The sequence below is a fragment of the Polypterus senegalus genome, chromosome 1 (assembly GCF_016835505.1).
Source record: "Polypterus senegalus isolate Bchr_013 chromosome 1, ASM1683550v1, whole genome shotgun sequence".
In the NCBI taxonomy this organism is placed as follows: Eukaryota; Metazoa; Chordata; class Cladistia; order Polypteriformes; family Polypteridae; genus Polypterus; species Polypterus senegalus.
In genome coordinates this window covers 115,120,880-115,192,968 of record NC_053154.1, presented here as the reverse complement: position 1 = coordinate 115,192,968, position 72,089 = coordinate 115,120,880, and the positions used below count along the sequence as shown (strand labels likewise).

At 38.9% G+C, this 72,089-nt stretch overlaps 2 protein-coding genes and 1 non-coding gene across 3 annotated transcripts; all 3 read left to right on the top strand.

Moving 5' to 3' along the window:
* Nucleotides 1–17,918: 17,918 nt before the first annotated feature.
* On the top strand, nt 17,919–46,923 carry kpna4 (karyopherin alpha 4 (importin alpha 3)). The gene is made up of 17 exons (XM_039756617.1): nt 17,919–18,113; nt 24,037–24,081; nt 30,327–30,416; nt 30,557–30,586; nt 30,675–30,727; nt 30,984–31,079; nt 33,271–33,356; nt 33,578–33,664; nt 33,884–34,053; nt 37,706–37,750; nt 37,971–38,102; nt 39,540–39,668; nt 40,208–40,312; nt 42,539–42,610; nt 42,807–42,969; nt 43,552–43,646; nt 46,212–46,923. The coding sequence occupies exons 1-17, from the start codon at nt 18,045–18,047 to the stop codon at nt 46,305–46,307; spliced, it is 1,563 nt and encodes a 520-aa protein (XP_039612551.1). The 5' UTR covers nt 17,919–18,044; the 3' UTR covers nt 46,308–46,923.
* LOC120520237 lies at nt 39,919–40,113 on the top strand. Its single transcript, XR_005631797.1, has one exon.
* A 1,852-nt stretch (nt 46,924–48,775) lies between the features above and the next one.
* Nucleotides 48,776–71,526, top strand: LOC120531328 (tripartite motif-containing protein 59-like). Its single transcript, XM_039756630.1, has 2 exons — nt 48,776–48,961; nt 69,806–71,526. The coding sequence occupies exons 1-2, from the start codon at nt 48,875–48,877 to the stop codon at nt 71,048–71,050; spliced, it is 1,332 nt and encodes a 443-aa protein (XP_039612564.1). The 5' UTR covers nt 48,776–48,874; the 3' UTR covers nt 71,051–71,526.
* Nucleotides 71,527–72,089: the final 563 nt, after the last annotated feature.

Sequence of the window (72,089 nt, the reverse complement as noted above, 5' to 3'; positions counted from 1 at the left end):
TTGTTTCACAATCCTCTCCAGGGTGCGGTTATCCCTAATGCTTGTACACTTTATTCTACCACATCTTGTCCTTCCCTTCGCCTCTCTATTAATGTGCTTGGACACAGAGCTCTGTGAACAGCCAGCCTCTTTAGCAATGACCTTTTGTGTCTTGCCCTCCTTGTGCAAGGTGTCAATGGTCGTCTTTTGGACAACTGTCAAGTCAGCAGTCTTCCCCATGATTGTGTAGCCTACAGAACTAGACTGAGAGACCATTTGAAGGCTTTTGCAGGAGTTTTGAGTTAATTAACTGATTAAAGTGTGGCACCAGGTGTCACAATATTTTCACAATATTCTAATTTTCCCGAGATACTGAATTTGGGACTTTCATTAGTTGTCAGTTATAATCCTCAAAATTAAAAGAAATAAACATTTGAAATACATCAGTCTATGTGTAATGAATGAATCGAATATACAAGTTTCACTTTTTTGAATGGAATTACTGAAATAAATCAACTTTGTCATGATATTCTAATTTTATGACCAGCACCTGTAAAACTTCTGTGGAATTCTGCATCTGCTTGTTACTCATTTGCACAAAAGTTCAAGTAGGACAATTACTATGAACTTTAACTGACCCTTGCCAGTTCTTCTTTCAGTATCCAGCTGTGGCAATTGGTGCCACTGCAACAATGTCAAGCTACAACTCCTAACCTTATGATTTAATACCAGAAATACTGGGAGCCTTGAGGTGAACCACAAAACAATAACATTTTTATTTTACATTACTCAGCATTTACTTTTAATATCAGAAAATGACCAAGACAGGGTGAGCAGCCAGCTAGCTTAGGCCAAATAGAATTGGGACACTGTCTGTGACTTAAGTTTGTCATAACTAACTATGGACCCTGAAGAGCTTCATTTTCTCCATACTATTACCTGAAGGTTTTTGTTTGACTTCTCCTCTATTGTCAACTGGCCACATCTTAATTACAATGGACTTTATAAAGGGCATGATTTGTTTATTGAAATCACACCATTTACTTTGTTGAAGCTGAAGTGTTTATTCATATTAATATAGTAAGGTTTAGAAATTTTGTTATTGCACTAGAGTTGCAAATTTCTGCAAGTACAGGTTGAGGGGACCCTGGTGAGGTGGAGATATGTTCTAGAGAGGAGAGGAATGAAGGTCAGTAGGAACAAGACAGAATACATGTGTGTAAATGAGAGGGAGGTCAGTGGAATGGTGAGGATGCTGGGAGTAGAGTTGGCGAAGGTGGATGAGTTTAAATACTCGGGATCAACAGTACAGAGTAATGGGAATTGTGAAAGACAGGTGAAAAAGAGAGTGCAGGCAGGGTGGAATGGGTAGAGAAGAGTGTCAGGAGTGTGACAGACGGATATAATCAAGAGTGAAAGGGAAGGTCTATAGGACGGTAGTGAGACCAGCTATGTTATGTGGGTTGGAGACGGTGGCATTGAGCAAAAAATAGGAGACAGAGTTGGGGGTGGCAGTGTTAAAGATATTAAGATTTGCATTGGGTTTGACAAGGATGGACAGGATTAGAAATGAGTACATTAGAGGGTCAGCTCAGGTTGGATGGTTTGGAGACAAAGTCAGAGAGGCGAGATTACTTTGGTTTGGACATGTGTAGAGGAGAGATGCTGGGTATATTGGGAAAAGGATGCTAATGACAGAGATGCCAGGCAAAAGGAAAAGATGAAGGTCTAAGAGAAGGTTTATGGATGTAGTGAGAGAGGACTTGCAGGTAAAGGGTGTGACAGAACAAGATGTAGAGGACAGGAAGATATGGAAGAAGATGATCCACTGTGGCAACCCTAAAGGGGGCAGCCGAAAGAAGAAGACTGAGTTGTACTCAAGTGAAGAGTGTTATACAAAAATAAACTGAACAGAACTTAACTGGAACCCTAACTGAGAGGATGCATTGGGCATAATATAATTTTTAACACATGACATTCCAATATTTGGTGGAAGAAAGACATTTGAATTATGAATCTATGCTTGCTTCATATTTATTTTCTTAAGCAATTACCACCCTGTTAACTTTGAAAAGAAGACTACCTCTGAAATTTGAAAGAGCTGCATTAATGAAAACAGAATAGGCATTTATGAAATTACAAATACTGTATATTCAATGGCACCATAATGGTCAATCTGAACAATTAATTTACATATTCTCATCACTTGTTGATATTAACAACCTTCTGCCTGATTTATGTAACGTGATGTAAAGTGATATTTTTGGGGCAACATGATGATTAGCATTGCTGCCTCACTGCTCCAGAGTTGTGTGTAGGTGCAGATCTCAGTTGAGGCACTGCCTGCATGGAGTTTGTGCATTTTCCCTGTGTCTGCAAGGGGTTTTCTTCAATATCTCAAAGATGTGTGTATTACAGTAGGTTTTTAGAGACTGTGGTAAACTACAGGCATAATCACCCCCGACGTTGGCACATGTTTTGAAATTCATTTCAGCAAGGACCGGCTCCAGTTTTCTCTGAGTTTAGTATAAATTGGCTGGGAAAACACAAACAAAGCAACAGACTTTATTTTATACAGTCTTTTAGTATAATGAATTCCACCCCAAGGCACTTTATTATTAGAGAAATGTGTTATAATTGATAACCACTGTTCGGTGCCATGATACAAAATAATCTTATCTAATAATCTTATTATAATTTGTAGAAAATATATGGTAGCACATACCCTGTACACTCATTACTCCTGTTGTTTGTGCTACCATTTACATCAAAACTTATTACCTCATAGTTCAGCAATCTTTCAATTAACTGTTTAGGACAACTCATAGGTCACATAATAGATTTGCTTTCGTAATGAATGACATTCATGACAAATTTGTTTGAAGGGAAACAGTGCATGCTAGACAGGATTTCTACTATTAGAATTAGTAATGGCATTGTCATGTGTACAGAGCACAGTGAAACCCTTACTTAACCTATATATACTGTATATATATATATATATATATATATATATATATATATATATATATATATATATATATATATATACCAGCAGTTGTGTTGTGCAGAAGTCAGGTTAGTTGGACGATCATTTATTTTTCAACAGGACAATGACCCCAAACACACCTCCAGGCTGTGTAAGGGCTATTTGACCAAGAAGGAGAGTGGTGGAGTGCTGTAAATGGTCATGAAAATAAAGAAAACACATTGAATTAGGAGGTGTGCCCAAACTTTTGGCCTGTACTGTATATATATATATATATATATATATATATATATATATATATATATATATATATATATATATATATATATATAGTGGTCCCCGGCCGGGGCTGTTGGGGGCCACGGGTGGAGGGCTTGGAAGCCCAGCCCTGTAGGGGCCCGTGGTCACCGCCAGGCGGCGCCCCGATGCCGGTTTATCCCGTACGGTCCTCGGCTGGGGCTGGAGCCCGGCCGGGACGCTTTTGGAGGACCAGAGGAGGGCGAGTGCCACCTCCAGACCGCGAGGGGGCGTCCGTCCTGGTTCTGTTGGGGGCCACTGGTGGAGGGCTTGGAAGCCCAGCTCTGTAGGGGCCTGTGGTCACCGCCAGGCGCCCGATGCCGGTTTATCCCGTACGGTCATCGGCTGGGGCTGGAGCCCGGCCGGGACGTTTTGGAGGACCAGAGGAGGGCGAGTGCCTCCTCCAGACCGAGTGGGGGCGTCCGTCCTGGTTATGCAGGGGGCCTCGGGTACAGGGTTTGGAAGCCCAGCCCTGTAGGGACCCCTGGCCACCGCCAGGCGGTGCCCCAGTGCCTAATTATTCCGGGAGCCCGGCACTTCCACCACACCAGGAAGTGCCGGGGGGAAGACTTTATGTGGCGCCCGGAGAGCTGCCGGGAACACCTGGGGCTCATCCAGGAGCGTTATTTAAGGGGCCGCGAGAGAGAGAAGACGGGAGGCGGCCAGGAAGGCAAAAGGACTGTGTGGCCTGGACTTGGGGAGATCAGTGCAAGAAGGCACTGGGGGTGCACGTGAGAAAACTTTGTACATAGTGTATATAAATAAATGGTGTGTGGTGAAAAAATGTCGTCCGTCTGTCTGTGCCAGGGCCAGCGTTCACAATATATATATATATATATATATATACAGTATATATATATATATATATATATATATATATATATATATATATATATATATATATATATATATATACTGCTCAAAAGAATTAAAGGAACACTTTTTAATCAGAGTATAGCATAAAGTCAGTGAAACTTATGGGATATTAATCTGGTCAGTTAAGTAGCAGAGGGGGTTGTTAATCAGTTTCAGCTGCTGTGGTGTTAATGAAATTAACAACAGATGCACTAGAGGGGCAACAATGAGATGACCCCCAAAATAGGAATGGTTTAACAGGTGGAGGCCACTGACATTTTTCCCTCCTCATCTTTTCTGACTGTTTCTTCACTAGTTTTGCATTTGGCTACAGTCAATGTCACTACTGGTAGCATGAGACGATACCTGGACCCTACAGAGGTTGCACAGGTAGTCCAACTTCTCCAGGATGGCACATCAATACGTGTCATTGCCAGAAGGTTTGCTGTGTCTCCCTGCACAGTCTCAAGGGCATGGAGGAGATTCTAGGAGACAAGCAGTTACTCTAGGAGAGCTGGAGAGGGCCATAGAAGGTCCATAACCCATCAGCAGGACCAGTATCTGCTCCTTTGGGCAAGGAGGAACAGGATGAGCACTGCCAGAGCCCTACAAAATGACCTCCAGCAGGCCACTGGTGTGAATGTCTCTGACCAAACAACCAGAAAGACTTCATGAGGGTGACCCAAGGGCCCCATGTCCTCTAATGGGCCCTGAGCTCACTGCCCAGCAGCATGCAGCTCGATTGGCATTCGCCATAGAATACCAGAATTGGCAGATGCACCACTGGTGCCCTGTGCTTTTTACAGATGAGAGCAGGTTCACCCTGAGCACGTGACAGAAGTGAAACGGTCTGGAGAAGCCATGGAGAACATTATGCTGCCTGTAACATCATTCAGCATGAGCAGTTTGGTGGTGGGTTAATTATTGTCTGGGGAGGCATATCCATGGAGGGTCACACAGACCGCTACAGGCTTGACAAAGGCACCTTGGCTGCCATTAGGTATCAGGATGAAATCCTTGGACCCATTGTCAGACCCTATGCTCGTACAGTGGCTCCTGGTGCACGACAATTCCTGGCCTCATGTGGTGAGAGTATGCAGGCAGTTCCTGGAGGATGAAGGAATTGATACCATTGACTGGCCACCACACTTTCCTGACCTAAATCCAATAGAACACCTCTGGGACATTATGTTTTGGTCAATCCAATGCCACCAGGTTGCACCTCAGAGTGTTCAGGAGCTCAGTGATGCCCTGGTCCAGATCTGGGAGGAGATCCCCCACAACACCATCTGTCATCTCATTAGAAGCATGCACCGATGTTGTCAGGCATGTATACAAGAACACAGGGGCCATACAAAGTGCTGCATACAATTTTGAGTTGCTGCAATTAAATTTTGGCAAAATGGACTAGCCTGCCACATAATTTTTTCACTCTGATTTTTGGGGCGTCTTTGAATTCAGGGCTCTGTAGGTTGATCATTTTCATTTCCATCAAACGATGTGGCATCCTTTCGTTCCTAACACATTACCCAGTCTATATCAGTATAGATATCCAGGAGGATTTCTTTTTCCCATTAGATCTGATGTGTTTTCAAAGTGTTCCTTTAATTTTTTTACAGTTTTATATATATATATATATATATATATATATATATATATATATATATATATATATATATATATATATATATATACTCTGTATATATGTATATACAAGTGCTGGCCAGCGATTTTTGTGAATTTCCCCTTGGGATTAATAAAGTATTTATCTATCTATTTATTAAAATTTTTAATTGCGATTAATCGCAGACAAACACATTGTTATGCGCAAAATTCAATAATGAACTCAAAGGTATTGTATTGCATTTATTTGGTTTGCAAACACTTTAAACAAATAAGGTGCTTTTTAACAGCAGTATTCCCTTTACATAGCAGCAGTTAAAATATTTCCTGTAAATCTCAACTTAAAAATGAATGCAATGAAATCAAATATAAAACCAAAGCTATTTGCCACTGCCAGAGTATTAAAGTTTTATCTAGTTTGTTATAGAAAAACAAGTTACCCTCAGAGTCCAGAGCCACGATCATAACATTATAACAGGTACCTTCTGAGCAACAGCAAGTTAACATTTCTAAATCTATTTTTTTTTATCTGAACATACACCAGCAAAAACATTTTCTTTTATCAGGGAGCAGAATAAACAGTCTATGGTCAGTAGCAACTCTTTGAGGGCTAATATTTTTTCCAAAAAACTTTTCTGAAAACCGCACAAAGCAATGGTTTCACACATAAATCAATATAAAATGTCTGTTTGCATGGTGGGCTGGCTGCCTGACTGTCTTTGTGAGACAGGTGCGCTGGGGTGGCAGTTGCAGTAAGACGCAATATGGTTTGTACCTCCTGTCATCGTGTCTGTCCTCCCAGGTGAACGTTGCTATAGGTGCATCAGCTACATGAACGTGTTCAGCAACATGAACAGCTGGGGACCGATCAGCTGATGCCGATACCTCACTTTCGTTTTTCAGTCTACATCTCCAGATCACTTGCATGAAAATCGGAGTCCGATTCAGTGATAAAATGAAAAAAGTCATCCACAGATTATTTTGCTTTGAGCAATAACTTTGGTATCTCTCCATATGCCATTTTTGAAGCTGTTTGCTCTTCGCTACTCATGCACGTGCAGGAAATCGAGGTCCTGCACTATATAAAGCTAACTTTACTTCTAGCAAAAGCGTATCGAAAAGCACTGTAACAAGAAGATCACTGATCTCTATCGATCGACAGCAAGACTGAGGCTTTCAAAATAATAATAATAATAACAAAATCTATGTTAACTTGCGATAAAATAATTGTTGGAGTTAATTAATGAATGTGTTAACGCGATAATAACGTGTTAACTTGCCCAGCCCTAATATATACATATACTGTACACATATACATTATGTAACAAAGATAGAGGATGTAGCAGCCACTCAACCCAACACAGACAGGCACAGGAGGCACACTTATAAAAGCACAACTGTTTTTATTTTTTCTTCATCTGTGGGTAATGTCTTCCCCATTCCCATAAGCCACAACACAGTCTCAAAACACAAACTCAACACAATACTCTTTTCTTCACTCTCTCTCTCTTCTTTCTCCTCCACTCCTCCTTGGCAAGCTTTGTCTTCCTCCTCCTGACTCTGGCTCACTGAGTATTTTCTGCTGGACCCTTATATAAGCCACCCAGAAGTGCTCCAGGTGCTCATTGCCCCACTTCCAGCTGCACTTCTGGGTGTGGCAGAATAACTGCCCACATGGGCTCAGGAACAGCTGCAGCACCTCCTGGTAGTGCCTCCTGATTCCAACAGGGCTGTATCCAACTCCATCTCCCATGAAGCCCTGCGGGAGTCTGAAGCACCATTGCCACCCAGGGGGGCTGCCATTTAGCATTCTGGGGGAGGTAATGCTTAGTCCATGCCTGTTCTCCCGGACCATACAAGGAAGGGGTGTCCCGTCCGGGCAAGGGCAAGGGCAAGGGCAAGGGCCTCGGCCGTCTACCACAATATATTCATATAATTAAAATTACTCTTCCAAATTCCCCTAACTGGGACTTCTTAAAGTTCCACTAAAACTGTAAGGACCAGTTTCCTACTATAACTCAATTCCCAATCTGTATAAAACATGTGTGTATACTAAATATGTCCCCCCTTTGGGACTAAAAATAAGTAAAAGATTCCTGGCTAGCTCAATTTAGGGAAATAACAGAAATCAGTTTACACCCAAATGACTTATATAAAATAAAAGTCTATTATATTATATTCTGGTTCTTATTATACCTTTCATTTGAGCCACCACCCTTGAAATTTCTGTGCAAGTAACAACTGTCCATTGTGGTTCTTTACAGGGCATCTGCTGATTTCTTAGTCATCTTTCAGTACATTTTATTGTTTATTTGACATTTATCTGGTTTCCTGTTACTCTGTTGGGCCCTTGAGCAAGGCCCTTAACCTGCAATTGCTCCGTTCTGAGTGCAACGCTAATCTGCATCCATCCCTGCATGTAGGCCCTCCAATCTACAGGGAAAAACTTGGGGGTTGGTGGTAGAATTGGTACTCCAGCCACCATAAAAAACCTCACACTGTTCCATTCCATCTGTAGTAGTGTGGTGCTGAGGTATCACCCGTTGCATGGTTGCACTCGAGTCCTAATCTGGATCCTGAGTTTGTGGTGGGTGCAGTAATGCACTGTATCAGTGTGTCCTCCTAACCTCTCTCTCTCTCTCTCTCTGATATGCCTGCAAAAGTTTCTGACATGTATTAAACCTTAATGCTATTTCTTTAAGATGAAAGCGTCATTACCCTAAAATTATTCTCCACAACACACATACTGTATATACAGTATATGGTGATACACATGCAAAGCATGGGGGCACTTCACTGGCTCTGGTTAGGTAGGAAAGGTGGGGAAGAATGAGGTTGGAGCACAGTTGATAACTACATGTGACTTCGGTTTCCTTAGAATGGTGGACAACAATGTGGGAAAAGTCTGACAACACTTTTGCTATGCCTCCCTAACTCCATCCCTGCCTAGTTAATCTCTATGTAATGAATGTCAACCAGAAATTTGCATTTATTTTTTGACCCTGCTCCAAACAAGGACAGATGTTGTATGGTAATGCACATGTTGTAATGATGGTGTAAACCCTCTGTGGACTGTGATGCACTTCTCCATGAAGGACATGAAATCTTCTTTTCCATTTTCCAATCACTGTTTAAATCAGTCATGCCATTTCTTCCAGGGGTATCCTTTATCTTCAAGAAAATGGCATTCAGTAGGTATGTAATTACTTTCAAATTAAATTTAAAAGTTAAATTTGCTTCACTCTGAGATTTTTGATAAATATGGGCACAGACCTTTGTCTTTGCGACCAATGGTCTTCTCATGCTTCATTAAGTCTTTTAGTCTATTCTTTCAAAGAACTGCATTCGATTAAATGTGGTTATTTCCCTGGCACCCCAACACTTTGATCATGTCCTTCCACTCTTCTTACAGTGCAACTGGAGTATAGGAAGGTTAAATTACTTTCTCAGTGTCACATCAGTGAAGCTGAACTGTTATCTTCTTAGGTACTACACCTGACAATATTACCACTACTATTACTATTTTTGTTGCAAATGAACAGAGAGAAAATAAAGAGAAATTTACAGTAATAAATAAATAAGAATTGTATAATACTTTCTTCTTAAAACCCTGACTTTTTGAATAAAAAAATTGTTTATGTATTATCTAAAAACCTGTAAATATATTCAGTTACAATTAACTAAAATAATGTATAATGCCATTGTTTAAAAATACTATAAAAAATACAGCAATAACAACAATTTATTATTCCATACCCCAGAATCACACAAGCAATGCCACAATGGTCTTTAACAGACCCTGTTTAATTGATAGCCTCCCAGCCTTGACTCTCTAAGAAGACAAGAAAAAACTCCCAAAAAACTTTGCAGGAAAAAGAAAAGAGAGACCCATCTCCAGGTAGGTTGGGCGTACAGTGGGTATTAAAAAATGATGACTTCAATGCTCCTTTACCATAGTTAGGAGAACATCTTAGCAGTAAAGCAGTGACTCCAAGTGCCACAAAATAGTTATTAAAATTCTCAAAATAAAATTTGCAGTATTAATAAAAAATGATATATATTTTAACATCACTTTCCTTCTAAATGTTTCTTCCTTTCTAAAGCATATTTTTTTTGCTAAGTTGTTTGTTCACACTCTAGCTGTATGTTAAGTCCTGGATACCTTGCATTTTGGGGGGGTATATGTAACAATTCTCCCACAAGACCAGTTTCCCACAACTCCAGGGATTGCTTGAATGTTTATACCTTTTGGGGATCCTAAGAGGAACAACAGTTTACACTGCCAAGAATTTTTGATTTGATGCTCAGTAAAAATGAGAGATCAGAGACTGCTCATGTAACTCTTATGGCAGAAAATGTCCTCTGTTTTTCTTTTCTGAAAAACTCCTTAAGGGACAGATATCAGCAGAGATTATAAGCAGTCAAAACAAAAGCACTATGTAGGAAGACAGTGATGGACTTTCACCTATGCTAGATCTTAATATTCTCCTATATATGTTTATATTATTATATACTTGTCTTCTAAGTTATGAGTAATTGTCTTTTTAAGTACTAATATCATACTGTAGACTCTCCATAAGACTGGAGGCATTTTTAAGCCAAAAACATTTTATTAACTTATCCCGACAAAGTAGAACATAAAATTATTTCCCAAAGACAATGAGTGTGTATACATATAGTAAGTTACATGATGCCTTAATGACTTTGAATTGAAATAAGTGGGTTTAACAAAGCTATGTCATTCATCCACTGTAAGATTCTACTTTAAAAGCCTGCATTATATATTTATATGCTGATGCACATTATTTGATTCCATTTTAAATAGGCTGTATTTGTTTGCTTGTATTACTTTTAGGGTTGGTCTTAGGGTTGGTCTATGTTGTGTCCATGCTGCAGGGATAGGCTTTGAACCCCGATCTACAACTGTGAATTAAACAGATTGGGTTTGGGAATGTTTGTGGCTGTGTGTGTGTGTAAGTAAGTGTGCTATGTTTAAGGTTCATTACTGCTGTGGTAGGTTCTAGACTTTCAGAAATGTTCATGTGAATTAACTGGGTTTTGCAGTTTAAAAGATTGATGTATTTATAGGTGTACAGTTCTTTAGACTTCTAATTTGATATATGCTATCTAAGACTAAATTAATCAAATTACATATAACTCAGAGCACCACAATTTTGTAATGCACAAAGACTTAAAAGATGAGCTGTCCTTTCAGGTGAATATGCACTTACTGCAATTGCCACATCTATCTGCTTGACTACATGAAACAACTCATCCCCAAGTGAACTGAATTTGTTGAAATTTGGCAAATCTGGTGGCACAGTGGTAGCGCTGCTGCCTCACATTAAGGAGACCTGGATTTGCTTCCCGGTTCCTACCTGCGTGAAGTTTACATGTTCTCCCCGTGTCTGCGTGGGTTTCCTCCAGGTGCTCTGGTTTCCTCCCACAGTCCAAAGACATGCAGGATATGTGCATTAGCGATCTTAAATTGTCCCTAGTGTGTGCTTGGTGTGTGGATGTGTGTGTGTGTATCCTGCAGTGGGCTGGCTCCCTGCCCGGGATTTGTTCCTGCCTTGCACCCTGTGATGGCTGGGATTGGCTCCAGCAGATCCCCGTGACCCTGTGTTAGGATATAGTGGGTTGGACAATGGCTTACTGTTCTTCAAGTAACTTTGTCAAAAACACATTCTGACACCACCTATGGGAGGGGCCAAGGAGGTCAGGTGCAGTGTGAGTTGGGTGGTGGCCGGAGGCAGGGACCTTGGCGGTCTGATCCTCTGCTACAGAAACTGGCTCTTGGGACGTGGAATGTCACCTCTCTGAAGGGGAGGGAGCCTGAGCTAGTGCGCGAGGTGAGAGGTTCCGGCTAGATATAGTCGGACTCACCTCGACGCACAGCTTGGACTCTGGAACCAATCTCCTTGAGAGGGGCTGGACTCTCTACCACTCTGGAGTTGCCCCCGGTGAGAGGCGCCGAGCAGGTGTGGGCAAACTTATTGCCCCCCGACTTGGAGCCTGTGCGTTGGGGTTTACCCCGGTGGACGAGAGGGTGGCTTCCCTCCGCCTTCGGGTGGGGGGAAGGGTCCTGACTGTTGTTTGTGCGTATCGCCAACAGCAGTTTGGAGTATCCACCCTTTTGGAGTCTCTGAGGGGTGCTAGAGGGCATACCTTCTGGGATTCCCTCGCTTTGCTGGGAGTCTTCAATGCTCATGGGCAATGACAGTGAGACCTGGAAGGGCGTGATTGGGAGGAATGGCCCCCCCGATCTGAACCCGAGCGGTGTTTTGTTATTGGACTTCTGTGCTCGCCACGGATTGTCCATAACGAACACCATGTTCAAGCATAAGGGTGTTCATATGTGCACTTGGCACCAGGACACCCCTAGGCCTCAGTTCGATGATCGACTTTGTGGTGTGTCGCCGGACTTGCGCCATATGTCTTGGACACTGGGTGAAGAGAGGGGCGGAGCTGTCAACTGATCACCACCTGGTGGTGAGTTGGCTTCATGGTGGGGAAGATGCCGGTCAGACCTGGTAGGCCCAAACGTGTTGTGAGGGTCTGCTGGGAACGGCTGGCAGAGTCCCCTGTCAGAAGTAGCTTCAACTCCCACCTCCGCAGAACTTCAACCACGTCCCGAGGGAGGTGGGGACATTGAGTCCAATGGGCCATGTTCCGTGCCTCTATTGTTGAGGCGGCTGACCGGAGCTGTGGCCGCAAGGTGGTCGGTGCCTGTCGCGGCGGCAATCCCCAAACCCGTTGGTGGACACCGCGTGAGGGATGCCGTCAAGCTGAAGAAGGAGTCCTATAGGACTTTTTGTCCTGTGGGTCTCTGGAGGCAGCTGATAGGTACCGCAGGCCAAGCGGAATGCGGCTTCGTTGTTGCTGAGGCAAAACTTCGGGCATGGGAGGAGTTTGGAGAGGCCATGGAGAACGACTTTCGACGGCTTCGAGGAGATTCTGGTCCACCGTCCGCGCCTCAGGAGGGGAAGCAGTGCAGTGTCAACACTGTATATGGTGGGGATGGTGCGCTGCTGACCTCGACTCGGGCGTTGTGGGTGGTGGGGGAGTACTTCAAGACCTCCTCAATCCCACTAACATGCCTTCCAATGAGGAAGCAGAGCCTGGGGACTCTGAGGTGGGCTCTCCCATCTCTGGGACTGAAGTCACCGAGGTGGTCAAAAACTCCTTGGTGGCAGGGCCCCGGGTGGATGAGATACGCGAGTTCCTTAAGGCTCTGGATGTTGTAGGACTGTCTTGGTTGACACGCCTCTGCAACATCGCATGGACATCGGGACAGTGCCTCTGGATTGGCAGACGGGTGGTGGTCCCCTCTTTAAAAAGGGGACCGGAGGGTGTGTTCCAACTATAGAGGGATCACACTCCTCAGCCTCCCTGGAAAAGTCTATTCGGGGGTTCTGGAGAGGAGGGTCCGTCGGATAGTCGAACCTCGGATTCAGGAGGAACAGTGTGGTTTTAGTCCTGGTCGCGGAACAGTGGACCAGCTCTTCACCCTTAGCAGGTCCTGGAGGGTGCATGGGAGTTTGCCCAACCAGTCTACATGTGTTTTGTGGACTTGGAAAAGGCATTCGACCGTGTCCCTCGGGAATCCTGTGGGGTGCTCGGGAGTATGGGGTACGGACCCCTGATAAGAGCTGTTCGGTCCCTGTACAACCGTGTCAGAGCTTGGTCCGCATTGCCGCAGTAAGTCGAGCCCGTTTCCAGTGAGAGTTGGACTCCGCCAGGGCTGCCCTTTGTCACCGATTCTGTTCATAACTTTTATGGACAGAATTTCTAAGCGCAGCCAGGGTGTTGAAGGGGTCCGTTTGGTGGACTCAGGATTGGGTCACTGCTTTTGCAGATGATGTTGTCCTGTTTGCTTCATCAGGCCGTGATCTTCAGCTCTCTCTGGATCGGTTCGCAGCTGAGTGTGAAGCGGCTGGGGTGCGAATCAGCATCTCCCAAATCCAGAGCATGGTCCTCAGCCGGAAAGGGTGGAGTGCCCTCTCAGGGTTGGGGGGGAGATCCTGCCCCAAGTGGAGGAGTTTAAGTATCTCGGGGTCTTGTTCACGAGTGAGGGAAGAATGGATCGTGAGATTGACAGGCGGATCGGTGCGGCATCCGCAGTGATGCGGGCTCTGCATCGGTCTGTCGTGGTGAAAAAAGAGCTGAGCCGTAAGGCAAAGCTCTCAATTTACCAGTCGATCTACGTTCCTACCCTCACCTATGGTCATGAGCTATGGGTAGTGACCGAAAGAATGAGATTGCGAATACAAGCGGCTGAAATGAGTTTCCTCGCAGGGTGTCTGGGCTTTCCCTTAAAGATAGGGTGAGAAGCTCAGTCATCCGGGAGGGGCTCAGAGTAGAGCCGCTGCTCCTCCATCGAGAGGAGTCAGATGAGGTGGCTTGGGCATCTGATCAGGATGCCTCCTGGACGCTTCCCTGGTGAGGTGTTCCTGGCACGTCCAACCGGGAGGAGGCCCCGGGGATGACCCAGGACACGCTGGAGGGACTATGTCTCCGGCTGGCCTGGGAACTCCTTTGGGATTCTCCCGGAAGAGCTGGAAGAAGTGGCCGGGGAGAGAGAAGTCTGGGCTTCTATGCTTAAGCTGCTACCCCCGCGACCCGACCTCGGATAAGCGGAAGAGGATGGATGGATGGATGGACATTTTGTTAAGATATCTGAAATACAGCATGCTCTACAAAGAGTTGAAGTTTCAAAATCTCCCACTACAAAGCAACAGTCTGTGCAACTTTATTTACAAATTAGTTTACTCTTTTAAAGATGCCTTGAGAACAGGCCACTGTAACTTGAATTATTTTGTATATTTTCCATGTTTAATCATCTGACAGATGCTACTGACAGCATAACAGATCTCCAACTTATATAAGTTAGTGAAACACATTGAGAGGTGTGCATGCACACCACTCTTGCTGCTTGAGCAAAGACTTTCTTATCTAGAAATGAATGTAAGAGGGAAGGAATTGTGTAAGGGTTGCCCTATAAGCATAAAATAAACAAATATGTACTTAGGATTTGGTTACACTAAAAATCAACCCAGGCCTGCATTATCCACAAAGCTCCAACAGTTTTACTTTGAGACATATTTAACTCTTCAGGTGCACCTTTCATAAATGCTATGACTAAAAAATTTGAACTACAGTTAAAAATAGAATTAATTTCTGTGTTGTAAAGAGGTCTGACTTTTGCAGTGCTCCTTAAATGGAACAATGCAGTCATACAAAATTTGACAAATGACAGAAGACAATTCAGTTCATCAAGCTTGCTTGTTAAGCTAACAGCTAAGCTGTCCCAATAACTCATCCAGATACTTCTTAAAGATTTTCAAGTTTTCTACTTCAACTACATGTCTCAGTAGTTTGTTTCAGTTTCCCACAACTCATTGTGTAAAGAAATGCTTCATGTCTTCAGTCCTAATTGCACTTCCTCTCAATTTTCACTGGTGTATGTAATTCACCCTTAAGCTGACAGTAGTCCGCTATACCTACTTTGTCAATGTCTTTTGGTATTTTGAAAACCTGGATGAGGACCTCACACAGTCTCCTCTGCTCAAGGCTAAACAAGTTTAATTCCCAGAGTCTGTCACAATAGGACATGTCCTTATGTCCTGTGATGAACCTGGTTTCTCTCCCCGGCACAGTTTCAAATGCTGATATTTCTTTTTTGTACCATGGTAACCAGAACTGCAGACAGTACTCTAGACACAGTCTCACTAGTACATTACATCTCCAAAGCATAGTGTTCCTTGATTTACTGTATATTCCTAGTAATATGGCTAACATGTTGCCAGTTCAAGTCCAATTGCTGCCAGAAGAGATCCCACTGAATTGGGTCCTTGAGCAAGGCACTTAACCTGAAAATTGCTCCAGGAGTGCTGTATAATGGCTGATACTGCACTCTGACATCCAAAGGTTATGCAAAAAGACAATGTCCCCTCAGGGATTAATATAGTATATAAAAAAAAAAAAGTTTATGTCAAAGTCCATGATTACACCTAAATTCTTTACTACTGCCTTGACCTGACTTTTAATGCTAAGGGATTAAATTTATTTCCAAGACCATTACTATTTCCATTTATGCCAAAAACTTTCTGTTCAGATTTCTGTTTAATGTAGTCTACTAACGCAATGACTCACTGTTGCAAAAATATTTAATAAACAAAAGTGTAGTAACGGCCTGTCTGAAGAAACCTTTCTGCTTCTTTTGGCCTCTCACGTTAGGCGTCACCACAGCTGATCATCTTTTTCTATATCTTCCTGTCCTCTGCATCTAACTTTGTCACACCCACCACCTTCATGTACTCTCTCACCACATCCATAAACCTCCTCTTAGGCCTTCCTCTTTTCCTTTTACCTGGCAACTCCATGCTTAACATCCTTGTCCTAATATACCCAGCATCTCTCTTCTGCATATGTCCAAACCAATGCAATCTCACTTATTCTGACTTTGTCTCCCAACTAGCCAACTTGAGCTGACCCTATAACATGCCTTAACTTTCAAATTAAATAATTAAATCCCCGAATGCACCTCTTTGTTATGCTATATATACATTTTCTAACTTGTTTAAATTTGTGCTGTCTGATTTCAGCAACTCTTGCATTGTTTAAAAAAATGTAATACTGCACCCCCTCTCTTGTTTTCTTCTTCTTCCTCCTGTTTTCCCACTACTATGTGATATGTCTGATCTACCTACCCCATATAGCTTTGTCCTGCACCTCCTTCCCACTTTTTCTTCAAATCTTCTTTTACATTATCCATCATCCTCTGCTTCAGCCTCCCTTGCTTTCTCTTACCCTGTATTTTCATTTCCATCACTCTTCTGCCCTCATATTCATTGTCCTTGCTCGTCACTTGTCCACACCATTTCAACCTACTTTACTGTGCTTTCTAAGATACTTCTCCCACTTGTGCTATACCTCTGCTTATCTATTTTTTTTTAATTTGTCCCTTTTTGCAGCTCCACACATCCATCTCAACATTCTAAAATTCTGCCAAATCCAACTTCTTCTCCACTCCCTTTACTGGTCATGTCTCAGCTCCATACATCATCCTATATCTTCTTCCTTGTTCCATCCACACTACACTCTGTGGGTTATCTTTGCTACTAATTCTCCACTGTGTGCTACCACTGATCCCAGATATTTAAACTTTTCCACTCTTTTCAATAGCTCTTCCTGCAGGCTAACTCCTGAATCTTAATCATAATTAAACCTCAAATATTCTGCATTCTTCCTATTTATCTTCAATCATCCATTTCCAAAGCCCTTCTCCATTCTTCCGACTTTCTCTCCATAACCTTTTGTTGCATCACTTACAATTAGTTGATATGTTAATACTGACATTCATATACATTTTAAACATTTCTACACAACTTAGTTTAAATTGAGGTACTTAAAAGAAGTGCAATTACCTGCCTGGCGTGCATATATACTGTATATACGGGATACGGGATGGGAAAAAGTAGGTTTACAGTTGCGAGCATGCGAAAAACAGAGTTTATTTTTTTATTGTTGTTAATTTTTTTATTATTTGTCTTATTTGTATTGCATTGTAGCCTTACTTACCAAGCAGACAACAAGAATGTGTAAATAATGAAGGTCGGCAATTTGATCACTTAGGAGACTGTAGCTAAAAGCACTGTGCCATTCTTTTGAGTTAAAAAGTTAATAAAACTATTGAGTTAATAAATCTATTGTAATAATCATAACCAGCTAGCCTGCATGTCCTTTCCCATACAAACAACTGTAAACCTACTTTTACCAGCTCTTGTATATACAGTACTGCATACTATAACCCATTTGGCAGAAAGGTGCCGGGCAATTAATATTCATCTAACGTATTCAAAATAATGCAGTATCACTATTGCGATGATCTCTAAAACGTTATATTTGAGAGTGTCTTGCTCGCCTAATTAAACTCGATACAATTTTATAAAACATTTTTCTTTTACTCTTTCACGTACCATTCCTATTTATATCTGCAGGATGAAGTTAGAAAACAACCATGTTAAAGGAAAGCCGGAAGTCCTTTTAATTTATTTGGTCATGCCACGATTGTGTTCGAATTTCGCTCCAATTTTGGCCAATCAGAACTTTGCACTGTTTTACCTCCACCCCTTTGCTTTCAGAACGAGGCTGGACCTTTACCGGCATTCCCAGAATGCTTAGCGATTAAGTCCGCTTACAAAAAAAAGTCTGATAACTGAAGCAGCCACGGCCAAACGACACGAAATATAATTCTGTACAGTAAAAAAAGAATCGACGTATATATATTTTTCTAGATATGGCTGACAACGAGAAATTAGATAATCAGCGACTGAAGAATTTCAAAAACAAAGGCCGTGATTTAGAGGTAATGCATTTTCTGTGCGCTGTGGTGTTTTTTTGTTGTGCTGTTTCGGGTTCCGCCGTGACGTCTTTAGTAATTTCCAGGATCTAGAAGTTTGCACCCAGCCCTAGCCAGGCCCTGGGTCCTGCGAGACAGAAAGATATCTAGGCCTAGCTCGTGAAACACACTAGGCTACTTCGTTCACATTAGAACATAGTCAAATTTTTGGTCGTTCCCGGAAAGAATGTATCTCGGTTTGCTGTTGAGGCGCGACGTCTCTTTATCCCCGCGGCTTGAGTACTGCGAATAGTATTTCGGTTAGAATGGCCTAGGCGTTGCTCTTCAGAGCACACACCCCAGTGATTAGTTAATGTCTGCACTTCGAAACCAGGTTGTGTTCGCTTGCATTTTTTTGGCATACAATACACGTGGAAGTAATTTTTTAACTATTTTGTTTTTGATGAAAGAGGCAGCGTCTTGCTACCCTTAATGCGGGTTAATGTGAATGTGTGTGCGTACCTGCCTGCGTTAGTACAACAATTCATTCTTGTGCTCCCGTGTGTTGTGTAACATCACAAGACATTTAGTTTCCCCTATATTTCGTACTACTTATGTAATTCGCCGCTTTGCAGTTTAATTAGACTCGGCCATATTTAGTATGTTTTCATCCTTGTTCTTTTCGCGAACATCAAATTCTTTCTTATTTAATGTTTTAAATCTGCACTTTCTTTGTCATGTTTTTAGAAGCGTTTGCGGAAAAACATCGCAAGGACGGCTTTTGGGATATATTTTACATATTGTGGGAGGTGGTGTGTTTGGTTTTTTGCGTCGACCGCAACGGGAACCTATTTTGAAATAGATAAAGAAAGCAACATACGTGCTCTCTGTGGGGCACTTCCTGCTAGTCCTTATAGCACATGCATCATGTGTGCTATGAAATATATCGTGAAATTCTAAAGTAATGAACACCAGGAATTAATTGTTTGAATATATTCTGAGAATTGTTGCTTGTTTACAAACGATAGATTTTTTTTCTACACATTATCCTTTGAGACGCTTATCATGCATTAGTGATCTTTAAAATTCGAAGATTGTTGCACTGTGTCGCTGATTGGGCTCCAATGACACCCCAAGCACTCTCTTGAGAAGTAGCAACAAGGCCAGTTAAAACGCACTTGTTCTGAATTTCAAACATAAATGACAAACTCTATTAACAACACATGAAATTAAGATAATACGAGAGTATGCAGTGGCAATGGCATGAAAGATCTACATTATATATGTTTACCCTTAGGTACTGGGAAGAGATCTACTATGGCCTTTTCCCCCACTCAGTAAATTCAGTTTTGATTGTTGCTTGAATATGATTGAAACATGCTAAACTATCATTCGAATTATTTGAGAAAATAATCCTTTCTATAGTGATCTTGCAGCCTTTCTATCTTTTATTATTTCTAGGTTAGAACAAGCGGCAGCAAATGTTTAATAAAGAAAAAAAATAGCTGTTAATCCTTTTTTTTTTGGAAAATATTTTAAGTTCGTGGTGGTTAAATATTAGCAAAAAAAGTTGGCATATTCTGACTTGTGTGCATCCCTTATTGTATAATAGGAACACTTTTTTTTTTTTTTTGGAAAACCATGGGGACAGACTAAGGATAAACTATAAATACTGGAGCAAAATTCACACCTTGTATTAGGTAGTCTGGGTTTGACTTGCTGGGATAGGCTAGAGTCTCCGGCAACCCTGCTCAGGATTAAGTGGACTTAGAAAATAGAATGATAAAGCACCTGAAAAATGAATTTGGTAAAAATGGTGTGAATTGTTATGTTGTTACCATGTGGGGGAAAATAAAAATATTACAAATACAGCACTTCCACCATTAAGTCATCATCTAGTAGTGTTGTAAAATATAAAAGTTTTTTATTTTGGGAATTGGCTTCCCAAGCCTAAACATACTTTGGAAAACAAATACTTTATTTGCTTTTGTAAATTTTTAGATAGTAATTTGGGATTTTATAGGCTACATACTACTTTAAAACTCAACGTTGTTTAGGAATTGAATTAGCATCTAAATAATTACTGAGAATTGAATTTGTGTTAATCATTTTTGTATATGCAGACACAAATGTGTTTTATCCTGCCTTTATTGGACGGAAATCTTTTACCACATGAAATTGAGTGCTTAAAATTTGTATGCAAATGTCTGATGCTGTTGCTCGGTTTTAGTATGCACTCAAGTTATACATGGAGCGAAGTATTTACCAAATGAGACTGGCTGTGAGCTTGGAACAAGCCCCCTTTTTAAATTCCAGAAGCCTGTGAAAGATTTCTAAACGCAACTCTGGTGTCAGTGATACATCATCTCTCGCTGCAACATTAGTCACTGTGGTATGAAAATTATTCTTGTCATGAGTTCACACTGAGCTATAAACATTCATGCTACCCAACAACATTTAAACACAATTTTGTTTTTTAGAACACAAGATGTTAAACAAAATCTTTTCTGTAGATATTTTCACCAAAACAGTTTTCCCCTTTTTAATGTAAATGAGAACTGTTAATACTAGCTTTTCACTGTCACAGTTTAGCTTACAGTATCTGTACTACTACTGCCGCCTTATAATTGGGCTGTAACTGGTGAACTCTCAGAATCACCAAGTTTGTGTACTAAAGAGCCTTTTATGTAAATCTATAGTAACATGTCAATGAAGATAAAACAGTACATTGGGCTAGTGATTTATTTAGGGTTAGCTTCTGAGTTATGACTGCTGCTGCGTTAGAAAATTTGTAATGAATGTACATTACTTTCAGTTTGTAAAACCTCCAGTTTGTACTGTTTGAAAGTAGATGCATTCAGTTTATCTGCCCATTCTTAAAATATTGCAGTTATCAGAATCGCATGATCTCGCAGCCTTGTCAGTGTAGAGATGAAGTATAAAATTTCAGCAAATTTTAAAATGTTTGGTATTTGTTGGTCAATTTTCATAGTATAGTTTTAGAAGCTTCCTGAAGATCCAGATCTTTTGACAATATTTAAGACTTGGATTACTTGACACTACATATTTTTTTTTTTTTACTTCTTGTGCTCTCCAAAGATGACTATTCTCACTTAACTTTACACAGTGTGTTGTGCAGCACTTGTGTATTTTATGTGTTATGATATTAACTAGCCTTCCAGGATAAAGGTGTCTGTCCAAAGGGGTAGTAGTTTGTAAATTAAACACTCTGTTTTGGTTGCAGTATGGATTTTGTTTTTCATAACTCTTAACATAATTTGAAGTTAATTACCTTTGGGGCAACCAAATGCCAAACTGGAAAACGGTGATTTCATAAGTGACGAGTGATTTAATTTCCTTAAATCCATGTTTGTTCACCTTGGACACGTAGAAGAACTATGCATACAGGTTTTGTTCCAGTTGGTTTAATTGGGGACAATTTCTGTCTGTAATAAGACCCCTAGGTTGGACCAAGTCTTAGATTACAAGATGTTAATTTGTTTTTGTCATTTTTTAAGTTTCATGTGCTATTGCAGAAATCTCTCTTCTTAGTTGATTTTTTTTTTTATTAAGTTTATACTTTTTATTAGCTTTTATAGTTAAAAGAAACTCATTTTCACAGAACTAGTTTTCCTAAGCTTGTTTTAAGAGTTTGCTGTCTCTTCTTTCGTAATGTGTACTATTAAAATAGGCACTTGGTAATAAACACTTGAATATGAATTCACACCTTCTGCTTAGGTTACTCCATTGATACTAGGTTCTTTTGCAAAATAGATTTCACTTCCAAAAAAAAAAACTATGCTATTAAAACAGTACATAAATGCATTTATTATGTATACTAGCTTATCTTCAAAACAGAATCATTTTCTATAACCAATAAGTAAATGACCCAGTTGAGCAAAAAGGATAAATAAATTACTAGAAATTTAAAGCTAAAGTGACAGTGGTTTTTTAAGACTGTTTGGGCACCACTAGTTTAAATTGTGTGCCCTGTCTCTGTTGTGGAAGACTGCACTGGTTGTAGGTTTTCATTTTATCCGGAACCTTCTTACCAGTGGATTGCTGTCAAGTAATCTGCTGCTATTCCTCACTTCCTTCCCTTCTGTGTCTGCCCAAAAAAAAAAAAACTTGGAACAATTTTTGTTTTCAATACACAGAAATAAAGAGCCCTTCCTAATTGTGCACTATTGTATAATTTTAAATGTCTTGGTTGATTTAGAGAAGTTACTTAGCAGTACGCACTCACAAGATTTCCAGATGAGTGACTGGAGTAGCTGCTCCTTCTCCCCAAATATTTATAAATTATCAATGACTTCCAGCAGAATTAAAAAAAGAAAAAAAAATATCAAGCTCAGTTTTATATGTTTCGAAAAAATAAATGTGTTTTTTTGTGGTTTATAATAATTTCTTTGGTGTTTTACCATTAGAGTTGCAAGAAACAGAGAACACTTTTTATAACTTTACCAAGCTTTTTCTGGTAGTTACTTTAGATGAGAGAAGTACATTGAGAAAAGAAAATTGCAATTGCGACTCTGTTCTTCCCAGTTTCCTTCATTTTTTGTGTCTTGTCAAGAAAAGATTTTTCGGAACAAGAATATTTGTTTTTAACACACTGACATGTGTAGCTGTTCCAAATTGTTGCTTCCAGTACAGTCTGCATAATGGAGTGGACTTTGGCGGAAAGATATCTGACCTGTCAGCTAGCTCCCAGAGAAGTGACAACATGTAGCCAATACAAGCTGATGACAAAACAAAGTTTGGTGCAAATAATGGGCATTGGCCCCTTAAGGGAACTACAATAGAGACTGTACATCATATTCATTGCTTTTGGGTTTTAATATGTATGACACATCAATGTAGGTGATGATAATGGCTTGGTGACGAATTATATTAATTTCCCAAGTTGATAACATGCCCCCAATGTCTCATTATGTATATGCAAATATTTTAAAATCAAAAATATTTGAAATCCGAAATACCTTTGTTTGCATTGCATTTCGAATTAGGGGAACTCATCTTATATTCTTTTAGACTTAAATTTAAGAGCAGCAAATAATCCCACAGAATAAACTACAATCTAACTTTTTGTACATCTAAACAAAAGCAAAGGCAGATTACCTACTTGAATATAATTTATACTTAACAGATGATTAGCAAGAAATGGCTTAAGTAATAAACTAATTTCAGAATGAGTTAGCAGCAGATTTTTAACACGTAGAACCAGGAAAACACAATCATACTTATTCCTCTCAAAAGTGGGAAAACCACTTTCAGTATTCCAGGGTTGATGCAGTAAAGGTAGATACAGAGAAATAACAGCACATTTAATTGAGGTAGGATTTCAGTTAAAACTTTGATTGGGTAGGAGATGAACCTGCTCCTTCTGCATCTCTTTAGGGCAAAGTTGGGGGCCCAGGGTCTCTTTTGATGTCTAATTTAAGGTGGTATCTGAATTAGAAAAAATAAGTGTTAACATATAACTTATCTAATGTGGTGACATTTCCTTCCCCGTTTATTCTTAAGACTAAATTGAGTCAGTAGTTGTAAAATGTAAAACATTTTAAGTATAATCAACTTACATGAAGTGTGCAAGACTTGTAATCACATTATAGTAGCCCCCTGATTTATTTCTGCTTTTTTACAGTTTACAGTTGTAAATTCTCTGCAGCCATTACTGGATCAAATAACACAATATATGTTTAAGATATTTAAAGGTTCGGTTTTCTATTGTGAAATTAAATTATGAACTTTTGAGTTGTCCTACACATCACACAGAAAAAAGTAAACAGATTTAATAATCTTCAAAAGTGTTTCACATATCCAAGTATTCCATATATCAAAAAAAGTTCAAAGATGATATACTAGTATTGTCCTCAATTGTTTATTTAATGTAGACTACATGTTCTTTAATGAGTCTTTTTTTTTTTTTTTTTTTCTTCTTCTTCTTTAGACCATGAGGCGGCAGCGTAATGAAGTTGTGGTTGAATTACGTAAGGTAAGAAAAGAATCGGTGTACGTAACCATCCACGGATCTTCCATGACGAATGTTCCTAGGCTGTGTATAGGCCGTTTCTGCTGTGGAAGAGCAGAGTGCTCATTGGAAATGGATAAGCTGCCCAGTTTTGTGCAGAACAGATCTTCAGCAGACTTAACCGCTATGTAAAGGCCAAGGCCTTCCATTTTGTTAGTGATAACTCTATATATCACAACTAAATGTAGGCATTTTTATCAGTTTCACCATTGTAAGTTGGTGATAATTTTAGGGCTTACAGTAGTATCTCAGTGTTTTACAAAAGGTCATCTTCAGGTTCAAAAACTTGGCTCAGAAGTACATCAAAATATTTGTTTTTCAGTTATCTAGTACTTTTTGTCATTCTGCTGTTTATATCATAACTTTCTCAAGCCCCGTAGTCTTATTCAGGGTTGTCTGGGAGCACAGCTTTATATTGCCACATTGAGTACAAGGTAGTAACAATCTCCGGCTATTCCATCATAGGCCACCTAAGTATTTATAAAAGACAAGTTGAAGCAGAAAAAAATCAGTTCAGTTTGCATATTTTAAAATAGAAGAAACTGTTTTGCTGTTTTATGGTGAAGAGTAATAAACACCTTGGTCTTCATGGAGTTTTACCAGTAGTGTCAAAAGAAGAGTAGAACATTGTTTTTAAAACTACTAAGCATATTCTGGTAGTTCCCTTAGAAACGTATGCAGTGACCAGAATATTGCAAATGTGACTCCAGTTAATAAAAGGGTAAATGCACTACAGTAATTGTAAACAAATAAATAAACCTTATTTCTGTCCTGTAAGAATTTATGGAAATTGTAATCATGAGAAATTCTGAACTTACTGCAATAATAATGTGCCATAGAGCTAGTACAGAGGAGTAAGAGGAAAATACAGCATAAGCGAATACAGAACAAATTGTTTAGACTTTCAAAGGACTTTTAATACAGTTCATTGCCTAAAGCTAATATTGAAGAATGGAAGCCTTTAGCAACATACATGACTTGCAAAAGGCTGGTTCAGATTGGTTTTTCAGCCAGAGATAGAGTACAGATAATAGATGAATGGACTACATGTGGCAAGGTTATCAGGCACATGTACTTTTTAAATTCATATTGCACATAAATTGTGAAATAGTAAACCTTTGAAATTCATGAGTGACACAAACTGAAGTGTATGAACTATTTAGATGCCCCAGTAAGCTCTAAAAAAGAGAGAAAAGACAAGCAAGATTAGAGGCATTTCAGAAAACGGCAACCATTTGAATTTTTGGAGGAAAGTACCTGTACTGCAATCTACTCATAATAATAGAAATTATTGGAAAGTTTACAGTGGAAGCCGGGAAACACAGATTCACATACAAGAACTTGAGAATTTGTAACAAAACTGAAAAGTTTTATAGTTAAGAGTTGAAGGCATCTGGATAAATATTTGGAGCAACTTAACAATTGGCTATCAGAAAACAAAAATAGAACATAATGGACTGAATGGTCTCGTCTCATTTGTCAAACATCTTATGAAATCAGTTAACTCAAACTTTTCACGTGCAGGGGCTGCAGGTCTGCCTTGGTAAAAACTTTACATTTGTTGAAGACATTGTGCATGGTTCACTACTGTTTTGTTGTGTTCCCAAGTTGAATGTCACTTAACTGTACTACTAAAGTCATAATCAAAGATAAAAACTGACAATGCACTGTATAAGAACTATTCTATATGAAGCGCAATTTGTTTTGAATTAATTTCAGCATTGACACTATGAAGTCTTGAGTCATACAGTTTTGAGAGTACAAAGATGTGATTAGTCGGTTGTGAATTATATCTTATTTATACGTGTTAACATTACATCGATGAATAATATAAATGACGGTGAGATTGGTCTTTTGCTACTAACATAGACTTCCTCAAGTGAGAAAATAGTCTTAATGTTCATACAGCAAAATGTTACAGCTACACCAGCTACAGTTATGCTTACATCTGTCCATTTTGTGGCCTACTTACCTAATTTGAGGTAACAGGGAGCCAGTGTTTATCCTAGTTGCACAGTGAGAGAACCAACCTTGGACTAGGGCATCACTCCTTCACACAGCATTTATAATTCATACTGAGACAAGTTGGTTATCAGTTACACAGTTGAGATTTGAAATGAAAACTTTTTCATAGGGAGAGAATGAAAAATCTCCACGTAGAAAATGCAAGCTACAGTTCTATCCAGGTAATAATCAAGACAAGTTTCAAACCCATGGTTTACAAAGAATAGACTTGCGATTGGATAAGCTGCTAAATAAGTTCATTGCAAAATAAAATTTAAGAGCAGTATTTTTCAGCTTGTATGTTGATGATTTACATTACAAGGCAGACTGCTGTAATGATCTCTGTTGTGCTAGTGGCAGTGCTGATTCAGAAAGTTTTTTTGGGGCAGGACTATTAACAGTTTACTTTAGAAACAAACATGCAAACACTACATTTGTGGCACTAGTTGGGGTTTTTAAGACCAATAGTGTCTTATCAGTACAGCATCTAAAGTGTATTGGAAGCTTTCAAAACGCATTCCAAAGTAACTGAGTAGTATAGGAGAAATGGTAATTCAGTGTCATTAATTGTAGGTTTGATCCTGTATGAGCACGACAAACTGTAAGTCCTAGAAAACCTCATTACCTATGTTGAATATATTGGAAAAAGACACAAGGGCTACAAGAGTTCCAGAGAAATGGATTAATCTTCAGCTAGGAAGATTGATTTAGGTAACCTTAAAGTGGGGGGAAAAATATACAGAAAGTAGGGAAGAAGATTTGAAAAATGAAAGCAAAACTAGCTTGTGACATTGTTTTATTTTCATTTACTTCATTCCATAAATGTTGATTTTCAGTAGATTTGTTAACCAACTCATGTATTCCGATGGTGCTGTAAAAATACATTTCACAGAAGAGTCCTAAATCAGACAGAGACTTGTTACTTTTCAAATTAAGAAAAAACTGTTTCAAAAGCATCTTTAGTCAGTTTTTCTAAACAAAATGTTGTAGATGAAATTTTGGTATTAATGCAATCTTGGCATTTAATTTTTAATGTTTGGATTTTGTTAATATTGATTTTAATTAGTATTTTTCAATTACCAAACAGAAAATCAGTGAGTATTTCAGCTATTGCAAACCTATATAAATATATTGCAAATAAAATCCCCCACACTGCCAGTTACATTGGAGAGTTGGCACACTCCTGCAATCTGTATTTAGCTATCTTTGGAAGTATGGTGTTTTATGCTAGATATAGCTCTTCATGGGATTTTGAACATATGCATCCTTCAATTTCGTAAAAAAAATAAAATAAATAATTTTAGTCCCACATTTATTCCAAGATGAGCCACTGATGCTCCTGTCCATAGCATTGAAATGGGCTCCATGCCGCAGATGTTTTTAATCAAGTTTTGTAGACCCTATCAATAGTTTTTATCTAACTGTGCAACTAATATAGTATTAAGCTTCTTATACAATTCTTTAACCTTTAATACCTTTACTTTAATACTTTAGAATTAATTTCTTAAGGTAATCCTCTTCACACTACTAAAAGAACAATTGTCATACGGTTAAGTGAGTGTAAATGGGTTACTTAGATACTGATGTTTTGCTACTGTAGTTCAAGAGTTTTCCCTTTCAAGTATTCTTGCTGCCATATAACACCATCTGTGTTTTACATAGTGAACAACTGACCATTTTGTCAATTTTACTAGTGGAATACTCTTGCACAAAGGAATACTCCTGGATAACATTTGGAGGGAACTTCCACTAGAAAATGTGGTACGTTTGCTGCCATGATTAGCCAACTCAAACTATACAAGGGCATTGTACCATACTGATTGTTATGCAAGGAAGGTTAGTCAATTAAGAAAATACGTTTAGACACTATTGTCTGTTCTAGATTATACTATATAGAAAAATTAATAGGAGGGAAACTGATTATAAGATGCCGGAAACCAACAGTTCTTGCACCGCCAATCTGATTGATTTGATTTGTTTCAAAATAGTTGATCATGCCTATTGTAATGTTAGGTTGTAACATGTCAACCTTGTCTGCCACCATGTGAGTGACTTCATGGAAGAACAGACTGTTTGTTTTAACTGGCTGCTGACCCAATAATGTTGATACTGAGTGTATATTGCAATGTACTGAAATGTATATTAAAAGTTTAGGAGGTTATTCATTTTAAGTATACTCCCTGTGACGATGCGGGCTCTGCTCCATGCTCCCATATTCCTTCTGGGAGCCTTTGCACCCGATACCGTCGGTAATGTCACAGATGAGCTTGGCAGTGAGGCACAACAAAGCAAGGAGATGGTGCAAAAGTGCTTTTATTAAAAAATCAACAAACAACAACAAGGTTTTCAAATAAATAGTGCAGTGTTTTTCAATTCTGTAAATAAATAGTCCATAAAAACAAGTGAAAAGGGTGTAGGTTAAAATCCATTAGAAAAAAAAACCTTTTATTAAAAAAAAAAAAACGAAGTTAAAACGGCTGGAAGCTATCCTTTTAAAATCAGCCTGGTGCCTTTCTACTGGTGATTCCCCTGCTTCTCCCGTCCAGCCTATGCACCAGGGGAGTCACCCTGCCTGCAGCTAACCTTTACTCCACCTTCTGATCTGGAGGCTCCCCAATCTCTGGCTTTGGCTCAGCACCCTCCAGACCGAGACTTGGGTTCCCCCAGCGGCCAGGACACTCACGCTGGGCAATTCAACCTCCCAAGCTTCCCGACTCCCTCTATCTTCTGCTGCGAGCCATCCTTCTTCCGGTTACTCCCGTTTCTCACAATGCTCAGTGGGAGCGACCACTACCAACTGCACTAGGTGTCGGCCAAACACCCCGCTAAGGCTCACTGTTCAGCTTCCTGCACTCGCTCGCTCGCACTGGCTATCCTCTCACCGCTTTCTGCCTTCTACCACCTTAACCTCCGTCCGTCTTTTCTTTCTTTTTTCGTCATCTTTCCCTGCTAGCCACCTCGCGCTTCTATTTATCATGGGGACTTGGATCAACTGTTGCAATCGGCAGCTCCTGGGAACAATTACGGATGTGGACAACTCCTCACCTGTGCACTTAAGCGAGGTTCGCCCGCATCACAAATTCCTCGGGAACCGCATCCGCCATGCTACCACGCCCCCTCGCTAAGCCATGAGTGCAGCGATTATTTATTTAAAAAGTGGCCATTGAACATGAGCCGTGGACCCGCTACACCACACTCCCATCTGTTGTGAGATGAGGGTGTGACCAGTTGAAGTCTTATTCGCTATATTCCCTCTTGGTATGTAAATTACTGGAAAAGAGTTAAAGAAAAATGGCCAAATGTAATCTTATTTATAGTGTGTTTCTCAAGGGAAAAATAATACACACTTAATTCAAACTTTACTCCATTCAACAAACATCTATCAACTGGTCCCAAAGCATGAGGAGGTGAATAAGTGACCCCAATTAAGACATGAGCATTTGTGGTAGCTTAACCTTCCCTTCTGTGCCTTCTCTTTGATAACCTGTAATAATAATAATACATCTCATTTATATACCATCCCAAAGGCAAATATCCATATGCAAAAATGTGAAGGTGTATATTTTAAGTAGCAAGTTTCACTTGTGTCTCTGAAGCAACAGTGAACATCTCTTAAGCATTTCCTGCTTTATGCGTATTCTGTGAGCCAAAAAGTAAATATTGCTAAAAATGTATGTGCATATTTTAAAATGGAGAAGGAAATATGGTATCAGGTTTTTTTCCCCCCCTTCTCTGCATTAAAAATCAATTTGAAACTTCTCTACAGTTTTGAGCACAGAATGTTCATGTTTTGCAAATCTGCACCATGAACAATTGAATATATTGAAGCCTAAAAATATATGAACACAATAGTGATTTACCTAATATAAAGAACCTGCTTATAGAGCCCTGAAATGTTGAGACACATTCAGATATTTTAATATGAATGTTACATTCTTATCATTAATTAATCATACTCTTTGGAAATTGTTTCTTTATATATCATTGAAGGAAAGAGTTTTGTCTCATTTCAAGTTTTTAGCCTAAATATAAATACACTACCTGCCCCATTAATCTAATATCTGTTGGTAATTTGACATTACTGACGATTGATGCTCTTTACAATGCAAACTGTTTCCAACAGTAAATTGCATTCAGGATTTGGTGTAGATGTTCCTCTTTCCAGAACAAGATGAATTTCAAGTTTCTCTTGTTGTGATTTACAGAATAAACGAGATGAACATTTGCTAAAAAGAAGAAATGTTCCACATGAAGATATTTGTGAAGACTCTGATGTTGATGGCGATTATAGAGTGGTAAGTCCTTCAGAAAATACGTATTCATTTTACCAATAAAATCGCCAAATCATCTAAACTTGGAGTCTAATTAGTACATCGGTATTTAGAAAAAAAGTACTCTGTTGTAAAACTTTTTTTTCTTTTTTTTTTTTTAAAAGCAAAACACGTCTTTGGAGGCAATAGTACAAGTAAGTAGCTATCCCTCAACCACAAACACACCAATGGAATGTGCTATATTTTATTGACATTTATTTTTCTCTCTTTAATTCTTTAAAGAATGCGACAAGTGACAACCAAGGTGTTCAGTTAAGTGCTGTACAGGCTGCAAGGTGAGAAACTATAGGTTTTCATCCTTTTTCGAATAGTTTTACTTTAAATCCTCAGTGAAATGAATGCAGTATTTTGTTAAAATGACAAATTGAGTAATTGCTTTCTTATTGTAGATAGGAATCTTCAATATAAATTTTTGACTATTTTTCTATTAATACTGTTTATTTGTTCACTAATATAATAAAGTGCAGTTTTGCCTGTTAAATGCATACATTCACTTAATTAATGCTAATTTCTCATTACTTTTGTAAACAGGAAACTTTTGTCTAGTGACCGCAATCCCCCAATTGATGACTTGATAAAATCGGGCATTTTGCCTATTTTAGTTCATTGTCTAGAAAGAGATGACAAGTAAGTAGTTGTATTTGTGTTTATTTTCACTGTTTCATTTTTTAATACTGTTTTTGTATTATGGAAAAGGTGTGTTAGAGGTGGTGTGCTCTGACAAAGAAAGTACATTTCTATTGATTAGCATTTCTATTTTCTGACAAACCATTTAGTTCAAATTTCTTTAAGAAGTTAAAGAAAAAAAAAATCACAATTAAATAAACACACAAACTTGCGTAATACAGACAAACATTTAAATGATAGTCGAACTCGGAAATTCAGTACTTCATTTTTTAAGTATCTAATGACTTGAAGAAAAACTGTCAGATGGCCTGGGAAGACAGAGGGAGGAAAAAAACTCTATAGCTCTGGTAGTTCACCTATGTTTTAAAATGATGAGGTCTAACGAATGCACATGCACTGAATAGGTCCTTTAGGTACGCCATGTATGGTACTGTGGAACTCTTGACATGCAGTCATCCAAACTTGCAAAGGATTTTATGCCAGTTTGTATGAGACTGAAACCAATTTAAGACACAACGGTAGAGTAAAATGTACGCATTAAACGGTTAATTTCTAGTCTTCTGTCAATTAGCGCATCAACAAATTCTTTGATAAAGCCTCTTGGAACTGGGGTTCAGGGACAATTTTAGTTGAGTAATTCTAGTTTAAGTAATTTATTTTATTAAAGGTGTTTAATTCATGTTAAAGAACATACTGAAGGGTTTGGTTTTAATTTAATCTTTAAGGAAATGCTGCAAAAAATTTCAGGAGCCATTCCAACAATATGATCAATAGTTGAAAAACAATCTTTTTTTCCTACAACTCTTAAATCGGACTGCTGTGTTGTATTTAGTTATATGACCTTAATTATTTCTTGATGGACTGTTGATTTAGTTAAGTTTAAACACTGAGTTCCATGGTGTGTTAATCGTGGAAGGTGTAACTGTTTTTACAGGCACTACTGCTTTGCCTGTGGTTCTTGTCTTTTAACATTTAAAAAATTTTAAACGCCTAGATAAAATATCCAGTAAGCAACTGCCTCTCTTTTCTTAGTGAACAGAATGATCAAAAATTATGTTAAGTTGCTGCTTCAATCAAATCTATAGCATTGTCACTGCTGAGCCAAATTGCATGCAGACTTAAATTGTTTTCACCAAAATCCTAGCTGGGAGGATGGAGAAAGTCCTCCCTTCGGTAATATCACACGACCAAATATCACAAGACCAAACTGGATTTATTAAAGTCGGACACTTCGCTCCAAATTTTTGCCGCCTGTTTAATGTAATTTATTCACCCACAAAGTCAAACACCCCGGAGATGATATCGTTGGATGCCGAAAAAGCATTTGATAAGATTAAATGGAACTACTTTTTCACTAAATTGGAGAAATTTGGGTTCGGCCTGCTGTACGCCACAGGAGCCAGCAGCTTGAAAATTACAATAATAGGAGTGTTAAGAATGCTCTTCCCACAAGCATACTAAAACAACCAATCATTCCCATGCACTTTTTCACTGCATCTTTTCTCATTTTGATGAGCCAGAGAAATAACACTATTTCAGATTTTAATTTTTTTCAGAACTACATCACCTTTGTGTAAATATACTTTTAAATGATGATCAAATCTTGACAGGTCCACAAAGTTATATAGAGTAGACTCTTTCTGACACTCGGACAAATGGTCACATTTTCATAGATTTGTAATTTATTGAAAACTTAGTTGACACCTTTCAAATGGTGAAGGGAGTCAACAAAATGATGTATTCAAGTTAACAGTTTTAATTCCCACAGTTAAGTGGCGCTTGCGACAGATGGCAAATGTTTTTTTCAGATTTGTATAGACTTAAGGTGCCCACCATTTAGTGAATTACTTTTTATAAACTTTTTCACTATTGTTGTGCTATGTCAGTATATTACACTGTAGAAGGAATTTTTGCAAATCCCTTTAAAGTGTATTTGTGTTAACCAATCAAAGTTAAGAGTTGCTATTTTTTTTTTATAATGTATCTGTTTTGCAAATAAAATTTAAATATGTTAATTGTAGTGAAACCCTGAAAAGATTTTCTCTATTCAATTATATAGCATGTTTTTAAAAAGTTGCATTCCTGTCTGCAACCCCACCTTGAGCATTAGATGATGATGGGTGTTGAAAATTGCTACTCTTTTTATGCATTACCCTGTTTTTGTTTTTTTTTTTTTTTTTTTTTAAAACAGCCCATCACTACAGTTTGAAGCAGCATGGGCTTTAACAAACATTGCCTCTGGGACCTCTGAACAGACACAAGCAGTTGTGCAGTCAAGTATGTATATTTTAAATTTTTAGAAAAGGCAAATTCCTAAAAATGTTGAAATGCCTGCAGTTTTTCATTGCGGGAAGTCAGTTATTCCAAGCAATTATACAATTTAACATATGTCACATCTTAGCAAATATATGCATCTTTGTAGTAATTGAACAACACAGATTTGTTTCTGTATAAATATAAGGTTTAAAAAACTGACCAAATATTTATTTCTTAAATAGATGCAGTTCCGCTGTTTTTAAGATTATTGCATTCGCCACATCAAAATGTTTGTGAACAAGCAGTCTGGGCATTGGGAAACATCATTGGTAAGATCATCCCCAATGTGATTTGTTTGGAATTCAAATTGCATTTATGTTGTAATGCTTTTTTATTTTGTCTATGTAACATGAATTTAACTTGCTTTGATTTTCTGATTTTATATATTGCAATCCTCAATCAGATGACTAAAAAGTCTGATTCAAAAGTGATTGTTTAACATTCAGCTTTTAATTTTGTTTGTTGTTCTTTGCTTTTTCTGAAACTAGGTGATGGACCACAGTGTCGAGATTATGTAATTAGCCTTGGAGTGGTCAAACCCCTGCTTTCCTTTATTAACCCATCAATCCCTATTACATTTCTTCGAAATGTCACCTGGGTAATGGTTAACTTGTGCCGTCATAAAGATCCACCCCCACCAATGGAAACTATTCAGGAAGTAAGCCAATATGTTTAATACACACATGTTTTTCCTCTTACCCATTCTATTTTATATACTTGGATACCAGAAATGAATCTTGGTTGGGTTAAACTGTTAATTCAAAACAACTTTTTTGTTCTTTGTTGGTAAAACAATAAGTTCTTACATACAGTGCCTTGTATTTTTGCCCATGGATTATTTTCTATCAGCAATACTCAGATACACTGCTTGTGCAAGAATTCATATCACTTTGCTAGAATATTTAAAGTGAAAACAAATTTACCAGAATACGAAAATAAATTGACTCACCACTGGTTTCTTTCTAGACATTCCACTGTCACTATTAAATTTTCAGGATTACGGATTTGATATTAGTAGCTTCCCTTGTATTTCACACTTCTTTGATTTATTTTCGCTAAAGTTTGTGCATAACATGGATATATGGGAGGATGACAAAGATAGTTATTCAAAAAGAATCTTAACGTCCATTTGGCGTTTTCCAGACAGTATACTAGTGAATCAGCAGAGTTCTGGGGAAAAGGGGTTGTCATTGGGGGAGGCAGGGAATGAACTATTGGCCCCTATTCAGATATGCATTTGTGGTATAACCCAATACTAACCATGAGCCAAGAGTTATTGTCATTGCAGTAAAAAATATAGTAGCGGTAGCAGCATCATGTGGAGATGGCTATTGGCTAGAAATGGAAAAATTAATGGAGCACAGTATCAAAAACTTTTGGTAGGGATCTTTTGCAACAGATCCTTTATAAGGAAAATAGCAATTACTAAGTATTGGGGCAAAGCAACAAGTTGCATCTTGAAGTCCACAGAAAATCTGTGATGTAGTTTCAAAAGTGCCAGAAAATAACAAGAGTTTAAAGAAAGAAAGAAAAAGCTAATTGGTGTGCATTAGAAGACAAAACACAAAGTGACCACATTTAAAGTTGGTGGAAGTTCTTACATTTATGGATTGCATAAAAAAATTCAAATTGCACACCCGGGTGTTGTCCTTGTGGAGTCTGTCCTTTCTGTGTATTATATTCCTGTACAACCTTTATCTCCATAGCCCATTTTCACAACATTTAGTTACATGCAAAGAAAAACTAATTTAGATAAGAAATATAATAAATAAACAGTATACAAAATATAAATAATGCACACTTAGTACAGATACTATACAGTTAGGTCCATAAATATTTGGACAGAGACAACTTTTCTAATTTTGGTTCTGTACATTACCAGAATTTTAAATGAAACAACTCGTATGCAGTTGAAGTGCATACTTTCAGCTTAATTCAGTGGGTTGAACAAAATGATTGCATAAAAATGAAAGACAACTAAAGCATTTTTTTAACACAATTCCTTCATTTCGGGGACTCAAAAGTAATTGGACAATTGACTCAAAGGCTATTTCATGGGCAGGTGAGGCCAAGTCCGTTATGTCATTATCAATTAAGCAGATAAAAGGTCTGGAGTTGATATGAGGTGTGGTGGTTGCATGTGGAAGATTTTCCCATGAACAGACAACATGCGGTCAAGCCATCCTTAAGCTCCGAAAACAGAAAAAATCCATCTGAGAAATTGCTACAATATTACGAGTGGCAAAATCTACAGTTTGGTACATCCTGAGAAAGAAAGCAAGCACTGGTGAACTCGGCAACGTAAAAAGACCTGGATGTCAACGGAAGACAACAGTGGTGGATGATCGCAGAATCATTTCCATGGTGAAGAGAAACTCCTTCACAACAGCCAACCAAGTGAACAACACTCTCCAGGGGGTAGGCGTATCGATACCCAAGTCTATCATAAAGAGAAGACTGCATGAAAGTAAATACCGTGGGTGCACTGCAAGGTGCAAGCCACTCATAAGCCTCAAGAATAGAAAGGCTAGATTGGACTTTGCTAAAGAACATCTAAAAAAAGCCAGCACAGTTCTGGAAAAACATTCTTTGGACAGATGAAACCAAGATCAACCTCAACCAGAATGATGGCAAAAAAAAGTATGGAGAAGGCGTGGAACAGCTCATTATCCAAAGCATACCACATCATCTGTAAAACCCAGTGGAGGCAGTGTGATGGCTTGGGTGTGCATGGCTGCCAGTGGCACTGGGACAGTAGTGTTTATTGATGATGTGACACAGGACAGAAGCAGCCGAATGAATTCTGAGGTGTTCAGAGACATACTGTCTGCTCAGATTCAGCTAACTGCAGTCAAATTAATTGGGTGGCGTTTCATGATTTAAATGGACAATGACCCAAAACATGCAGCCAAAGTAACTCGAGAGTTTATTAAAGCAAAGAAGGGGAAAATTCTTTAATGGCCAAGTCAGTCACCTAATCTTAGCCAAACTGTGCATGCATTTCACTTGTTGAAGACTAAACTTCAGACAGAAAGGCCCACAAACAAACCGCAAATGAAAGCCACAGCAGTAAAGGCCTGGCAGAGCATTAAAAAGGAGGAAACCCAGCATCTGGTGATATCCACGAGTTCAAGACTTCAGGCTGTCATTACCAGCAAAGGGTTTTCAACCAAATATTTGAAATGAATATTTTATTTCCAGTTATTTGTCCAGTTACTTTTGAGCCCCTGAAATAAAGGGATTGTGTTAAAATACTTGCCTCACATTTTTATGCAATCTTTTTGTTCAACCCACTGAATTAAAGCTGAAAGTCTGCACTTCAACTGCATCTGAATTGTTTCATTTATAGTTCATTATGGTAATGTACAGAACCAAAATTAGAAAAAAGTTGTCTGTCCAAATATTTATGGACCTAACTGTATATAATTAAGACTAGTAGAGTCCTTATGTATTGAATTGTTGAAGTTTCTAAATGAAAGTTAAATAAGATCGGCAATCTGCACAGGTTCTAGGCCAAAAGACAGCACGACCCCACTGGGCATTCTGCCTCAGGTAGTTCTTTATAATGGTTTTTGCTGAGGCTTCTATTTTGGTTCAAGTGAGATCGAGAATGGCATGTTGAAGTATAACTGTTAAATTTGTAGCTAATGCACAAAGTACTTTATCATTTAAGTTTTTTTCCTTTGATATTTTCTAAACCTTCAGGAATTTACAAGCTAAAATGTTATATACTGCTAACGTTAAATCCTTTAAGAACATATACTTTGAGCATCAATTGTAAAATTGTATATTCTGTGTTATGAAATTGATCAATTGTAAAATTGTATATTCTGTGTTATGAAATTGAACAAGTATATGAGTGCGGATAGGTTGTCACAGTTTCTTTGAGCAATCAATATAAAATTTTTCTTTTCAATATATTTTTGTTGGGGAGAGTTATTTGATCTGATTTGTATAAAATATGGCATTCTGCATCTGACTTGTATTTTAGTCTCTGTAATACAGTCTGTAAAGTCACTAACTTGCTCCCACTTCTATAGCCTTGTTAATTGTTGCTTAAGAGGAAACTTGTGTGCTGTTTGATTACAATACCACTTCTCGTTTGTGTTTGAAATCTGTTTAATAGATTACTTAATCTTTCCAGATGTGCTTAACTTGTTTATTTGAGTGGTACAGTTATGTTTTACTTTCAGTTTAATTTTCCTTAACAATATGGTTCTAGTTACATCAGTGTACATGAGTGGCACTTAAATATCTTTATTTTTGCGCTCCAAGATTAGAGATTAACATATTTTTCATTATTTGTACAGATACTTCCAGCACTGTGTGTGCTTATCCACCATAATGATGTAAATGTAAGTTAAGGCAATTTTTTTCTTATTGTATTCCTTTTTAAAAGGTTTACTTACAGCTGTATTAAAAAAAATAAATGAGTGCACATTTTGTATTGCCTCAATTTAATGTGTTTGAAATGTGCAGAAGGTGGTTTGTAATTTCATTAATGCGGTTGTAATGGTAAATGATGTGTAATGTTCAGCTTTCATTAAAGTGTCATGTATATTTTTGTCTTGATAGATTTTGGTGGACACTGTTTGGGCTCTCTCTTATTTAACTGATGCTGGCAATGAACAAATTCAGATGGTAATAGATTCAGCAATTGTTCAGAATTTGGTGCCTCTTTTGAGCCACCAAGAAGTCAAAGTACAGGTAAATTTTTTTTTTTTTGTTTAGAAAGGAAATTAAAGGCTTACAGAAAGATATTGGTCTTAATTTGGTTTACTTATAGTGTGGCCCTCATCAGATTAAGAGATGCAGCAGAAACCCTGCTTTACTTAAATGTAGCTGAGCCTAAAAAGTAAAAAAAACTGTTTCTGTAATCATTTTAAAATAGCATTTTTATTTTGTGTCATTAACATTTTAGTTTTATTAAAAGCTATTGACTTGAAATTCTTATGCAGCCTCCATTTTAAGGAGCACACCCGTAAATTTAAAGGTGAAATGTTAATGTAATTCTTTTCTAGGAGGCCCTAATATTTAGTAAAACACACACAACTGTCTTGTACCAAGAGATTTGTAAACAGAAAAATATATAAAAACTAGGGTGCTCTGCCCCTTGCTCACTTCGCTCACCAACCCCCGGGCAGGCGTGTATTAGAAAGCGGATGTGCTGGAAAATAATGGCGGCCGCACAAAATATTGACACTTTGGGCACAATTTGGACATTTTTTCACTTAGGGGTATAATCACTTTTGTTGCCAGCGGTTTAGACATTAATGGTTGTGTGAGTTATTTTGAGGGGACAGCAAATTTACACCGTTATACAAGCTGTACACTGGCTGCTTTACATTGTATTGAAGTGTCATCTTCAGTGCTGCCCCATGAAAAGATATAATAAAATATTTACAAAAATGTGAGTGGTGTACTCTGTTTTGTAAGATACCATACATACTTTATAATGCCCTTTGAATTTATTTTATGTATTTTTCTTTTATTTCCATAGCACAGTGTCCATCCTCACTTAATCTACCCAGTGATGTGGAATTTGTTCATTTTACCGCTACTTTATTTCTTATTGCTCAGCTAACGGTTTTTTTTTTTCTTCCCTTCCATAAATAAAGTTATGTCACAACTGCTAGACATCAGTTTCAATCCTGTTTTCTTAGTTTGTTTTAAAGAAATCCTTATCATGCTACTGGTCAGTTTAATCCTGCTAATCTGTCAGCATTGCCCCTTGGCTTTTTTTTTTTTTTGTCCCCCGTCCTCCTCTTCTTCAATGTGTGCTTTTTCTCTTTCTCTCCATATTTGCACCTGCACAGGGATCCTCATACTCTACAAGTTTCCCTGAAGTAAATTCTCCTTCAAAGAATGGAATGCTGGTTTTCTAGATTTATATGCATATATACAAACTGATTACAAGTACTATGTGTTTATTTTAGCAGGGTTCCTGCTGGTTATACTTGAATAGAAATGTTGAAAGAAAGAAAAGTTACATTTGAGTTAAAAGGAAGCAGGATATGAAAATAAATAAATAAAAAATGCTGCTATGCATAAATCAGAATAGTACATTAAACTACAGTTTTAAAAATTGTATTTATAATTGTAATATATTCAATTAAGAGACTCTTGTTTCTGTATATATTTCAGACAGCTGCACTAAGAGCCGTGGGCAATATTGTGACTGGTACAGATGAGCAGACACAAGTGGTGCTTAACTGTGACGCTCTTTCCCACTTTCCAGCCTTGTTGACACACCCAAAAGAAAAGATTAACAAGGTTAGCAGAAAGCCTTTGATGGGGATTATTCGTAGGGTTGATTTTAGTGGGGTTTTTTTTGTGTTGTGTTGGAGCTGATGAAATAAGAGAACTGTGATGCTTGTGTGATGATTGTGTCAGTAGAAAGTAGATTTTTATTGATAAATGCTTATTAGCAAATCCATGTTGGGCTTTATGGGGAATTAATATGGGAAAAGGTTGTAAAGGTTAGGTTTGAATGAAGTTGAAAACGTATGATTACTATCTGCCAGAAAAGGGGGCACAGAGAATTTGTCTTTGCTGATAATGGAGTGCATCTGAAGCCGTTCACTTTAAAACTTTTGTTGGCTTTTTTTTAATTTGTGTGAAATGGCTGATGATTATAGCCTTAATGTAGCTCACCTTGGCAGATTGTGCATCCAGCAGTCTCTTACAGGTCCATTGATTTAATGTTCCTGTAGTCTGATCCTTCACATTCAAAGGTGACGTGATTCTATTGAGACTCTGGTAAAGCAAAGGAGTATTTACTTACTGGACTGTCTGTTTAAATGTTCTTGCAGGAGGCAGTATGGTTCCTTTCTAACATCACAGCGGGGAATCAACAGCAAGTACAGGCTGTGATTGATGCTAATCTTGTTCCAATGATCATACATCTTTTAGATAAGGTAGGAAAATACTTTTTAAATTTCTCATAAATATAAATCTGAGTCAGGTCAGGTTGGGGAGCATACACTGGTACAGCTCATTTTTGCATCCATCACACGACGAATTAGCTAAAGATCCTGGTTGGCAACCCTCTCATGCAGACGTGGTCCAGTTCCACCTTCCAGAAATGACCATCTGTCTGTCGTAGCTAGGTGTAACGTGGTTGTGCCTTTGGCCTTTTCCCAAACGCTTGGTCCTCAACAATGAGGATCCTGCGAGCTGGATCACCCTCGGGCTGTAGTGCCGTAACTGACGCTCCCTTCCAATGCAAGTAATGTACCTCATTTAAGACTCTTACGAGCTGCTGCTCGTTTAAAACAAAGTTAAAACAGTGGGATCCAGGGATTCTCTGAAGAGACACAGTACTGAAGGAGTCCAGTCTTGGTCTCGGGTCACTGGATAGTGCCCATGTCTCGCAACCATATAGCAAGACAGGAAGCACCAGGACTCTAAAGACTTGGACCTTTGGCATATATATTTGGAGTGCCACACACCCCTTCCTGTGGCCTCATGAACCCCCATTCTCTTCCAATATGTCTACTGACTTCATAGGAAGAGTCACCCAAAACATGAATATTTGCTGCCGAGGTAAGTAAACTTCAAGTCTGAATATTAGGAAGTAATTTGCTTAACATAGAGATGCATGAAATCAGTTTTGTACCAAAGAAGTTTTAGGTTTAATTTTAAATATAAACACTGCAGCAGTGTGTTTGTATTTGCACACTCAAGTTTTTTTGTTTCCTTTTAAATTTAATTCAGACTATTTTAGCACTGTGTTTTTAAAGTGTTTCCATAGACTTCAGTGTTTGCAATGTAAAATAGTCTTAGTGTGTTTATTTTTTTACTCTGAATTTCAAATGTGTCTGTTTTTGTTTTGGAGGCAAAGGTTACCAGACCATTTTCTTTCCATTCTTCAGTAGAACTTTGCTTATGGTAATCCATATAGGAACGAGATTAGTTTTTGTTGGTCAACTTGTTACTTTACAAGTTTCAAGTCACATTAGTTTATTGGTAAATGGTTGCTTTGCATATTGACAAACACCCACATGATGTTCAGTGTGAAATGGCACTTGATTATAGCCTAAAAGTAGCTCACCTTGGCAGACTGTGCATCCAGCAGTCTTACAGGTCCGTTGATTAATGTTCCTGTAGTCTGATCCATCACATTTTCAGAGGTGGCATATGTGATTCTAATGGGACTCGTGTTAAGAAAAGGAGTATTTACATAATTTATTTAGTGGCAATATTCTCCTTTCTTTTGCAAATGGGACTGTAGAGATAAACACTACCAGAAATGCACAATTTCCTTCAGACCCTCATTAATAACCAAAATACTTTCCATTCTTAATACTAGTCAAAATTGGTTTAGTTTTTCATTTCACTGTTTAATTTGTTTGTGAATGATATGGTTTATTTGTGTTATGGTACATTACAGTTTGAGAATTCAATGAAAAAATGAATTTTTCTGCTGTTCTAGACCCTTAATCTGGCATGTTGGATCACAAAAGTATACTAGATCATTCACTTTAGAAATAAAATCTCCTTAATGGTTACATTGTTATCGAAGTGTTCCTTTTAGTCTGAAAACCTAGTGTATGACCTAATTTTTAGTAGATCGTGAGCAGTATAATTGTTTTTTTTTTTTTGTTACTAAATGAAAATAATTGGATGTAAATTTGTCTTTGACTCGTTAAGTAATTCAACATTTTAATTTCTGAATCTGGCATGCCAGGTCTCTTCATTCATGCTCCCTTAAACATACTTTCAATTTGTTGCTATTAACTACGAGCTGTGTAAGCCTGTAATGTAAAAAGCCAAGGCTCCTAGAAACTATTGAAAGTGTCAGAAAAAAAATGGAAATGCAGAGTCTGCAGTTTTGTTTTATGGACGTGATCGCCTCCCATTGTCTATCAGAGGGTAAGCGAGTTTGTCTCTGACTCTTGGAGCTTCATTGGTGTAGCCTCACACTTCCAGGTCGGACAGACATACACATGCAGACACACACACTTCTGTGTGTAGACATTTATATATAAGATTACTGAAAACTAGCATATCTATTACTCAAATTGTGTATAGTAGAGAAATCCTGAATAGATTGCTGAATTCAGCATGCAGAGGTATTTAACATTTTAAGTGACAAGAAACCAATTATATACATCTAATCCATATGCTGTTTCTGTTCTTAGGGTGATTTTGGTACACAGAAAGAAGCTGCATGGGCAATAAGTAACTTGACCATTAGTGGAAGGAAGGATCAGGTGAGAAAATTGAGGTTTTTCTGTAATATTTAAATTAAAGAAGCATTGAATCTTTAAGTTACACTTTAATGTTAAAATATTTTATTTTGGTATCTTGTATGAAATAGATAATGGCATTTTATTATACTATTCTTAACTGCTTGTTTGCAACCTAATTTGAAATAAACATTAATATTTTGTTCCTTAACATTGGTAGGTAGCGTACCTTATCCAGCAAAGCGTTATTCCTCCATTTTGCAACCTTCTTACAGTCAAAGATGCACAAGTTGTGCAGGTTGTATTGGATGGACTCAGTAACATCCTAAAAATGGCAGATGATGAAGCAGAAACAATTGCTAACCTGATTGAAGAGTGTGGAGGTTTGTATTGAATTTCAGATTTAAACACGTATTTATAACTGAATGATTCCCATTAGCTGACTGTGAATCTTAAAAAGCTGTCCACCGGTTTTGATGGCTACTGAGACATCTAAGATTCAGTCCTTTAACTGCTACATCGGGCCAACCAATTATGTGTAATTCGTTCTTTAGAAGCAAATATAAACGGAGTGTGGCATACCTTTGTACTGTTATGTTAGAGAAACAAATGTACATTTTGTTTTGTTTTTTAATAGTGACATTGCTTCTAAGCAATACAAAAGATAGAAAAGTAAATGGTAAAGTTAAGACAGCTCCTTTAGAACCAAGAAGATGCCAAAATCGAAGCACAAACCTTATTTTGTTACACCTTCAATTTCTATGAAGTCGGGAATGTTCTGAAATCCTTGTATTCTATTAACATGGTCATTTTATACCTCTGTAAATATAGCTTTACTCTTCAATAATTGTTCAAAAAATTGTGAAGTATTTTATGCCTCTGGTTTAGTTTGTATGACCATTTTTTCCTCTTGAAAACAATTGGGTAATAACCTGCTTAGTTAACTGAACATTTGTACTTCTTAGGTTTGGAGAAAATAGAGCATTTACAAAATCATGAAAATGAGGACATCTATAAACTGGCCTATGAAATTATTGATCAGTTCTTCTCTTCTGATGACGTAAGTGTAATTGGGCACAGAATAGTTTATCCTGCCGTGATGTACTTTACATCTTTTGTATTACTTAATAGGTTCTATACAAGAGAAAATGTGCTCAAGAAAACTTACACACCTAAATCAGATGCATCCTTAGTTCAATTCTGTTATATTTAGTTGTTTATGAATATGTTATGTATTTATTTGCCTGTCTTATTTGAATATAGATATATTTTGTACTTTAGAAGACAAACATGCTTTATTTTTGTTATACAACTACATCTACTGCACTGTGCAGAGGTTTTATACCACCCAAGAAAATTTTCATAATTTTGTGAACAGTAAATGTTTGAATGTAAAAACATCATATGACATTAGAATAAACGCAGCAAACACTGAAACAATAAAAAGTAACAACAATTCCTTGCGTTTCCTAGAAGCGTATTGCTATTTTGCGAGGTGACTTAATTGATGCAAGCTTGATTCCCAGACCGCGTCTTGAGGCTTCTGAGCCATTCCATGTGTTTGGTAAATTCTACCAATGTTTCACACATCAGATTCAAGTCAATGAGGTGGTGATTATTTAAACCAGTTGTACTAGTGATGCTATTTAACAAACAAGTGAATGATAACCATAAGTACTAGGGTTCCTAAAGGAGAGGTTTGCAAATGTGTTTTCTGTGAAAATGTGAGTATTCCTAGTTTTGTATCAGTAAGCTGTAGCATATCTAGATTTTCAAGACGTGGTGTTCAAGCTTTCATAAAGAGGAGTGAAAACATTGGACAAGACGGACAATGCCGTGTGACAGAAGAATATCTGGCAGAGTCATCTGACACAAGTCAGAACAAAGGGTTTTGTAACCCGTGTTGCAGCCACTAAAAAGTCATTCTTGTAGAAAGGTAATGAGTAGAAGCGATGATATACAGAAGAACGTAATACATGGAGTAACAACCAGTAGATGGAAACTTGATAGGAGAATGAGTGCAAATACAAAATTAGTGTTCATAACACCAGTAGGTTAGGAGAAGCAATTAGCAAGAAGCTTAAAGCAATGGAATGATTGCAGAGAAACATTTATTCATTTAGTTGAATTTTATCCAAAGCATCTTGCAAATAGTCTAATTATGGTCTGGTTTGAAACATGTATTGTAAACAGATTTTGATTAATGTTGCTGTACCATTAGGAAAATCATTCAGCATGATGATGACCCCAAACACAGTGCAGGCGCAATTATGACCAATTTAGACTAAAGGTGGAGCACTACAGTATTAGAAAGGCAATCTCAAAACTACTTCAACATAATTCCAGTTGTGCAAGATCACTTTGGACAAGGAAAAGGGGGAAACAAAGCAGCCAGAGTAAAGGAAAGTCCAGGTTAATCCTGTAAGAAGCTTGAAAAACTTGCCACAGGACTTGTAAAAGAAATCAGCAGTGTACCAGTTTTGCATTATAAGACAGGACATACAAAATGCTGATTTGGTTTAAAAAAACACAGGACATTCTTGTTACCTTTTAATTATTGTTTTGATTATTGTGTGAAACACTGATGTTCTAGTGTTCATGAGCAAATAAACACTGCCAAAATAACCACATTTACAAATTTTCATTGCTTGACCTAAGACTTGCACAGTACCATATAACTAAGACACTTCACTATTTTTAGCAAAAGTGTTTTGGGCAGGCATTCATGTATTTGTACCTATTCCTGCATTGTCATAAAACAGTGGTATAAATGGAGAACTATAGTAACAATGGGCTAAAGTGCGCCTTTTTTCTTTTTTCTAGTTCACTCTTCAGCAAAAGAGATTTTTTTTTTTTTAAGCAATCGCTTTTGATGAAACCTAGAAATTTTGCTACTGACTGTACCATTTTTCATGAGACAACTTGATTTACAACCATCACCTTTTTCAGGATCTTTTCCTTATTACCCAGAGCTAACATGTTAGATTTCTGTCAACCCAGAAAAGTACCTGGTTGCCCCGATTTGTTAAGAAATAGATAGTAAATCACCTGGGGTGGTCCCACTGGATCTTAAATATGTAAAAGAAACTAATAACTTGAAGGACAAGTAGTAGTTGCAGCACTGTACGTGCTCTCTAACCAGGGCAAGCAGACATTTTCTTACACACAACTTGCAGAGGGTCCCAATGATAAACAGTTTGTACTACTGCATTGTAGTTGTGAGTTTGTGCCAGAGTACCAGCTCAAAAAAAAAACTGTCATCAGTCCTAACTCATAGCTACTGGTGGTGCTAGAAACGTTAGTATTTTATACACTGTGAAGATGACTATAAGAAAGCAAAACCACCTAAAGCCTTAGTGTTTTTCTAAAGCCAAAAGTAGTTGGGCTGTGTAGTTATCTGCTCAGTTCGTTGGAGAAAAAATGGCAAACTACCAATACTGTGTTTTTGTTTTCTGGTATGATTTTTAAGCAACTGGATTAAACAATCTTGTATATTTATAAGCATTAGACAGATTCCACATTTACTATGGTCAATGCTGCATTTATCTTTTGGGTATCTTTAATTTACGTCATAATTAACTTTTGTTTTTTTTTGTTTTGTTTTTTTTTTTTTTTGTCTTGATAGATTGAAGATCCTAGCCTGGTACCAGAGGCAATTCAAGGTGGAACATTTGGTTTCAATTCATCAGCTAATGTGCCAACCGAAGGATTTCAGTTTTAAAAAAGAAAAACCCTACCTGGAGTTAATTACGTGATGCAGCTCTGTAATTTGAAATTAGATCCATTGTGCTTGGCTCATGGGATCCACTGCTGCATTAAATCGGAGAGAAAATGTGTGGATTTCGTTTGGAGTCAGAGAGAAACCCAAATGAAGTGATGGCGAGTGGGTGCGAATGAGAATGAGTGGCAAAATGTTGCAAAATCTACACTTGAATGCTTTGAGGATGTTTTCAAGAAACTGCAAGTTTTTGAAGATCAACGGCAAAGAAGGATTGGAAAACCACGATACAAATTCAAACAATTGGGTGAAAATGATACCATATCGGAGCTTATGGACATGTAGCCAGCAGAAGCAGGAAATTGGTCAGCTTGTCAGTCTAGAGTCTCAGAACCAAGGCCTGGTTATAAAACGCTGTGTGAATGGACCCATGTATGAATGTCTGGACTCAATATGGTGGAGCCAGGTTCATCTCAAATCCAGGGCTCTCCATTCATGAAACCTCCTCCCGTGTCCAGGAGTGTAGCGTGTGTACGAGAGTATGGGTGTGATGTATGTGAACGCATGCAAAACTTGATTTGCCTCTAACGGGCTGATTTAATAAACCCAAAAAAAAAAACACCAAAATAACGTTGTGTTAGTATTACTTTACACTGGACAATGTAATTGACTGGGTGAGCAGCAGTGCATTGTATCATATACATTTAGTAGCTTTTTGTTTACTTGCATACAGTTTTTTTTTTTTTTTTTTTTTTTTGCTTCCCCCCTTTTTTAGAAATTTTATTTTTGAAAATTTTTACACCTTTTTATTTTAAATGCTTGGATAAAAACATTAAGGAAAAATGGACGGCACCCCTGTGTGTTTACACCAGGTGTTGATTTGATGCTGTGAATAATTTTCCATATCTATTAAAAAGGAAAACTGTTACAAATTGTCTAATTTTACCTTCCTGCATGAATAATAAATAGTTGTTTACCGTGAACCCCATTGAACTGCTTTGCAGTGCAGTACACAGTTGCCATAACCAAATGCTTTGTACTTGTATCACAATCATGTGATAAGATAACCATTAACTTGTAATATGGTGAATCGCATTTCTCTGCATGTACTAAATGGCAGCATAGTTTTATTTTAGACATTTTGTTAGGCTGGGTATTTTTACAACAGTGCTGTGTTAATAACTGTTAATCTTTTTAATTTTTTTTTTTTTCCTTCAGAAGTTAGGGTCATTTCTATAAAATTTGCACATGTACTGCTAACGATGGACTGATTGAAAGGTGTATTGTAGATGTATAAATATTTGTTGCAGCACCTTTAACCATACGCATATACCTTTTTTAACCATTTGTTTAGAAATAGACAGCCACGAACAATCTATCTTGAGTCACTTTAGGGGAGATTTTTTTTCTTTACTATTTAAAATTTTATTTTCCTGTTTTTGAGGTGTTTATACACTAAAACCATTAATTGTGGGCTTCTCTTTAAGGTGGCTCATTGTAGGAAAACATTGTGCCTTCCCTTTACAGCACAAGTGATGCATGCACAGGCTTGCTCAATTTTAAGTTCAAGGCTAGCCACCAGTAGCTTTTGTGATCTAGACATATTTTTGTGTTACTTAATTTCATAACACTGTAGAAAGGACTATTTTTTGTGGTCGCATTTTGTTGAGTTAGGTTCTTTTTTTCCTCGGCATCTTTTGTCAGCAAAGTGTGGTTTCAAAAGAGGGAAAGATCTACAAATAGTACGTTTAAACTGTCATTTTTAGATTAAAAGGAAACATTTTTGGAGGACAAAAAATAAACGTTGAAACCCACATGTGGCGAGTAGTCTTTTTTCTTTTTGATTTTGTTTTTTTAAAAAATATTTTAGGTGATACTTGCATGCCTTCGCTTTCTTCACAGAGAGATTTGCTTCCATTTCTGTATCTGTCCCCAGATTAAATGAGGTCCTTAACTGGCAGCACGCGGTGTGAGAGGCCACTCACTGGAGAGCCCATTGCACGGCACACACAGCTCTATACTTTAAGACAGAGCCAGTTTGACAGCCAAAGTAACGTGATGTGCAGGCCATTTCGAATTTCGCCGTGTTTCCTATTGAATCACAGTTTTGGAAACCTTTTGAAAATGGCACGAAATGCGCCTTCCATTGACATCGAAAGATTCATAACAGCTACTGGGACCTAGTATCCGATATTCTGGAAAGGTGCTAAACATCTTAGAGCAGGCACTCAGTAATGATGAATACAATTAGTTTTCATTTGGCTGACTTCCTTGGACGTTGCTAGAACCTTCAGGGCATTTTGTACATTTAAACAAGCGAACTCTTAATAATATATTTTTCGTGACATCTGATTGTTTTTTTCGCGATTCCAAGCAACAAGATGCAGACTGCCGACATTCACATATACCTGGTGACCCAACCGACAGTATGACAGCCCTCCGAAGTAAACCAGAGTTGGCGTCGTTCCAGCCTGCCGAGAGGCGTGTGCTGTAGTCTGGCCCTTCGGTTTTACTCTGTTTTTATTCAAACGTGTCGCGGGTCGGATTCTGATTGGCACCCTGGACGGCGCATGTGTAGTCGATGTTCATCCGAGAGCTGGCCGGCAGTTCAGTTTACCGTCAACCGTAGTTTAGAAACTTCACGTCCTGCACAGCTGGTAAGTACAGAGCGAGGGTTGTTTTTAACCGTAATGGACTATGACGGGTTTACTAGTGCGAATATTCAAAACCATTTAGGTACATCGGGCACTGACGCAACTGGCCAGAACTAGTCGAGACTCGGTTCAGTTATGGAATGACGTTTGGTAATAGTTTTACTGATGGCTGGACGGAGCGGGGTAGTCCATTTACTTTCGTGTTTTAAAAAAAAAAGTGTTTTTACATTTTTAGAGGCCGGCTACAGTATTGGTGCTTCTCTGTTTGATATGTGTACCCGAGACGGGGCTGAAGTTGACTATTTTCTGAGCGTGTTATACTTTTTTTACATTTGTAAAGCAAGTGTCTAGTGGTAATTGTGGGAGAAATCGGTTTACTTGAGCTGTTTGCCACCCAGTGACGGTTACTAGTAATAAAACCGGATAACGCAGACGTTAACTACTTATTTGCAGCACCTTATTCGGATAGTAACTTACTCGCTTCTAGCCAGCTAACTGTTCACACATCTTGTGTAATCTACTTACATAGACGCCGTTAACAGAAAGACGGATGCTTTGGTTAAGTTGCTGTCGAGTTTTGCCCGGCCCAGCGCGGTCACCTGAGTGACATTCATTTTGATGTAAATGGTTGCATGGCGTTTTGGCCATCCTCCTTTTCAGTTTTGTGAAATGAGAGATGCCCTAAGGCTGCATAGGTGCCTTGATTTTGTTTTGTTTTTTTTCATTTTTTCCTGTATGCATGTATCTTGCCAGGCCTCTGTCACTTTACACAGTTCTTTATTTTCGATCTTAAACACTGACGGTATTAAAGCAGTGTTTACTATTTTTTAAGTTTTATTTCCTCCAAAATCTCATTGTACTATTTTTATACATTTGTTTTGACGTTATGTTGACTTATCCCCATACTGAAATAGGAAATTCAGACGAGGCAGCTGGTAGTGGCAAAGCGACATAACAGGTTACTTGTCTAAGAGGTTATAACTAAAAAAAAATAATAGTAGGGAATAAAAAGAGTTCACTTGTAAGTACACAGTCGGTGGTCACGTTTTTTTTTTTCTTTTAGGCCCAACTGCTCGTTAACGCAGATGGTCTGATTTTCCACCTAGTCAGTCATGCAGAATCAGACAGGGTGTTTTAGTTAACGTTCTACCAGATATTTGAATGATTAAGTCATGAGCTGAGCGGCATTGGCACTGCTGCGATTGCTAAGATCAGACGTGGTGCTTCGAGCCCCTCAAAGATAGAAGATCGGGCGGCTTCACACTCAGGATTACTACTATTTTTAAATCCGTTGTGCATGGGAAAAAAAATGGCTGGGACTTTTCATGTTGGCACTTTTCCTTGGAAATCTGTGCAATTTTGTAATGACAGAAAAAAAAATCAATTTGCATTTGCACTCCCCTTTAATCTGTGAAACCTGCTCTTATTCATTCTAACCGATAGCAGTGAAATATCACACAACCACCCTTCACTTGAAGTTTAAAACCTGCCAGTTTCACAGCCAGCCGCAGTTCATTCAGCAAATGGACTGTCAGTTTGCTGATGGAATTGAGCATTCTCGTAGATATCAATCAGTTATGGCAGATAAATAAATTTAAAAAAAAAAAAAAAAATAGAAACCTAAAATGGGTTTTCAAAACAGGAGTGCTGAGGTGAGAGAAGTACAGTAGGGAAGGTATATTTTCAAGATCAGAATATCTTTATGCTGGTAGCTCTATGACTCTGACCACATTTTGTAAATGAGTGTGGAGGGGGGGAATATAAAAAATTTAAAAGAAAAAAGGATTAAAAGGTATAGGAAGACAATCTCTAAGAAACGTTTAACCAAAGCATTTTTTTTTTGAAAGAATAGTTCCTATGTGAACAAATGTGTTACTTCACCATGAAATACAGTAAATCTGAATGTGTTGCTTGGTTTTAGCGATGCTGTACATTTCTCTTAAGGAAGAAAAAAAAAAGTTATTTTCATGGGGAAGAGGAAAGAAGCTAAGAAACCCATTTTTTCAGTAATGCATCTGTTTAAGGCTTTAAACCTGAAAGATGTACTGTATCCTACTTCCATTTGTCTTCAGCATAGAAATAACCTTTAACCTTATGTGCAGATGCCTGCTGATATGGCCCTTCACTAACTTTTTTCTTTTATGGTATTTCAGTGTATAGCATAATCAACGTAGTTTGTTTGTACTGTTATAGGTTGTACCCCACGATGGACCTCAACCGACTGCAAGGGCTAAACTACTTAGCCCTGGCTACTTATGTGCATTAGGTGTCAATTTGCCAATCAAAAGAGTGACATTAATGGATGTTTGCAGTGTGGAGTATTTGAGTGGCAGTTTAAAAAAGGACTAACCAATATTGGGATAGATTTTATAAGAGTGGGGATTCATTGTGATTGTGCTATAAAGTGTTTGTCAAATCTGGCATCCCAGCATACACCACTTTGCCACTCTCTGGCACCATAATTAGTGAGTAAATAATACCTTATCTCAAAACTTCCATCTTTGTTCAAATTCACTTAATTCAATTATAGGGGATTTGTTTCACATATAATTTATTTTAACGGAAAAGTCAGAAATTTGATTGCAGCAAAATGACATGAGGAAGATTTATAAAACTTAGCGTACAAACAGTTTTATGTAATTTACTGTTTATAAATCCTAGTAACCTTGTAAATGTGATTGCATTAGTGTGCCTCAAATGCTGCCATGAAACACCCATATTAAGAGCATGCTATTCAGCCTCATGCATATGCAATCATGCTGCTGCAGAACTTCATTGGCTGGTAGAGCAGCTTCACCCTGCTTGTGTGTTGGGACCCCGCTACCTGCATCTAAGAGTGCAGGACCAAACATGGAAATATAGCACCTCTCCTCTGTATTTGGGGGGCTGTAAGGCGGCATCATGACAAGTAATGACATGATTGCGGTTATAATTAATAGTAAAGGCCGTATGAAACACTGAGGTTAAGCTAGTTAACTTACCAACAAACCAGTCGCCACATACAGCATCATCATGTCTGTCAAGGTTACTTTGTCTCAAAATAAATGAATCACAGGTAGGACTAGGCCCCTGAGACATGATGTGTGTCTGTCACCTCTTAAATGACTTCTGCATTGTGGGGATGTCACTGCTTGTAGTTAACAAAAGCAGCTTTATTCTTGCTAGGTGCCCTTCCTGCAATACGAGTGTCATAAAGTGCTCTGATTGCATTAGGTGAACCAAACACTGCTGCAGTTTACCTTTTCATGTTGGCAAAAACGTTTTTTCTTTTTTGTATGCGTCTCCCACACTATACAAAAACTTCATGTCGTGCCTTGCCAGTCAGTTAATGGCTTTCAACACAGCAGACATGGTTGCTGAGATATTCCTGACGTTTCGGGCCAGTTTTCGGAGAAGTAGTTGACATAAACTGAGGAAAAAGCAAAACATTTCTTCAATCCAAATATGTAACATTGGTTCTTTTTAAAGTGGAACTAAAATACAGTATGTACACCATATTTGATGTGTATTTTTTTGTCACATCAACCCCACGTCCTGATAACGGCTCGGTGATAAGAATTATATGTGCGAGTCATCATTTGGCTGGTTTGCTTGCATTTCCCTGCTTGATCAAGGGTGTTGTCATGTCACTGTTTCTCCGAAATCTCATGTACATGTGGATCAGAGTTGCTATAAGTATATGTAAGCTTTCGCATCGTTTTATAAATCCCGACGTTTGGATAGGAGGTTCCATAGGCTTTTTTGGGGCCTGTTTTTGGGTGTATGCAGGCTTTATAAATGAGGCCCCAGGTCATTAAATGAAGTGGGCTTCTCCATTCCTGTAAAGCGTGTACTTCAGTTAAACAGGTTTTAATGAAATTTTACAGCCCTCCAAGACGCCTTGGCATTTGTGTGCGTGCACATGTTTATGAAATAAAAAATGATGCATGTGTATAATCACATAACATTCTCAAGCCTGCTTAATCAATCCAGGGTGGGCAGAACCCATCTGAACAGCATTAGGTGAACAGAAGAAACTGTGCCTGGACTGAACACCATATTTTTTTTTTTTTTAAATATATATATATGATAAGGCTACTTTAGAATGACCAACCATCCATTATCCAACCTGCTATATCCAAACACAGGGTCACGGGGGTCTACTGGAGCCAATCCCAGCCAACACAGGGCGCAAGGCAGGAACAAATCCCCAGGCAGGGAGCCAGCCCAATGCAGGGCACACATTAGGGACAATTTAGGATCGCCAATGAACCTAACCTGCATGTCTTTGGACTGTGGGAGGAAACCCACGTAGACATAGGGAGAACATGCAAACTCCATGCAGGGAGGACCCGGCAAGTGAACCCAGGTCTCATAAGTGTGAGGCTGCAGCGATACCCACTGCACCACCGCACCGCCCTTAGTATGACCATTCAAGCTAATATGCGGCATGTCTTTGGGATGTGGGAAGGCACATAAACTCCAAATCAGGGAACTGGAGTAAATGATTTGAAGCCAGAATGTCAGATTAATGGGGCAGCAACATGCCCTTGTAATGAAATAATTACTATTGTAATGACACTCGCACCATTTTAGGTAGAACTGCAGTTGCCTGTGCCTTCTGTTTCTTAATCAGAATTCTCTTTCCATCTGTTAATCAATGATTATTTATTTTGACCACGTGGTTCCAACCATCACAGATGAAGAAGAAAAGAGCCTGCCCGTTTTTTACAGTGTGCCATCATGTAATCTAAACTAATGATTGGACTCCTGCATCTCAGTTCCTGAAGTTGTTGTGTGCATTGAAAATGAAGCTGCTTTGTAATATTTAACAAATCGGTGCAATGATGGTCCATTGATAGACATGCATTCTTACTGGTTTGTTAATATTATGTTAATGTTTACTTTTATAAAGCACATTTCTATTTTGTATGACCAGGGTGCTTTATACTACTGCATATTAAATAACAAAATGGAACACAGAACAAATGACAAATACATATGCAGTTTTAATTTAACACTGGACAGCCAGCATCCAGAAGATACTCTTCCTATAATTCATCTGCTCAATGCCATTTGATCCAGATTCAGGTTGCTGGGAACCAGAGCACAAAGCAGGAGCAAATCCTGAACCTGGATTGGGGGATGAGTGTTACTTGGTGCATTATAGGACATTATAGGACACTCACTCATATAAGGACAAAGTAGAGGCTCTCTAGTAAGGAGTGAACATGATCACCAATTGGTGTCATTTGTGTACAGAGTGTTCTTTTTTCACATAAAGTATTTATACTCTATGTGTGAAATACCCCATGATATTTAAGGGGTCCTGTTAGTACACTATAGCTGGCTTAATACTGAAATTTTACTTTGGCACTGCAATTAGCTATAGAGAATGCTGTCCCTTTGGATATGCTTATCATAGACTAATCAGCAAATAAAAGCCTCATCAACCTTGTACTTCTGATCAGCACTGTTTAGAATAGCCACTTTTATAAAATGGCCATTTCCTTGTGCCGTCAACCAGTTTTCTACAGTACCATCCTGCCACAGACATGGGCTGCAGCTCTGATGGCTTAAGAGCATGAAAGGTAAAAGCAGGTTATTTTCAGGGTAATACAGTGGTACCCAACAGCATGAACATTGATGGTTTCACAGCAAAGTCTGTTACTTTCTATTGTCTATCATCATACTCTTCAGCATTACTGGGACCACAGCAAGCTCTAACCGGTTCTTTAATTTTTTTTTTAGTATATTGTATTTCAAAGGAAAGTCTATACTATCTTTCTCAAATCCTTCCATTGTGGTCAAAGGACCTGTTTCACTTCCTTGTTAAATGATCTGATGCCATATGAAGCACTTAAGCATACCCAATATCCAACACTGCCCAAAAAACCCAGTTCAACGGCCATTCTGCAGACTCCCATGAGGATGGTCTGTTTCCACCCAGCCTAAAGCTGCCTTTCCTTCCAACCTTTAAAAAACTTTCTGCTACAGTACTTTCTGGAATATTCAAGAATACTGTACATAACACTATAACGTGTTTTTAAAATATACACCTCTCAAACACATAAGTCACACATTGGATCTCGATGAACAAAATATTCGTGGAAAATCCTTACTGAGTGTAATTCATTGAGAACAAAATGATGTAACAATAGTCAATGGAAACCAAAATCACTAACCCATTCAAGGCTGGCTTCAACATCACACCGAAAACCAAACATTGAAATCACAGGCTGATCCAACTTGTGCTAATTTCTTCACAGCAACTCAGTACTGTATGGCCCGCACGTGCCTGACAATGTCTGGGCATGCTTCTGAAGAGATGGCACATGGTGTCCTGGCAGATCTCTTTCAGGGATCAGTGAGCTCCTACGGCACTACTTGGTGGTGTTGCATGCACTGATACATAACATCTCAGAAGTTCTCAGTTGCATTCGGGTCTGGGAACGTGTTGGCCAGTCAATGACATCAATGGCTTAGTGCTCCAGGAACTGCCTACACACTCTGGCCACATGAGAGTGGACATTGTCCTGCACCAGGAGGAACCCACTGATCACTGCACCAGCATAAGGTCTGACAGTAGCTTTGAGGATTTCATCCACGTACCTAACAGTAATCAGGGTACCATAGCCTAGCACGTGGAAGTCTGTGCAACTCCCCTAGGTATGCCTCCCCGGACCATCACTGACCTACTGCCAAACCATGGATGATGTTGCAGGCTGCATAAAGTTCACCACAACATCTCCAGACTCTTTCATGTCTGTCACATCTGTTCTGTGTGAACCTGCTCCCATCTGTGAAGAGAACTGGGCACCAATGGAAGAGCTGCCAATTGTGTGTTCACTAGCGAATGCCAGCCTAGCTGTATGGTGATGGGCTGTAAGCACAAGTCCCACTAGATGATGTCAGACCCTCATGAGTCTGTTAGTGACAGTTTAGTCAGAGGCGTGTGCACCAATAGCCAGCTGGAGGTCATTTTGTAGGGCTCTGGCAGTGTTCTTCCTCGCACAAAGGAGCAGATGCCGGGTTGATGCCCTTCTACGGCCCTGCCCAACTCTCCTCGTGTAGCGGCCTGTCTTCTGGTATCTCCTCCATGTTTTTGGGAGTGTGCTGGGATGAGCTGGACTACCTGTGCAACCTTAATCAGCTGCAGGCACTGCCTCATGCTAGCAGTAGTGACAAAGACACTAGCAAAATGCAAAACTAGAAAAGAATCAGGCAGGAGGGATAAGAACAGAGCATTTGCCTGGCGGCACCATCTGTAAAACCATTCCCTTATTGAGGATGTCTTGCTGTTGCCTCTCCAATGCACTTGTTGTCACTGTCATTTGCACCAAAGCAGGTGAAGTTGATTCACAGTCTCTTAAGCTTCCTAACTGGACAGACTGATATCTCTGAAGCTTAACTGACTTGGTGTTAGACTGTGATGATAAAGAGTTCCCTTTTGTTTTGTTTTTTTAGAGTAGTGTATTTTCAGGACCACAGTAATTTTATTTTTAGGTTTTTGGAGAAATATCAGACCCTTGTGATCCCATATTTCACATCTTGTTCATGCTTAGTTTACATTTGTATGCAAACATAAAAGATCTGAAATAATTCTCTGAGAGTTAGACACTGTGTGAAACTTCATATGTAATTTCAAGGTGCACATGATGGATGGGAAAAGCTGCTGTGAAAAGAGCAGAAAAACTACAGTGGCACAAATATACTGTGAGGACTTCCTAACCATATAGGCCTGGCACTTTGGGAGTAAAACTGGTGAGTCGCCCCCTCAGTTTTGGACAAATTGATTTTTGATCATTGTTAGCCACTTCACTTGTGCCTTAAAAAGTAGTTGTAGTTTGTCAGTGGTCTGATAAACCACAGGTGGCACGGTGGCGCTGCTGCCTCGCAGTTAGGAGACCTGGGTTCGCTTCACGGGTCCTCCTTGCGTGGAGTTTGCATGTTCTCCACCTGTCTGCGTGTGTTTCCTCCCACAGTCCAAAGACATGCAGGTTAGGTGCATTGGCAATTCTAAATTGTCCCTAGTGTGTGCTTGGTCTGTGGGTGTGGGTGTGTGTGTGTCCTGCAGTGGGTTGGTGCCCTGTTTTGGCTGGGATTGGCTCCAACAGATTCCCATGACCCTGTAGTTAGAATATAGCGGGATGGATAATGGATGGATAGATAAACCACACTGATCGCTAATTCACCCCAAAGCAACATCTCAGCACCCGTCCCTCCCGCTCACACTGACTGTGTTCAATATTGAAACGCTACAATCTGGGAAGAAAACAACAGCCTTTGTAATTTTCAAACAGTCCATTGTGGGAATTTCTGAACATTGTGTCTCAGTTATGGGGTAGAGCGCATTACTGCAATTTTATTTTCGTCCTGAGTCTCCACAGAATGTTTAGCAAGTAAACCATGCTTACTAATTGAAATACTTGCAGATCTTTCATGCATATAATCTTCCATTAACATTTATAAATGTTTTGTCCTGAAGATCTGTCAATCTGTCAGGGCAGATGTGTGTTGGAGGAAGTTAAAGATGTACCCACATTGCAATTTTTTTTTAGCAGAGGTTATTAATACCATAATTGAATATCAATGAAGTCAATAGAAATGAACTGATTTTAATAATACCAGACTGTATTAATAAGTATTTGCTGCTATTGCAGTGTTTATTGGAACTGCAAGTGAAAGTCAAGTTTTACATGGACAGTTGCAACTGCTCACATTCAACCAAACTGCCAGGATTTCAGATGTTGATTTTGCTGGGGCTGCTTGACCAGTTAAATGCTAGAGGGGAAGAAAAAATGAGAGGCTACTGTTAGAAAGAGATTAAGGAAAACCTGTTCTGGACATTTTTTTTATTATTAATTTAATTGTAATCATTCCATACAAATCAATCAATTTTCACAAAAAGTAGGATTGAGAACAAGTTGACCCCCAATCCTGAGAGAGAGAGCAAGGCCAACAGGGTAAAACTTAAGGCTTGTAAACATACCTAAATTAATTAGTTTGATAAGCCAATAGAGATGAATGGAGAAGAAAAAAGAAATGCAGAAATAATTGCTTCCTCTGTGCTTTAAGAGCTTATTCTAAAATATTACTGATTAGATCCTGCCATGATTTGAAAAAAATCTGTACAGATCCTCTAACTGAGTATTTGATTTTCTCCAATTTCAAATAGTATAACACATCAGTTTCCCACTGACTTAAAAGAGGAGAGTTAGGATTCTTCCAGTTTAGCAAAATATGTCTGCGTGCCAAAAGTGTAGTGAATGCAATCACAGTTTGTTTGTCCTTCTCCACTTTAAACCCATCTGGAAGAACCCCAAACACAGCTGTTAATGGGTTAGGAGGGATTGTGACACAGAGGCTGTCTGAAAGGTCATTAAAAATTTTGGTCCAAACTGATGTTAATTTAGTGCAGGCCCAGAACATGTGACCCAGTGAGGCTGGAACTTGATTGCAGCGTTCGCAGGTTGGATCATGCCCTGGAATCATTTTGGAGAGTTTTAGGCGAGACAGATGTGCTCGATATATAATTTTGAGTTGAATAATTGTTTGCTTTGCGCATATGGAGCTTGAGTGAATTTGCTGCATTGCTACTTTCCACATCTTTTCTGATATATTGATTAAGAGATCTTTTTCCCAGTGTCCTCTTGGATCTTTGAAAGGGAGGGACTGTAAAATAATTTTATATATTGCAGAGATAGTGTCTGAGTCAATTGAAATTGAGCAATATTTTTTCCAGCATGGACGAGGGTGCAAGATGAGGAAATCGGGCAGGTTCTGTTTAACAAAGTTCCTAATTTGAAGATAGTGAAAGAAATGTGTGGCTGGAAAGTTAAATTTAGAATGCAATTGTTCATAGGATGTAAAGATGTTGTCTATATAAAGATCTCTAAGCAAGTTAATCCCAAATTTTTTCCAGATATTAAAAACTGCATATGTTTGCGAGTGTTAAAAATGTGGTTTTCATGCAGATGTGCCACAGATATATTCTCCATCTTAAAATGCGTTCTACATTGGTTCCATATTCTGAGTGAGTGAAGCACAATTGGGTTATTAGTATATTGGCGATAACTTGCATTTATTGGGGCACAGAGCAGGGCATATAAAGAAGTACTGCAGGAATTTACTTCTATTGCGGACCAGGCCTGTGTATGTTCATCTATTTGTGTCCAGGTTTTTATAGCTTGTATGTTTGCTGCCCAGTAATAAAACTGAAAGTTAGCTAGAGCCATGCCACCTTCTGCCTTTGGTCTTTGTAGGGCCACTTTGTTGAATCTGGACATTTTTAATCGGATTGGCTTTCCAGATTAAGTGCTGCCCCAAGATGTATAGCAGTTATCACGCCCTTGACAGCTATTTCTGTTTTATGCCATTTTGGTAGTCTGGACAGCCTGCCTTTTTTTTTTTTTTTTGGTTACAGAAGCTGGAGTTTGGAGGGTGCTGGGAAAGCTTTGGGAACTCTGTTTGTTCTGATGAAGATGGTGATGAGTTGTCTCCTGTCACATTTATACTTGCTTACTTGAATGAAGGTAGCTAGGCACTAAAAGTCAATTTGAATGCATTTTTTCTTTAGTGTCCAAGTGTCTTTCAGCTGTTGGTTTTGCTTGGACTTTAGAGCGTCATTATTAGCTGTAAGTATATGTAAAGGCAACATTATTAGAGATCTTGTGCCCTCTTCAGAGTACTCATTCTGTCACACATTTTTAGGATGTGGAAGGAAAACCACAAAAACATGGGGACAATACACAGTTTCCATTGAGGGTGATTGGGTCAGTGTCGTAAACATATTTAAAATTCAGTTTTGATTATTCGGCATAAGAATCTGAGATATCTATAGTGTGTTTCATGACATGTAACATCTGTGGCTTGTCCATCTAGGGGTATTTGTATTTACGTTTTGACTAGTTAGAATTACAGATATCTTCAAGCTACTTTTTGACAAGTTGAAACTGCTGTTGAAGATTTTAAATTACACTAGGGGTCTTTGACCCCTGCTCACTTCAATTGCCAACCCCCCCACTGGGCCTACGCTACACAACAGCCACTTCGGATCTCTGCTGCTTGCGTTATGAAGGGGGGGCTGATCACACCCCTAAAAGAAACAGTCACTCCTTCAAAACCCCCTTTTAAATGGTAATACAATGGGAAACAAATACAGTTTTTTTTTTACCTCCTCTTTGCTCGTTCAGTTGCAGGATTGCTGCTACCATGCTGTATGATCTGCATCTCGTGCGGTGCTTTCGAATGTTTTTAAAAACCTGAACAGCAGCTGTCCTTTTGCCTCACTGCCTAGTCTCTCTTCTCCCCCAGACATTCTCTGCTCCTGTTGGGGGTCCTGCTCCCGAGACGTGCCCCTATGGAAGATGAGGAAGATTTTCAATTCTTCTAATAGAGAGATGGACCTGTCCCCTCCGACTACACACTGAGCTTGATTCACTCCTGAAAGAGACTTATGTTTGTTTGAAGTGTTTGAATAACGTTTCAGTCTCTAAAGTCTCCTGTGTATATGTGCAACTCTGTGACCCAAGCGTGACAGTGTATGTGGATTTCACTTTCACCAAACAACAAATCTTTTAATTTTCATTGATTCACTTCTTCATTGGGAATAAACACTACTTTTCCCTGATGGCAACACAAATTAAACAATCTACAAGTCTCCGACTTAAAGTTTAAATCCAAACAATATATTCGATCTCTTTGCGATATTCCGTTATTTCACTGAGTAATAATTTCTGTTTGTTTGTGTAATGCGATTTTTACTTTATAATTTTTTTGAGACTTTCGAATTTTCATACTTCCTTATTTCTAACCTGCTCTGCATGTGTATCACACTAATGTTTTTGAATTCGTTACAGTGTTTTACTTTTTCATCTACTCTGTCTTTTATTTCCGACCCCAGGCATGGTTAAATCTCTTGGCACAAAGTCTCGTCTCTCCGGGATGTGAAAGTGTCTCTCTGAGAAAGTCACGTCTCCTCTCTCTGAAAAAGTCTCGTCTCGTCTCAAGATCTTTTTATATAGTAGAGAGATGCTATCCATTCATCCATCCATTTGTTTAACCTGCTTATATACAGCAAGTTTGCAGGGCAGCTGGAGACTATCCCAGCAATCTCTGGGCACAAGGCAGAAACAACACCTGAAGAGGGCACCAGTCCATCACGGGGAAACACATTTGCCCATTTAGCATTGCCAATTCAGCTAATCTGTATGTCTTTGTCCTGGGGGAAGAAAACCAAAGTGCCCGGAGTAAACCCACCCAGACATGGGGAAAACTTGCAAATTCCACACAGGGGACACCCAAGACAGTGTCGTTACTGCGAGGCAACAGTCTTGCCACTGTGCCACCATGCTGCCCTAATTCTGGTCGTGATTTCTCAGATGTGACTACAGAAGTGTTTCTAAATCACAGGTGGTGCAGTGGTAGTGCTGCTGCTTTGCAGTAAGGAGACTATGGGTTCGCCTCCCTGTGTGAATAGCGCTTTGAGTACTGAGAAAAGCGCTATATAAATGTAATGAATTATTATTAAATGAACACTCCATAAAAGTTAATGGGAAAAGTCTGTCAGTTTTCACAAGAACAAAAAATGTTAATTACAGATTCCCCAATTTAGAATTTTATCTAGGCAAAATATAATTGTAGATGTTAAAAATGGAAATCGGCACAAACAGGAATTACCACAAGACATTAAACGGTAAAGTGGACTTCCACATCCATGTCCAAAGTCATTTCATTTTTAAAGATGTTGATGCAGTTAATGAAATTGGTCCAGATTTCCATGAAGGCCTGTTTTGTTAATTCTGAGTTTTCATTAAATGTGAGTCTAACTACAAAATACTTTTTTTGTGTTTGTTTTTGTCCAATGAATTTTATAGAATTGCCACGACTAGTCAATTTTTCACCCAACAAATAATTCAGGATTCCAAACAATTTTGTTTTGAGCCCTCAGCCTCAAGCTGTGCAGGTCTGTAACAAATAGACATGGAACTTGAAGGCGTTTAGAAATTGACAGTTCACAAAGCTGTAAGAAATACACAGAGACTGGAAGGTTTGTTTTTATTTAATGATGCCAAAGTGTTAAGTAAATACACACAATGCGAAATTAGGAGAATGCTGATTTGGATACTTCATTGACAAATATTTTAAATGTCAGCATGGTAAGTTATTTAGGGTGGACTCACACTAGCAATTCATTCTGTGTCTGTATGTAACCCCGCAAAGTCCAGTTTGCTTGACTAGTGTGAATGTGCCCTGGCCCGCTTGGAAGAGGTGAGGGCCTAAGCACGATTCAGTAGCATTCTGAAACTGTGTGATCACTAAACATGCCCGAGCACAGAAAACAGACATGCTGTCAATGATGCGACAAGTGATGTCATGTAATATCTTTGGAGTTTAAAACGGGTTTTTATTCTCACTTTACACATGAACATGAATTGTAGTTGGCAAGAATTGCTGCATATTCATCATTTATCTGCATATAAATCTTCTCATATGTGCAGCACGATTAACAGCAAAGCACTACTCTGCACACTCCATGAATCTGTGAGAGGGCAGAGCGTTATCCTGTCCTACACGACTCCAAAACAGCCACAAAATAAGGACATGCATGCTCATCCTAGGCTTTACACAAAGTCGAATGGTCATGATGGGCCCAGAAAGGTAAGCATAGTGTAAGTGCAGGCCATCATGGGGGTAAAGAGGGGAGACAATCACGCTCGAGCGATCCTAATGTGAGCACACCCTAGGTGGCTGTGATTTGGGCTAAATACTGTCACGCTTGGGTTACGCAGTTGCGCAGACAATAAGCATAAAGGAGAGGTGCTGTACAGGCATTTAAATATACAAAGTGCTGTGTAAGAAGCAGATCACGCGACACAGCAGCAGCAGCAGAGCATCTAACCGAGCAAAGAGGAGGCAAACTGTATTTGTTCTCATTGCAGCAGTGTTCAAGAGGGGGCCTCGGTGGAGTGACTGCGTCTTCCAGGGGTGTGCGGAGCCCCCTTCTTCACAAAACTATGTTTTTTGCAGGTTTCTTTTTGAATTCTACATTTTGAAATCTCTTGACTATGACTTGTGGTTTTCGTTTTTTGGCTGTTTTAGGTATTTGAATTAACATCTTTTTGGTCTGGGCGGCACAGTGGTGCAGTGGTAGCGCTGCTGCCTTGCAGTTAGAAGACCCGGGTTCGCTTCCCGGGTCCTCCCTGTGTGGAGTTTGCATGTTCTCCCCGTGTCTGTGTGGGTTTCCTCCCACAGTCCAAAGACATGCAAGTTAGGTGGATTGGCAGTTCTAAATTGGCCCTTGTGTGTCCTGTGGTGGGTTGGCACCCTGCCTGGGATTGGTTCCTGCCCTGTGTTGGCTGGGATTGGCTCCAGCAGACCCCTGTGTTTGGATTCAGCGTGTTGGAAAATGGATGGATGGATCTTTTTGGTCTTGGCTCTTTCCCGATTCTCTTTTTACGATTCATCTCCTGGTCCATTACTCCTTTTTCATTCTTTCTCTTCTCAACCTTTGGGCAGAATAAGAACTGCCTGCATTTTTCCACATCTTGTCACTATGCCACTTGAAGGGCCATACAGTTAGATCCATAAATATTTGGACAGAGACAACTTTTTTCTAATTTTGGTTCTGTACATTACCACAATGAATTTTAAATGAAACAACTCAGATGCAGTTGAAGTGCAGACTTTCAGCTTTAATTTAGGGGGTTGAACAACAAGATTGCATAAAAATGTGAGCCAAATAAAGCATTTTTTTAACACAATCCCTTCATTTCAGGGGCTCAAAAGTAATTGGAAAAATTAAATAACTGGAAATAAAATGTTCATTTCAAATATTTGGTTGAAAACCCTTTGCTGGCAATGACAGCCTGAAGACTTGAACTCATGGACATCACCAGATGCTGGGTTTCCTCCTTTTTAATGTTCTGCCAGGCCTTTACTGCAGCGGCTTTCAGTTGCTGTTTGTTTGTGGGCCTTTCTGTCCGAAGTTTAGTCTTCAACAAGTGAAATGCATGCTCAATTGGGTTAAGATCAGGTGACTGACTTGGCCATTCAAGAATTTTCCACTACTTTGCTTTAATAAACTCCTGGGTTGCTTTGGCTGTATGTTTTGGGTCATTGTCCATCTGTCCATCGCCACCCAATAAATTTGACTGCATTTAGCTGGATTTTAGCAGACAGTATGTCTCTGAACACCTCAGAATTCATTCGGCTGCTTCTGTCCTGTGTCACATCATCAATAAACACCAGTGTCCCAGTGCCACTGGAAGCCATGCACACCCAAGCCATCACACTGCCTCCGCCGTGTTTTACAGATGATGTGGTATGCTTTGGATAATGAGCTGTTCCACGCCTTCTCCATACTTTTTTTTGCCATCATTCTGGTTGAGGTTGATCTTGGTTTCATCTGTCCAAAGAATGTTTTTCCAGAACTGTGCTGGCTTTTTTAGATGTTCTTTAGCAAAGTCAAATCTAGCCTTTCTATTCTTGAGGCTTATGAGTGGCTTGCACCTTGCAGTGCACCCTCTGTATTTACTTTCATGCAGTCTTCTCTTTATGGTAGACTTGGATATCGATACGCCTACCCCCTGGAGAGTGTTGTTCACTTGGTTGGCTGTTGTGAAGGGGTTTCTCTTCACCATGGAAATGATTCTGCGATCATCCACCACTGTTGTCTTCTGTGGACGTCCAGGTCTTTTTGCGTTGCTGAGTTCACAAGTGCTTGCTTTATTTCTCAGGATGTACCAAACTGTAGATTTTGCCACTCGTAATATTGTAGCAGTTTCTCGGATGGGTTTTTTCTGTTTTCGCAGCTTAAGGATGGCTTCTTTCACCTGCATGGAGAGCTCCTTTGACCACATGTTGTCTGTTCACAGCAAAATCTTCCACATGCAAGCACCACACCTCAAATCAACTCCAGGCCTTTTATCTGCTTAATTGATAATGACATAACGACAGACTTGCTCACACCAGCCCATGAAATAGCCTTTGAGTCAATTGTCCAATTACTTTTGAGCCCCTGAAATGAAGGGATTGTGTTAAAAAATGCTTTAGTTGGCTCACATTTTTATGCAATTGTTTTGTTCAACCCACTGAATTAAAGCTGAAAGTCTGCACTTCAACTGCATCTGAGTTGTTTCATTTAAAATTCATTGTGATAATGTACAGAACCAAAATTAGAAAAAAGTTGTATAAAATAAGTAATAATTAATGAATGATTGATTTAACTTGCTACAATGTTTATAACAATCCGGGGATTTTTTAACTAATCAGTTACATTTTCCTATCATATGTTTAATGTAATTTGTTATACAGAAAAAAAAATATCACACTTTTTGTAATGGTGAAATTGTCTTTGTGCCAGGTGCTCCGAGCCGATTTCCTGTCCCATGAGCCACAGTTACCCACAGTGTCCTCACTTTCCCTTACCTGGGTGTGTGTGTGTGTGCAAGAAGAACTGTCCAGTTTAGCAATGAGGCTTGAAAGCTACAGTTCCTTATTCCTGGCATTAAAATGAAGACTGTGTTGTTGTTTTTCAAAATTGTGCAAGTGAACTTCCAGTTTGAAAGTGTCCCAGTCAAGGTACTGTACACATGCCCAGTACCATCTTCTTCCTTAAAGTATTACATTATAAAAGAAACCAGATCAATATCTGGAATGCATCAAATCAAGCACATTAGACATAATGCTGATCAGAATGGCACCGAGCAGCATTTTGATCTTCACCAATTGCTGAGGAGGACTTCCTGATGGTGCTAAATTTGAAAACCACAGAGGAAGGCCTTACACATTCTCTTTTACCTGTGTGAAGAAAAAGCCATCCCTTTTCAAATAAACCAGTATGTAGAAAATAATGTTTTCAATTGTCTGCCATCCAGCAAAAATGCAAGTACACACTGGTGAGTGCTGCTGCCTAACACTCTCAGAGTCTTTTGTCCAAATCTTTCACTTTGTAGTGTGCAGGTTATTTCCATGTTATGGTGGATTGTTCTTAGTCACCTCAAAGCTGTTTAATTCTAAACTTGAGGTGTTGTTCTTTCAATGTAAGCACATCCTAGCCTGTAGATTGCCATGAGTGGCAGTTGATTGTTAGGCCCTCACTTTTTTATATTATTTGAATCTATGTGGCTGTATTTTGGCAGATGATGATGATGATGATGTCAGAAGGTATCACAGTCATCTGATGCCATCTGAAACAGACCAGGCACCATCAACCGATTTTTTTGTGACATGATAATATCTGTGACCTTGTTCATCTCTTTAGTCATTAACAAAATAGGGACAGAAATTATTAGACCAATAAGGTGATGATCATTAGAGAAGTGGGCACACAGAATTTGGTATGGCCAAACCAGACCTTTCATGCCAAAAATGCCACTGTTCTAAACACATAACACAGTGTGTGTGCTTCATACATGACAGCTAATTACAGTGTAGTTTTCTTTGAAAATGAAATGAAAAACAAACTGTAGGAAGACTTTGGTGGGTCCCTGATAAGCTAAACCACAACCACCGAATGGTTAATCAGTCATGGCAGTCTCTTAATCATCCACATCGAGCAGTGTCACCTGAGACTGGCCCCAGGGCCTTCTGGTTTTGATTTATAAAGACAGTTTCAGCCTATAATTGGACACTTTATTTAACTCTTTCAGGGCAGATGTCGACTTTTGTTAAAGGGAGGGTTCACGGTGGTAATCAACTATAAGCGGTGACAAAAACCCACCATTATGTTTTAGTTGGAGTCTTTGAAGAAGGAGGAGTTACCTTCATTAGTTTGACTGAGATTCCCAGCTAGGAGCAAACAACAGCAAAAATGGCATCCACATCTGGAGAGAGATCAAAAGTGAATGCATGAAGCAAAATACTCCATGGGTGACGTTTTGCATGCTATTGCTGAATTAGACTGAATTGTCGGACTCCGATTTTGATACAAGTGATTGAAAACAAATGTGAGGTCCCGGCATGAGTTGGTCAGTCCCAGCTGATCGCGCTGCTCAACAGGTTCATGTAGCTAACTGGCGATGGTAAAGTTTGCCACTTACAATGACAAGAGGTACAAACCAGATTGTAATACACTGCGACCGCCCCTGACGTGTGAAGACAGCCTGGCAGCCAGCCTGCCGTGCATTCCTGGTGAACTGGTGGCCGCCACAACAGACATTTTATGTTGATTTCTGTGTGAAACCATAGCTTTGTGTGCTTTTCCGAAATAAATATTCAGCCCTCAAAGGGTTCATTGAAAAATGTGTTTTTTTTGTCATATTTGTGTTTAATGTGCCCAAGCAGGAACTCCTCGTCTGAGTCTGTATTACTTTTCTTTGTAATTTAAGAACAAGTTAGTTTTTCTCCATCAGTTTAAAATGTGCAAGTAAGTAACAAACTGCTGCTCGCTGCTTTGGGCCCTGGCACCTTTCAATATTGAACGTCATTAAGCTTATTTGAGAAGGTTACATTTTGTTGATGTGAAAGTAGCCATCTGACAATGAGCACACAGAAGTGAATGAACAATTGCTTTTTAGGAAACATTTTTATCTTTTCGGGCATCCCTTGCTATTTTAAAAGCAATTACTTAAATTTTCTGGTAACAAGAAAATGAATTCTTAAAATAAAATTAGTGGAGACCATGCGAAAGCCTCTGTGCTATGACAGTATTTCCTAAATCTGGTCCTTTATAGCTAAGAGAAAGAGTTGCTATTCACATTATTTGATGGCTGAAGGCTCATCGTCAAGTGCAGTAAAAGTCATCTGAATATGTGATAGACACACATAGAAGGTTGTTGTTTGCGTAGCACAGTAATTATTATGTCGTATGAATTTAGAATTGTCAGTCAAGGAAGACTAGGACCTGGCATATATTTTATTTTTACTGTCATTTGTGAATTGACACTTAAAGCTGTCTTAATGTAAATAAAGAGAAAGCTGCAGTATTGCTGAACTTTTATATTCATTTATTGCTATTGAAGGACCAAAAACCAAAAGTGGGTAATTTGCTTTCAAGGACAAAAAAAACCCGACTACGATACATGGCTGTGAAATTCTGCCATGATCTCATACAATTTGTAAAATGTACACCCGTTAACAGTCTGAAACTCACAAGGGAGTGAACTGGTCATCGCAAAATCAATTTAGTGGCCACACAGTGTTGCTAGAAATACTCTTAAGTATTAATTTCTAAAAATAGTTTCCTGAGCAAAGGATAAAAGATTTATATCAAGTAGTGCCGTATTATTAAAAACAACATTTATTTATACAGAATGTTTTCACATGTAAGAGTAGCTCAAAGTGCATTTTCAGACAATAAAAGACAAATAAATCTATAAAAGAGGTAAAATGGAAGAAGCCATAGTTTATTAAGTCTCTAATGGTCAGTCAGTCATCATCCAACCCGCTATATCCTAACAAAGGGTCACGGGGGTCAATCCCAGCCAACACAGGGCGCAAGGCAGGAATAAACCCCGGGCAGGGTGCCAGCCCACCACAGGCCACACACACACCAAGCACACATTAGGGACAATTTAGGATCGACAATCTTCTCTTTGTACTGTGGAAGGAAACCCATGCAGAAAGGGAGGATAGCTTGCAAACTCCACGCAGGGAGGACCTGGGAAGTGAACCTAGGTCTCCTTACTCCTTAAGCCACTGTGCCGCCCCTCTCTGATGGTTACAATGGTAAAAGTCAGTGTTGATTTTGGTAAAATATGTTACGATTGGAATGCCAGAAAGGGAGAGGTAATAAAACCTTAAGCTGGTGTGGAGGCTGGAGAAGACAAGGGCAGAGATGTTTAGAAATTATTAAAAATAACTTGCATCAAACAGGCAACCTTTATTAATTACTATCACACGTGTCCTCGACCTTATAACCTCTCATTCTGCCAGATTAAATGCGCAGTCGGCTGTTTTGTTTCACTGTGTGTTTCACACTAAAAATGGAAAATACACTAGAAGGAAAAGCAGAGAGTTGTTGGAGGAGGCAAGAAAGAAGGTAATTTCTATTAAATGTGGAATAAAAACTGGTTTATAGTATGTACGTTTGTCAGTTTCAACTTAGTTCACAGAAAATTGTGAGTAGAAGGGTATCAATATTTTTCCCACATCTGTAAAAGAAAAATTTCTGTCTGTCTCTTTCAATGCCTGTTAAATGAAAAACCCAATCTTAAGTAATATGCTGTGTATGTGATTTACAATTTAGCTTTGAGTCCATAATGATCTGTAGATTCTTTACTTCAACCTTGTGATTTGCAAGACCAGATTATCAAGTTCCTTCCTCAGCATTTCAATTGTTTAGTGTAAGGAAATTACTGCTCTTCTACAGGGTGGCACACGAAAAACCAAACCGTCTCCGACTGGCTGGCTCGAGCTGTTATACGTGTCATCGTGGAGGCTCATTGTCGCGACGGGGTCAGCAATTCCACTTGCAACTTTTACCTGTGGGGCAATCTGAAGGGAAAAATGTATGTCAATAAACCAAAAACATCAAAGGAACTGAATAACAATATTCGGAGTGAAATTGGAAAAATTGAAGCGGCTGAGCTGCGTCGCGTCTATAACAATATAGTGTGGCTTGCAGAAAAGACACACAAATAAATAATTTCCAGCACCTCCTCTAACCAGTAAGTACGATCTTTCGTTTCATGTATGGGCTAAGAAACGTACGTCAACGTTGGAGTAGGGGATGGTTTGGTTTTTCATACACCACCCTGTATAATGCCAATACGACATTGATGTCCTTCTTCTGGCCAGGGGCGTCATGGAGGTTACTAAGGTCATTTTCACAATATGCCTAACAAATTCTGAGTGCTATGCTGACCTGATGGTGATCTTATGTGCCAACTTATGCAGTGTAATCTGTTTCATTTTATTTTTCAGCCCAACATGGATTCCTTGGAAGAGGATCTGACCTGCTCCGTGTGTTATTCCCTTTTTGACGATCCCCGTGTCCTGCCATGTTCTCATACATTTTGCAAGAGCTGCTTGCTGAATGTCCTTCAAGTGTCTCTCAACTTCTCTATATGGCGGCCCGTAAGAATTCCCCTGAAGTGCCCCAACTGCAGAAGCATAGTAGACCTTCCTCCATCAGGAGTCGACTCGCTGCCAGTTAATGTATCGTTGAGGGCCATTATTGAGAAATATCAAAGGGGCAGTGAACCCAGGTCAGCTCAGTGTTCACAGCACCCAAGGCAGCCACTGAACATGTACTGCCTGCAGGATCGACAGTTAATTTGTGGGATATGCCTCACCATAGGTGACCATCAGGGTCACCCAATTGATGACCTAGAAGCTGCTTACATCAAAGAAAGGAACACCCCTAGGAAGCTTGTGGAACAGCTGACTAATGAGCGCTTTGCTGAAATTGGCCTTTTGATTGAAAAGCTAGAGCTTAAGAAAACAGTGTGTGAACAAACCATCAAAGAGGATGAAGAACTGGTCATTAAGTACTTTGAAAAGCTCCATCAAATCTTAGAAGAGAAGAAGCAAGCCTTTTTGGCATCGCTGGAAGAGGCCCAGTGCGAGTCATCAGCAAAATATGATCCACTCATTGAAAACCTTAAATACATGAAGGAGGAGCAACAAGAACTTCTCTCGTGCAGGCCAGCTATTGAAAAAGAGGAATCTGCCCTTGTGTTTCTGGAGAAGATTCACTTTTTTCGTACTAGAGTGGCCACTTTGACTGAAGCAAAGCTTCCTCCAATTGAAAGTTTAGAGCTTTATCCAAGAACAGAGGCATTTTTGGAACAAACGTGGTCTGCCATCACAGTCGGGGCTATTGAGGAAGCACCAATACCAAAAATCAGTTTCTATACCCATAAAAACAGAGGAGACTTTGGCAGACCTGGAGTACTCCTGGGGGACTCACAGATTTGTTTCCTTCTGCTCCTGTTTGCTAGCATGATTGTGTTGGCTGGAATAGCCTTCAATGTTGCTTTCCCTAGCTTTTCAGTTTTTCTTGACTTGGCCCAGAGTATTTACCACAAAGTGTCTGGATACTGTTACCTGATTTCTGAAGCAATGGCTCATTTGCACACTAATATCAAAGGCTCCACGCCAAAATTAAAAACTTTCTTTATCGTTGTAAAGGAGTGCCTACAAGATTTTGTGCCTGGTGGAAAATAATCCATCAGTTATTCCATTTGAACATGTTTACTCAGCACAAGTAATATATGAAAATGAACTCTTGGGAGGACTTGGCAATGGCTTTTTGAATCCAAAAATCAGGTTTTCCCCAGAAGGGTAATACCCACTAACAAGCCATTCATTTTCTTCTAAAACATATCCTTTCAACTGCATCTTCACACCATGCCATATGACACATGCACTAACAACACTCGCCAACTTTTTCACTGCATTCTCAGAATATCTTGGCTTGAGAATGTTGATCACTTTAGTCAGTCTCACCATATACCTGGAGCCAGGCCAGGAAAGGTGTATGTGGGACTTCCAGCATGGAGGTGTTTCTATGAGATGTTTACCATTTGGCTGGTTGCTGGTGTGTGCTGACATGTGTAACGGGTTTGAGATGTTCACTTGGGGCCTCATGTATAATGGTGTGTGCAGAATTTGCACTAAAACATGGCATATGGACAAAAACAGAAATGTGCATAAGGCACAAAAAAATGCAGATGCATCTTCTGCTACATAAATCCCGGTCAGTGTGAAATGTAACGCACGTGCACGCGCCAGCTGCTCCACCCTGACTCCTTCCAGAGTTACGCCTCTTTGAATAGGCAAATCAATATAAATAGACCCTTAAGTTCAGCGTTCTGTAAAAAGACAATGGCAAAAGCACAGGAAAAAAGGAAGAATTTCAGCGAATACCAAGTGGAGGCAAGGAAAAACGTACTATTTGTTGGTTTAAGCAGTGGTATAAACAACAAAAGGAAGTTGATCTAGTGACATAGAGTGGTGGAGAAAATTGAAAGTTCAAGTTCAGAAAGTCACACAGTGCCCAAAATAAAAAGAAGTGGTAATATATCAAAGTCGCCATGAAAAGGTGAGTCGTAGCCCACCATCTGAGTGTCATATGGAAGAGATAAGAAAAAAAGACAGGGACACAGTGGAAAAAGGTAGAGTTTTCCACTTTAATCACATAGTTTATTTTGTCGTTAAAGTAGAACAGCATAAACTTCATCTTAAAATCGTTTAATTTACTAGT

Bases quoted from the DNA above. Each gene is read 5' to 3' on its own strand.
- kpna4 (XM_039756617.1), top strand. From the start codon at position 18,045: ATGGCTGACAACGAGAAATTAGATAATCAGCGACTGAAGAATTTCAAA. The intron at 24,082-30,326 runs GTAAGAAAAGAA...TGTGATTTACAG, and splicing joins TTGTGGTTGAATTACGTAAG to AATAAACGAGATGAACATTT. The intron at 31,080-33,270 runs GTAAGTAGTTGT...TTTTTAAAACAG, and splicing joins TGTCTAGAAAGAGATGACAA to CCCATCACTACAGTTTGAAG.
- LOC120531328 (XM_039756630.1), top strand. From the start codon at position 48,875: ATGTGTAGTCGATGTTCATCCGAGAGCTGGCCGGCAGTTCAGTTTACC. The intron at 48,962-69,805 runs GTAAGTACAGAG...TTTATTTTTCAG, and splicing joins CTTCACGTCCTGCACAGCTG to CCCAACATGGATTCCTTGGA.